At 39.5% G+C, this 72,089-nt stretch overlaps 1 protein-coding gene across 3 annotated transcripts; it reads right to left on the minus strand.

Moving 5' to 3' along the window:
* Positions 1–19,804: 19,804 nt before the first annotated feature.
* On the minus strand, positions 19,805–53,630 carry EMP1 (epithelial membrane protein 1). Of its 3 annotated transcripts, none has more exons than XM_081958762.1 (5): positions 53,382–53,630; positions 32,306–32,425; positions 23,664–23,766; positions 23,413–23,556; positions 19,805–21,742 (listed from the first exon to the last, which is right to left on the minus strand). In XM_081958762.1, the coding sequence occupies exons 2-5, from the start codon at positions 32,381–32,383 to the stop codon at positions 21,588–21,590; spliced, it is 480 nt and encodes a 159-aa protein (XP_081814888.1). In that variant the 5' UTR covers positions 32,384–32,425; positions 53,382–53,630; the 3' UTR covers positions 19,805–21,587. The 3 variants fall into 3 exon arrangements, with proteins under 3 accessions (XP_081814888.1, XP_081814887.1, XP_081814886.1); XM_081958761.1 differs by having other exon boundaries at positions 23,413–23,553; positions 23,661–23,766; positions 32,306–32,454; positions 53,382–53,626; XM_081958760.1 differs by having other exon boundaries at positions 23,413–23,553; positions 23,661–23,766; positions 53,382–53,625.
* Positions 53,631–72,089: the final 18,459 nt, after the last annotated feature.

A 72,089-nucleotide genomic window follows, 5' to 3' on the forward strand; every position in this document is an offset into this window, starting at 1 on the left:
AGAAGGAAGGAAGTGATAAATATTGTTGCAGAATTTGAAATTCATTTAAGAATCCTTTGTCCGGCATATATATTGTTCATTTGTTCACTACAATTTGGAAAAGATATTAAGTGATATCTTAATTATGGATTAAGAGCTATGGTGGTGCAGTGGTTAGAATGCAGTACTGCAGGCGATGTCTGTTGACTGATTGCTGCTGGCAGTTGGCAGTTCAATTCTCACCGGCTCAAGATTGATTCAACCTTCCATCCTTCCAAGTTCGGTAAACTGAGGACCCAGATTGTTGAAGGCAATATGATGACTGTAAACCGCTTAGAGAGGGCTGTAAAGCCCTGTGAAGCGGTATATAAGTGTCTATCAAGTGCTATATGGTACTGGAAAGTCAGGACATCCCTGCTGTAGGCAGCATCCTAGATAAAACTAAATTCAAAAATACTACAAAATTCCTGGAAATTGTCATTCAGACAAATCAGCCATCAGTAGACACATAGAGATAAACCACATTTACACACCATTCAAAAGCGACAATGAAAAGCTAAGAAAGGGGGAGGGGAGCCCAGAACATATCCACTCCAGGAGTTTGCAAAGCAGATAATCAGGGATTAACAACCGAGAAATAATCAAGCAGACAACAATGATCTAATAAATGAACTACCAAGGAGAAAACCACACATACCTATTAACACTGGCAGGGCAAGTTACTGTATATAACTCCACACTCATAATAGCATTGATATTACATAGTCAGGCAATAAAACATCTGCAAGCAAACAACCAAGTTCAGAAGGGAGCAAGAACTCCACAGTTTAACCCTGAACTATATATATTCTCTTTTATTGGATTTGTGAAATGTTTTGTTTTGTTCTTGAGATTCAAAACGGGATCAGATTCAGAAGATTAAGGGGGAAAACATATGTGTCTTGGAGGAGCTCGAACTTTTTTTTGAATCAAGAGCTACACTACTGATAATGTCAAAATGATATTGATATCATGCATGGGTAATTACCTACCAGGATCTCTTTCCTTCCCACTGTGTGCACTGAAGAAGCTTCTTGGATGAGAAGTGAAACATTTTCAAAGGAAAAACTAAGAAAGTCCAGTTTCCTTCTGAGAAAAAGAAAACACATTTGGACAACTATGACCAGAGGTGGTATTCAGCCAGTTCACACTGGTTCACCTTAAACGGTGGCAGAAATTTTGCCCAGTTTGGCAAAATGGTAGCAATGGCCAGCTGTCCATGCCCCCGAACTGATCCCCCTGTCGCCGGTTGCTCACCCCGCCCGTCCAGTCACTGTTGTTTGGACTTGCAAGGCAATGGGATGCGCATACACGAAGAAGATGGTGGCGATGGCAGCCGCTTTTTCGTCAACTGGAGGACTTTTCAGTGACCTGTGGCCAATCGCGGCCTCTTTGAGAGCTGGTATACAAAGAGGCAGCAGCTGGGAGGCTTCTTTGCCTGCCCACCACTTCCCAGCAGTGGCGGCTGGCTGGGGACCACCAAATACTCCAATCAGCTTGCCTTCCAGACAGGACCAGCCGCTGTGCAAAGTAAGCAATCAAAGAGGCGGTGGGGGGGGGAGGAAGCGTGGAAACAAGGGCGACTAGCTCCTATGGGCATGGCTAGGTGGGGGAGCATGTGACTGAGTGAGAGTGGGTGGGAGTGATGTCAAGTTGGCCATGCCCACTCAATCATATGATCCTCCCACCTAGCCACGCCCACCAAACCAGTAGCGAAAATTTTTGAATCCCATCACTGACCATGACCTAGATAATTGTGAATTTCCATAGACATTCCCACTCTCTTCCGCTTCTCCTCTGTCTCTTATTGCATGTATTGCTCCTGGAATTTTAGAAGACCAATTAAATTCCCACTGAAATCACATTTTTCTGAAGATTTGGATCGATCTGCATTATTTATAATAAATAACTTCAGTCACTGGCAGAACTGACATCCTGTCTCATTTATTCACATAAACCTTTTCCCTCACTGAGATACCAACACAGCTAGGACTTAAAGGACTATGGTGCAGTATAGGTAGTCCTCGACTTACAACAGTTCATTTAGTGACCATTCAAAATTATAACAGCACTGAAAATAGTGCTTTGTGACCATTTTCACACTTACGGCCATTGCAGCATCCCCAGGGTCATGTGATTTGCATTCAGATGCTTGACAACTGACTCATATTTATGACAGTTGCAGGATTCAGGATTCATTTTGCGACCTTCTGAGAAGCAAAGTCAATGGAGAACCCAGATTCACTTAACAACCACGTTACTAATTTAACTGTTCACTTAACAAATGTGGCAAGCAAAGTTGCAAACTGGGACAAATTCACTTAACAAATTTTTCACTGAACAACGGGAATTGTGGAATCGATTGGGGTTGTACGTTGAGGACTACCTGTAATGATAGTGGTAAAAGAAGTTTCTTTTTATCAAGAGGTCAGGCTTAAATTTTCCTGTTCCATTTTTTAAGTGATAGGTTAAGCTCAACTCTATTTCATGAAATGGGCAACTTCATTAGCAACTGTTCTCCAGAGATGTTGGAACTAGCAATGAGGACCTAGTACCTCATCGCTAGAAATTTTGAAGCATTTCAGATTAGGAAAAAAAATCTGATCTATCTACAGAAGTCAGAGGAACAAAGGGCATGCAATTTGTAAAATTCAAATTGGCAAAATTAAGTGAAAATATGGGGAGACAAAGAAAACTTTCTTCATAAACCCAGATAGGGTGAGAGGGAAAGACATGTTGTTCCTTTAAGTAACACAGTGCAGTTAGAATTTGAAGGATATTGTGTGTGAGCTCTTGGATGCTGACATCTGCAGAGATGAAAGGCCATTAGCATAAATTAATCATTAGTGAATACATCATGGTGCTATCAAACTAGAGAGAGAAAGCAATCTAGTGCAAAGTTTAGGAGTGGAAAAGTAAGATAACCAGGGAACAGCAAGAATTTTTTATCAGACTCAAGTTTTGAGTGATATGTGGTCAGTCTCATTAGCATATCTTAATTAGGAATTAGTCTATCATTTGTGGAACAGATTATTATTTAAGACAGATGGGGTTAGAAGTAATTAATTTATGCTTTGAAAAGGCAAATTTGGAGGCTGTTTAAATTATCTAGCTTTGTACAATACAAGCTTTCCACTTAACTCTTCGTTTTTGCTTTCCCTTTGTATAAAACAAATAGTTCCTCAGAAAATAGTCTTTTACCTTTGAAATGCTAATGAAATACAATTCCAGTTTCCCACTTACACATGCCCAGGACTGTTCATCAATGAAAAGCAGGAAAATATTATCAGTAAAAATAATGATAATAAAAGAAATATTGCTCATGTATAAATTCATGCAGGCTTCTAAATAGAGCTTATTTCACTAATGTCTCCTAAGCATGCTTACTGCAGTTTGATAGTGTTACCGATCCCAGTCCAAATAATCTGATATCCAGCCAACACATCAGAGATGGGAAACAGTCTTGATTTGGGGTGGGATAAATTCCTGCTGGGAATGTTTCCTTTTAAAAATCTGAACAGGTATGTAGACATTATAATGATGGCCTCAAGAGCTGATAAGTATACTTTCGCAAGAAGTTCTTAAATTCTCACTCTGCGGCTTTCTTTTCAATGCCGGAAATAATAGTCAATAGATGGTAGAGAGAAGGTAAATTGGAATCTATTGCTAATTTATACATTTTATTACATTTACAAGAGTTGTTTTTCCTTCAGTTTGATTCTTGGGATTGAATTACTTGGAAACTGAAGACTGAAACAAGAATTCACCTTCATTTAACCATTTAGCCATGCCAACATCTGGACAATTGATTACCAGATTATGCAACTCCCTGGGACAGTTTCCCCTTGTTGACTGCAGCCTATTTACATGCCCCATTCTCATGTTAAGAGTTTGATTCATTTTCAATGACTGCACATATTTTGCCTAGTGGATGCCTCTAACAGTTATACCACCATATTTTAAGTACTCTAAATCCCACAGACCCTGATATGTTAAATAAATACTTATTCCAAAAGACAGTTTCAAAGATATGATGTTCCTCATTGGTTTTATGACTCTCTACAACTTTAGATACTTCTAGATTAGATGGACTGAACTCCCACATTCCAGTATTCCTAATTCTTGCATAATGGCTGATAGAGATATAAGCTACCACATCAAGGTTTAGAAGTGGCTGATCCCCTTTATTGGAATAAAGTCTTGCAAATCTTTAATCTCTCAGCTTCCATTCTTAATCTGTCACATGATAATAAAGATCTGACAGATCATTTAAACTCCCCAGAGATGATGAATAATCCACTGACATAGAGATGTGAGGATAAATCATATCCATTGAGATAATTTTAGAGGTAGCAAGTAACAGAGCAGAGATTTTAAAGCCAACAACTGCATGGTAGGATATTGAGGTGCTACAGAAGTGAATATGAGAGGAAGTTTATTGATAAGTCTTTTGGAGAGTCTTTTGGATTTTGCTTGTAATGTTAATCCTTACTGCAGTTGACCAGCTTTAAAAGTAAAAAGACAATATGACGTCAAGACTTTTGTGAAAGTGTCTGAAAACTCTATTATACTAGCATGCAACCAGGTCAACAGATCACATGAGCTAGCTCAAGAACCTCTACAGCTCCAGCTGCTTCCACCAAAATGACTACAGATGTGTCATGCCACGGGCTCCGCCCCTTTTAGATATCCATGTGACATCAAAAGTCTCATATAAGTCTCATATAAGGCTGGTACAACAATGCTTTAATTAGATTGACTGCTTTGACCTCGTTGTGGCTACTGCTGAGCTAGCTTCTTTTTCAATAGCCTTGCAATGGGGTAATGCAGATGCATAGGTGGGTTGTGATGGATAATGCTCTGATGATTCTCACAAGGACCTATCTAAGCTCCACTCACAATCTTCCCACCACTGCTGGGCACAATTGCCACTATAATTCTGCCACTAGCATCTGTTCTCCTAAGGAATCCATCTCTATCCAAAAGTTTACTTAAGGAGGAAGAAAGTGATAATCCTCCTTCCATCAGTAGCTTTAATAGAAGGGGAAAACCTTGGGAGAAGGCCCCTAGGAGTAAGAGAATTGGGTGCACAGGCATGAGAGGTCCCTTAACCATTCCAGCTCTCTGAGAGCAGAATTACTTATTGCATCCTTGGACTGCCATCTAGTGGCTCTTTTTTCAAACTAACCTGGATCCTTTTAGAGAAGAACATGCCAGAAGAGCTGATGCCAGGCCTCTCTATGAGATGCTAGTGAGCATTTTTAGATAACATTTACATTCTCTCAAAATTAGAAGGTGGTTGGGTGGAGTCCTGGAGGTAATCTCTTCAAGGTTAACTGGGGAGACTTCTGCCCCACTAGTGAGACATAAGGTTAGATTTGGGCTATTGTGAAGCCTTCATTGCAGGAGGGGGACATTTTATTGACCTTGAAGAACAGCTGGCTTTAGGTCCCAGCTACATTGAACAACTAACACTACCAAGCCAAACTCCCCTTTCTAGGGAAAGTTATTGAGAAGACTGGTGGACCCACAACTCCAAAGGACTCGGGAAAAGCATATTATTTGGATCTTTTAAAATTAGGGTTCAGATGTGGACATGAGGCAGGAATCATGTTGACTTTTCTTATGACCTGGTTTGAGGTAATTTTTAGACAAGGAGAGTATGACTTTGTTGAATTTCTTTGTGACATTCGATACTCTTCATAACTGTATTTTCCCGAATGGCCTGCAAGGGCTGGTAGTAGATGATTCAACATTTTCCTGAATTCATGGTTCCAGTCATATTGGGAATATTCAAATCAATTCTAATCAGTGCTGTTAAATGAGAAGCTGAGGAGAAAAGGACAAATAGAAAATGAAGATTGCTTTCCCTCAGATAAAAGCCCACACGATTAGTTCCTTAATATTTGATTGTCCAAAGTATCTTTACCCACTACTTGGATGCAGTGGTGAAATTCAATTTTTTTTTTTACTACCGGTTCTGCGGGCGTGGCTTGGTGGGCGTGGCATGGGAAGAATACTGCAAAATCCCCATTCCCTTCTCACTCCTGGGGGAAGGATACTGCAAAATCTCCATTCCCACCCCACTCTGGGGCCAGCCAAAGGTGGTATTTGCTGGTTCTCCAAACTACTCAAAATTTCGGCTACCGGTTCTCCAGAACCTGTCAGAACCTGCTGGATTTCACCCCTGCTTGAATGGAAAGATACCCCATTTTTCATATATTCTTTCTGTGTCAAAACCTTTTGGAATAGGATTATTTTCCAATCAGAACAATTCTCAACATTTGTTGGGCTGAACACCACATTATTAACAGAGCAACAGGTCAGACCAAGGCCCACATTCTATATGGGTGAATGGATGAAATTCATGGATGAAATCCTCAAGTAAACAGCAGTAATACCTAGAGGTGTGAAAGATCAATACGCTGCAGAAGAGGGAAGCCTGGAAAGGCAGCAAGAAGATGGTGGGGGGATGGAACATGCAGTAGAAAGTGGAAAGCAAAAGAGCAGTGACTGCACTGAGTCGGTTGGGAGACAAAAAGTACTTTGGTGCTGGGGGACTTTGGCAACATTGATCTGGAAGAACTCAAGTGGAGTTTCTGAACAGCTGCAAGTGACTATGAATTCTGCATTTCAGTTTAGATCCCAATGGAGCAATAAAAAATAATTTTATGTTTAATTTTATTCAGTAGCAAATTGAGCACAAAAAATAATGAACATTTCAAAATGATATCCAAATGTTTGGACATGTCTAGTTTAATGAAAAGAAGGACTAGGGGTGATATGATAGCAATGTGCCAAAATCTAAAGGGCTGCCACAAAGAAGAGGAGGTCAAGCTATTCCCCAAAGCCCCACAAGGCAGTACAAGAAGCAAAGATGGAAACTAATCAAGGAAAGAACCAACCTAGAACTTAGGAGAAATTTCCTAATAGTTATAACAATTAATCACTTGCCTCCAGAGGTTGTGGGTGCTTTAATACTGGAGGTTTTTAAGAAGAGAATGGACAGCCGCTTGTTTGAAATCAGAATAGAGCTGGAAGGTGTCGAGATCTTCGAGTCCAGCCCCCTGCTCAAGCAGGAGACCTTAGACCATATCAGACAAGTGACTGTCCACTTTCTTCTTAAAACCTCCAGTAATGAAGCACCCACAACTTCTGATCGCAAGCTGTTCCTCTGGTTAATTGTTCTCCCTGTCAGAAAGCTTCTCCTTAATTCCAGGTTGCTTCTCTTCTTGATTAGTTTCCATTCATTGTTTCTTCTCCTGCCCTCTGGTGGTTTGGAAACAAACAAAGAAGGAGCAGAGTGACACTTGGGTTCTAGATTCTTTGCCCACTTGCTTTAGCCAGGAATTAGAAAAGAGGCAGGACCAGTGGAAAAGAAAAAAAAATCTACAAAAGAAAGAATGTGTTTGTTTATGCAATGACACCTTTGTATTTAATTGCTTCAAACTTGTTGAATTTGGTACTTGACATATTTTGATGTCCTGGTACTCATTTATTTGGTTTTCAACAGGTTACGATAGGAAAAAGGGGACAACCACAGAGGATGGACAGGAAGTCGGCCATGCTGGGAAGGTCGCTGACATAGGAAAAGGGATAGACAGTAAGTACTTCCCAGCCAAAACATAGGGTTGGATAGAAAGTCATGTGGTTTATTCAACACTCATCATTTTTAGTACTCATAGTGCCTCCCAAAACCAGTTAACCACAGATACTGAGTTACCAGTGTATATTAAATGTACCTTATCTCGAAGAAATTCATAGAAGAAGACACCTTTTTCTCCCCTTTTTTAGCTTTACAATAGTTCTGCAAAATAAGTTGGTTTGATGGTAGGACAAATCACCCATAACATATTTGAGATTTGATGTTCCATGTGTTCGTAGTTTGTTTGTCTTAACTTTTCTTTGGAGTTAACATTTGGCCTTGGATGTTGGATCTGCATGGTCCTGTCTAGCCATTATGACTATGGATAACCATTTAACTAGAAAAGGGTAGCTTAGGGTAGGGTAGGGTAGGGTAGGGTAGGGTAGGGTGGAGTAGAGTAGAGTAGAGTAGAGTAGAATAGAATAGAATAGAATAGAATAGAATAGAATAGAATAGAATAGATGTATTTTCATAGCACAAATACTCCAGTATATAAATTGTGGGAAATTTCTACCAACAAATATATTAGGGGAGTATTGATGTTTTGACCTTGTCTCCTTTTACCTAGCTAAATTTTATTATACTGCCAGTAAAATGAGGCAGATATTTTACTATTTACTGATAAACTCGCCACCAATTGTAATATTTTTCCTTGTTTTGCTTTTACTTTATTTTTATTTTTAATGTGTTTTTTTTGTTTTTTATTTATTTTTAAACAAACAAACACAGACAAACATAAAAACATCTTCCAGTTACATACAGTGTGTCGATTGGTTACAAAACGTTTGTGCTTCCTCACCATAGTCTTCACTTACAATTTATATAGAATCTCATATTATCAATCTGGTATATATGTATACAATTATTATCATTGTTAAACATTTATATGACTATAACTATTATTACTTCCTTTTATGTGAGATATTGTAAATTAGGAATAAATTTATATTATGGCATTTCATTACATCCTCCTAAAACCATCCAGTAGTAGTACATCTTTATATTATATTCTGTATAAAATTGTTTATCTTTGGTTACAAAACATTTGTGCATCCCCTCCATAGTCCTCACTTACAATTTATATAAAATCTCATATTATCAATCTAGTATATATGTATACATTATTATCATTGTTAATCATTTATTTGACTATAACTATTACTTCATTTTATGTGAAATATTCTAAATGTAAATACATTTAAATTAATTTTTATTATAGCATTTCATTACATCATCCTGTAACTATCCAATAGTGGTACAATCTTTTATCTCTTGCCATTTGTAGTATTTGTGTTCTAATTGCTTTCTTGCTAGATCTTATATGGATTTCTCTTGACAACTTGTTTTTCACTGCATATCTTGTAAAGACTCGAAACCCCTCATCTGTTCCTTCCATCATCTTCCCTTTGGTTATCACCAATGCTTCTGTCAGAATTTCTATCATTACTTCTGCCAAATTTTCTCCCTTTTCTTCTTCTATATTCTGGAATCTGAGGTAAAATTCTGATCTGTTGATCTCCCATTCCAATATTCCACTCTTGTCTTTTTCAACCACGCTCAATCTGCTGTCATCTCCAATTTTCTTATCTCTTTGTTCATCTTTTTCTTCATTTTAAAAAAATCTATCCTCATATTTCATCATCGTTTGGTAGATATTCTTAATTTTTTCATCTGTTTTTCCTGTTCTTTGTTCAATATCCTCTGTTCTCTTTTCAGCGTTCTCTGTTCTTACTTGTATTTTTTGAATTTCTTGCATAATCATCTGCAATGTCACTTCCTTTTGTTTTTCCTGCTGCAACATCACCTGTATTGATCTTTTCCTCCAGATAGTAAACATTGCCACTATATAGAATCCAAGGCTTTTTTATTAAGTTCCAAATAAAGTTAACAGTTCTCTCTCCAAGTTCACTGCAATCTTCTTTCTTTCAACTCCAAGCTTTCTTTTCACTCCAGTCCAACTACCGATAGTACCCCAGAGGAGCACTTGTATAAACAATACGTGCTCATCCCGCTATCATTTTCAATAAACAAGCTCAGAGTCCTTGAAATATAACACCAGCTCTTACTTTGCACAAGATTATCAAATGCTCAAAGAAAGAAAAGAAAAATAATGTTTCCAAGCCTCCAAGCCTCTAAGTGGCAGTGTTACTTCTTTTCCTCTACTTTTACTTCCCTCTTTATATTCCAAACTTAAGGGGGGGATATTTTTTTTTAAAAAAAGAAAATGCAATAGAGTGTTGAAAAAAGAAAAAGAAAGTCTTAAACAATAAGTATTAAAAAAAAGAAAATAAAACTGTCCAGTTTAAAAAATATGAAGCGTTTGTAAAAATTCCAGCAATAAAAGGATTAAAGAAAAATAACACACTAAGTTTGACTCAGGCTTAATCTCACCACTTGACCTCTTCTGTCTTCAAGTTTAACTTTACTTTTGATCTTTTAGGGTGTTCTCTCATCTAATAATAAAAATTATCTCACCAATTTGACACACTTTCTCTCCAGCTTTTCTTCCATTCTGGAGCTGTCCCAACTTTCAGCAGCTTTAACGGCTGCTTCTTTGTAGCCGGAAAAAAGGGATTCCCCTCTGGATCTACCAGGGACTTTGCGATGTCCCTGGGATCAGCAGGATGTGCCCTTCTCTATCACCGTCTCTACAGGATGGTTTAGGTCCAAAAGGACTATCCAGTGGCAGAGATATCGACGGCAATCTTGGAGCTTCAAAATCGCATGTTGTACCATCGCGACATCAGCCCCACTTTCCATGTGTTTTTGTTTTAAATTCACTGGTCAGTGAATTAAAAAATATTTATTCATACATGCATACATATCTTTTGGCCTCCTAGATTTATAAAAGGTGTTGTTCTTTGGAAGTATGGGAAAGAGCTATACCTTGCTTAATCCAGCCAAAGTGTATTCTTAATTGAATATCCACCTTTATCATATAGTAGCATCTCATACTACATTGCCTAAAGTACTTGCATTGCAACAGATGGCATGCTGTAGTATGTGTTGTAACAGAATGGAGAATGATCTGAAGATTCCTGATTTGCTTTGTTTATTCTCATAGGAATATGTACGATCATCACAAATTAGTATCATTTCAAGTCTATCAAACCACATAAGTTTGGTACTTCTCAAGATCATTAGCAAAGCGTTTGTCATGCAGGGCAGGGCAGGACAGTTGGGAACACAGCATCCTGGCTTCTACAATTTGTAGTCAATATATAATCCATTGACTTTAACTGGTCAAATTAAGCCCAAACATAACTGATCAGTGGAAATCTGTTGCTAACCTTCACCTGATTTCTGGTAGCATTGCTTAAAATCAACAGAACACACGTCCTAACATATGTTTATGCCCAGAGCATAAAGAAGAAGAAAAAACATTGATATGGAAATAAGACTTCAGAAATTATTAGATCTTTAGAGTGTCCGCTTCAATTTAAAGTTAAAAAAACAAAAATATTTTGCTGCTCTAGGAACCAAAGCTCTGATCTTAAATAGGTGTTCTTGAAATCACGTTCCACTGCAGTATAAGTATACTTAGAACAAGAATGTCTAATCAAGATGGCATATGCTTAACCAGATATTCTCATGCAAAATGTAGGGAGAGACTGGGCAAAAAGTACATTTAATGTAATTAGATTCAGTTAAATGTATTTATTTAGAAAATTTCTATGGCTGCCAAACTCTCTCTCAGTGATTCTGGGTGACCTTCAAGGATAAGACCCCAATACAAAAATCAATAACACCCCCCCAACCCCACTGGTGACAACAATCAGATGAACCTCTTGATGGTTTCCATATCAGTCAAGACCCCAGGCCCATTGGCAGAACCACGTCTTCAGGGCTTTATGAAAGAGTGCAAAAGTAGGGGTTAATCTTATCTCTGCATGATGATATTCCATAGGGAGGAAGTCACTACAGAGAAAGCCCTTCTTCTTGGTCCTATTGGATAGACCTTCTTAGGTGAGAGAACACATAGAATTCCTGGCTCCCACTCTGGTGGGTCAGATAAATAGGACCGAGAAAAGGGGGACCTTCAAATAAACTGGTTCCAAGCTATGAAGGTAACAACCAGCCCTTTTATTGGACCCAGAAACAATTCAGCAGCCAATGCATCTCCTGAAAAACGTTGACATGTGCGCAAATTTAGGCTTGCACAAAACCATGTAGGCCACTGCATTTTGTAGCAATTGAAGCTTCTGGATACTTTTAAAGGGTACCCTCCATAAGTGCAACTTAGTCAATATATCTTCCTTTCTTTCAGCCTATCCTCATTTTGTGGGATGAACATGCTCCATTTTTTAAATGCTATTTTAAAAATGTCTTTATGATGTTACTTTTGTCTTATTCCTTGAAACAACTTAAACACGTTTCATTTTTAAATACTTTTCCCTTTTCTCTTGCAATATTTACCATGGACATTATTTAGGATGCTTCAGTGATGATGTGAATGATGATATGGTCACAAATTGAAATCTGCCCAGTTTGTATTGTTGTTTAGACTGATCTGGCACACCCACTCCTTTTAGCCAATGGATGTTGCCCTCCAATGGAGGCTATTTTGGCCTGGGCTGTGGAAGACCAGACACTGGTTTCTCTAGAGGCATTTTGTGAAGCATTTGCTGGTACCAGACTTCTCCCAAACCAATAGGTCAAATCATCAGAGAGATTCAAAGACAAAGCTCTAGCTATTTTTTAAATTACAGATAAAATGGATAATGTGTAGGTGTTTTCAGTTCTGTTTGTTGCTTTGTTGTTTGCCATGTTTTAAATGAGCTGTTATTTTACATTAGTTTCTTTTTGAACTTTTTGTATACTGCCCACAGTTACATCAATTGGAGTAGCACGGATGGATGGATGGATGGATGGATGGATGGATGGATGAGCAATCCAGTAGGTCAAAGAAAACCAATAAGTGCAGCTGTGGCACTCGAGCCATATGCACAGCTGATCCAGGATTCAAATCTAATTTCTATTTATCCCTGCCATGCGTTCCAACAGGCAGAGAGATATCTGCTTTTGGATAGGAGAAGTAGTCACTATCACCGAAGCACTTCCCTTGTTACTATAATGGAATGGGCTGCTCTCAGGCCCTTTGCATCTGACTTTGCCCAGTTCAGCCTTATTGCCTAGACTTCCACAGGCTCCTTATTTCCATGCATTTAGTTCTCTTTTGAAAAAATACTAAACCTGTCTTGAACACAGAGGTCTAGCAAATAGTACCTCTATATTTAAAATCAGACCTAAAATAAAGTATATTGAATCTACACATATAAGGAATCACTGTAAGACCTTATTAACATTTAGGAAAGGATTGTACAGCAAAGCTCTGTTGCAGAGATAGTTGATTTCAACCAGGAAAAATTTCCAGATTCTCCTAGTTTTGTGTTGCTGGTTCTGTCACTAATGAATCATGTACCTCCTTTTAAAGCAAATTTTAAACATAAACTAAAATTTAGATTTCTCTGTTCCCATTATTCTGGTAGAATGGAGTAGGGCTTTTGTGTCTGCTGTATGGGTGCTATTGACCTGAGTCACCCTATGCTTACCTCTTCTTCAGTCCTGTGATGGTCAACCAGGCTACTTTCAGAAGAATGCTAGATCGGTTTTCAAAAATAGACCACTGTCAGAATAGGTGTGTATTGATGAATTTGCTATGTATTCAGCCATAACAGACTAAAGCATCTGTGACCTCTTAATCAGACAGTTGAAAGATAGCTAGACCTAACAAGGTTCTCTTCACATGATTTTCCTTTGTCTTTTTAATAATTTTCCATTATCATATTCAACCTTATCATCTGTTGGCAAATTTTTGAAGGGTTTCTGGGTCATATTGAAAGGTTAGGAACCAATGTAGTGCCAGGACCTTACATTGTGCACTGGCCCTAACTTAAACGATTCCAGCATAGAGGCATGACAGCACGTTTCAATGCTTCTTCATCTAAAAAAAAGGAAGTACTTACATGATATATAAAAAGGAAGACTGTCAGAGAAAAGGTTAGAGTGTAGACTTCTCCTTGTCATGTATGCTTTGAATGTTCTGGAAATAATTTACTGAAAGGAGCATTTGACTGTTTGTTTCCTCCACATAACAGTTTGAAGCAGTACAATCAGATTGAGTACAATCAGATTCTTATATTCTATGAGGCTGCTAATTATTACGCTTCTTGGTGAGAAAAATGTAGTGTTACTATTTTTTGCTGGCAAGATTTTTAGACTTTTCATCTAGCTTTTTTTCTTCTTTTTGCATTGCATTTTTGTGCATATCTCTCCAGTCCAATTCATTCTCTCAAAGCTGCTCTTGCAACTTAGTCATAAAATGATCACAGAATCCCATTCTCTCTATTAACCAGTCCAATTTCTGTGGGCTGCTCTAATCTCCTTGCTGAGGTAGAAGCAGATTTGCAAATGTCTCTTGCTTCAAAATGAAATAATGGGAGCAATACCAGATGTATGGTCATTGCAGGAGTTTTACAGAGCTCCCTAGCTCAGAATGTGCTACTATTATTTAAACTGCGAGGAAAACAACTATTGTATGTTTTATCACATAGAGCCACAAGGGCACCAAAGATAGGATGCTTGCCCATATCTATTAGGGGCAGGAATGAAGAACCTGGGGGTACAAGTAGCCAGGAAATACCTCTCCTTAATATTACCAATATTAGCTACTGTGATCTCCTAGATTTTAATGGGAAAGGGAGCTCCAATATATGGATTGGATTTGAAAAAAGTAGTATTTTCTCCCAAAGGGCTAGTTCATACCTGGAGTAAAATGCTCTCAATTCTTCTATTTTTTTTCTTTCCGTATGTAAATGTTTACAATGAAGCACTGGAATTTATTATATCATCCTGATTATCTAGCATACTACCTCCCTATTTCCTATTAAAACAACAATGACCTAAATTGGACTAAATTTTAAATGAATGCTTTCCATATCTATCTGTCTTCCAATTCTTAGTACAAAAATTAAATCCAGTTCTATTGGATATTTCACTTAAAAATCACTACTTCAGACTGTTTGTGGAGGCACTGAATAGTCAAATGCTCCTTTCAGTAAATTATTTCCAGAACATTCAAAGCATACATGGCAAGGAGAAGCCTACTCTCTAATCTTTTATCTGACAATCTAACTTTTTATATATCATGCAAATACTTCATTTTTAGGGGAAGAAACACTGAAACATGCTGTCATGCCTCCATGCTGATACTTCCTTTGTGTCTCCAAGATCATTGATAACTTAATTTGTGCACTTCTCATACTCATCAAAAAGCCTCCTGAAGATATGCGATGTTTTACAGATTGAAACATCTGATGGGATTTCCTAGAAGATTGTTTCCTAAAGGATTTTCATAACTACTATGTTAGAAAGGACATTATTTTATAATGCAGGCGGGACACCATAAAATCCACTGTTGTTAAACTGGTTTGTTTGTTTTATTTGCCAGTGCTTCTATCGGTCATAACAGCAGAGCTGCTTCACTGCTCAATCAGTGGTGGGATTCAAAAAAAATTATTACCGGTTCTATGGGCATGGCTTGGTGGGCATGGCAGGGGAAGGATACTGTACATTTCCTCCTCACTCCAGGGAAAGGTTACTGCAAAATCCCCATTCCCTCCCGATCAGCTGGGACTCAGGAGACAGAGAATAGATGGGGGCGGGGCCTGTCAGAGGTGGCATATACTGATTCTACAAACTACTCAAAATTTCCACCTCCAGAACTGATCAGAACCTGCTGAATACCACCTCTGTGCTCAATGCTACCTCCAAAAATACTGTATCATAAATGAATGTTGTGAGAGTTGATTTGTATGCCCTTGGAACAGTGTGATATAGTGGCCAGGAAAGGAAGGAATCATATATCCCTTTTTTAAACAACTGAAATTTTAAACAAGTTTTTTAAAGCAATTTAAATCTGAAGGCAATATTTTTTTTCCTATTACAGCCATCTCACTTAGAGAACTATAGCAAAACCTTTAGTTCTTTGCTTTTTACTTCCAGTCATCTTTAATATTCTATTGACAGATCCCATCCTCTAGAGTTTCTCCTAACATGTTCAGGTATATACACACATATACACACACAAGTTTTTTTCCCTTTCCTTCTGTGATGGATTACCAGGCATTTAGCCAAATGGACCACAGGTTAAAGTAATCATGAAAACTTAATGTTATTGTCAACTATTAGTCACATATAAGCAATTACAATAATTTAAAATTATTTTCATCTAGTAAATCTGCACTAGATACAAGCTGCAGAACCTTTGGCACATTTTAAGTGATACAATAATATAGGTTCTAGTGTGAATTGAGACTTGGCCTGATCCATTAGAATTAATTCCACATCAGCCAGGAATATAGAGTAAGATTTAGAATTTACATGCACTCCCGAACTTCAAAATTTTATGGTACCGTTTGTAATTTTAAAACACACAAACATGCACATATTAGGAGGAGTTACTAAGAAAAGTGTGAAAAATAAAGAAGTAAGTACCAAAAAAATGCATTTTTCTATTATAGGTTGCACATGAAAGGTATGCAGACAACGAAAAACAAAATCCTGCTTTAGAAATGCTTAGGAAAATAGGTTATCAATAATTCTGCAGAGTCTTCCTTCCCCCTTTGAAGTAAGAAAGGTAACAGGAATTACATTTGCAGATCTATTCTTCTTTACATAACACTGAAGAGTCATGCTCTTCCAGAGCAAATCCATTGTGTGGCAGAATAATGAGCCTTAAGTTTCTAACTCACAGGAATTCTATCCAGCCAATGGAAAATAGTTTTACACCTCTCTAAGGTGATTAAATACGTTTATTTACCTTAAATATATCAAATTGATTTCAGCAGATTTGTTTTTCTCTTTTAGTGCTTTTAGCATCTAGCCAGAGTGCATTTCCATTTTGTCCTCATATCCAGGTAACCTAGAAACCTGCAGGTTTCCATATCACACAATACAAATTTGAGGGAATATCTATCATGTACAGAGGGGTTAGTTGCTATGGTTGCAAATTAATATAAATTAAGAGAATGGTATTACTTTATGAAAATGCACAAGAAAATGATTTGATTTAATGAAGATTTGATTGACTTGTCCCACAATTGGACTGACTTCAGTGAAATGAATGAAATCTGATAGCCACAAAGAACTTTTCTCCTGCTTCCAGGTTGTTAGAGAACATTTGCTTTTCAGTTTCCCACTTAGACTTATATACCGCTTCATAGTGCTTTTACAGCCCTTTCTAAGCAGTTTACAGAGTCGGCACATTGCCCCCAACAATCTGGGTCCTCATTTTACCCACCTCGGAAGGCTGAGTCAACCTTGAGGCAGTGAAATTTGAACTGCTGAACTGCAGATAGCAGTCAGCTGAAGTAGCCTGCAGTACTGCACTCTAACGACTGGGCCACCTCAGCTCTTATTTAGATTTCTGGGGAAATGACATGGAGTGAGTGGCACGATGATCTCTCTGTCATTGGCATGATTAAGTAGTTATTGAGCCTTATCATTTCCACAAATTCTGCTTGCTAAAAATGTTTAGGAGAAGAATGTCCCTTTGCTTTCCTCCTCTTTGAGCATAATCCCCATCCCGCCCCACCCCGTCTACCAATGACTTTCTTGCTTTACTGCTCATTCTATTTTCTGAGAAAAAGAGAAGCAAGACCATTCTGTTGCTCTGGCTTCTTGTGATTGGTTCATTTTGTGTGTGTTTCTACCTTTTCATGAAATCCATAAACTATTAAAAGCCTTCGATCTATCCAAGTGTGACCTCAGGGTATGGTCAAAAAAACTAAAAAAAGCAACTGACATAATGTGATCAAAGCTCCATCTACATCTTATGTGAAACACATGTCCAACAGACAAAAGGAACAGGCAAAGCTTTGATTGCACCTGTCATCTAGACTTTCTTTTCCCTCACTCCCTCCAGACATCCTTGTATTTGTGTGATCTACTGTATTTGTGTGATCTTCTCTCTAACTTTATCCTTATACCAAGTAATGCAATCTTACATTCTGTGCTAGCTGTTCCAATTTAACTTGAATTTCCACTCAGCACTCTGAATGCCTTAAATTTTATTGACCTATTGAAATCAAGCTTTATTTTAAACTTCCTTGTGAAAGCAAGCTTTGTTAAAAAGTCCCAAGAAGATGTGTGCTTTGTTAAAAAGTCCCAAGAAGAAAATAATGTCACTGGCCAAACATTTACTGCATTTAAGAATAGGTGATGGCAAGCAGTGGTGGAATTCAACTTTTTTTACTACCAGTTCTGTGGGCGTGGCTTGGTGGCGTAGCTTGGTGGGTGTGGCAGGGGAAGGATACTGTAAAATCCCCATTCCCTCCTGATCAGCTGGGACTCGGGAGGCAGAGAATAGATGGGAGTGGGGCAGGGGTGGGTCCCTGCCAGTTCTAACCCCTTCTATAGAAGAGGTTCCACAAATCTGTAGTGCTGTTTAGAACCAGTTCCAGCTCCCTCCCCCCGCCCGTCTGCACATCATCAAGATGAAGAGCGAGAGGAGGAATTCTGGGAGTTGGAGTCCACAAGAATTAAAGCTGTCAAGTTTGAGCACCCCTGGGGTTTTTGTTCTAAAGGGTTAGGGGTGCAAGGGACTTGTAACTTGACAGCTTTAAGACTTGTGTGCTTCAAATGCCAGAGTTTCTGAGCCAACATTTTGGTTGCTAAGCAAGAGTGTTGTTAAGTGAGTTTCACCACACTTTACAAGTTGGCCACTCCCAATCGGTCACATGGCTGGCAAGCCACTACCACCTGGTCACATTCTAGCAAGCCACTCCCACAAAGCAGGCCACACCTACAGAAGAGGTTCTAAAAATTTTTGAAACCCACCACTGGAGTGGGGCCAGCCAGAGGTGGTATTTGCTGGTTCTCCAAACTACTCAAAATTTCTGCTACCAGTTCTCCAGAACTGGTCAGAACTTGTTGAATACCATCTCTGATGACAAGACTACAAGTGGCTGTCCCCTGCACAAGACCACTTTTTCTATGTCTATCTCTGTGGCATTATACCTGTGTAGCAGCCTGCTTTAGCTGATTCTGCTAAATTGGGCAGAATGTGGTGAGGTCATAATCATTGTTATCTGTCCAGAAGGGCCCAAACTTTTCCAATGATTCCCGGCATCTCAATGAAGTCAGTAATGAAGAAAGTGTCAAGCCTGCAGCCGGTTCCTTTTAGGATCTTTGGCCTGCCACAATCTCTATTATTTTACTGTGCTTTTTCATTAGTGGGGAATTGGGAGGGGGAATAGTAAGATAGAATGTATTTTTGTCAAAATAAAGAAATCCTTCCTAGAAGCCCAAGGTCAGCCTTTGTCTCTACACCTCTGAGCCTGACCGGAACTGGATGGGTAGAACTGCCAGCGTGGCAGTGGAAGATTGGACCATGTGATGGACTTGTGGGTGTGGGGGCAAATCATGAACTTTCAATTGGGTAGGGAAACCCAGGAAGCTTTCAGATTTGGGTTTTCCACAGATGTGCCAACATGTCTCTCTTAATAAATTGGAACTTTAAGGAAAGCTCTGCCTTGAATTCTGATTTAATTTTGGATGATATTTGGAACACTGACAGAAAGTTTGCCAATGAGCTATGTCAACACTCCTAGCTTTCTTGAATGATCCCATTCAAAAAGGCAAATTAGTGGTCACTCTTTACTCTCAATATCAAGCAGCTAACTTTTGACACAGTTTCAAAGATGTTTCTGGTAAGGTATTTCTTGCAGTTGGTTTAGCACAACCTGGACTCTTTGTTGGAGTCATGTTCCATCTATAGGCAATAAAACCTCACCCCACCATGATAGTGGAGGTGGATGACCATGCTATTACCAAAACCTGGGTAGAAGCATGACGGTGTTTCCTGTTCAAGATCTGCTCACCAAAAAAGGATGGAAATGGTCCTTTGTGAGATCTGAACTGGTACAGAGCACCCTGTTCCATAAATAGTTGAATATGAATGCCTCTACATAAAGCTGGGCTCCAGAAATAACCTGTGCATCACCCCTTTAGCTGCATAGCAGCAATTTTGCCTTAGCCTCTGCCAAGTGGTTATCCTGAAAATACTAGATTGTCCTCATTTTTCCTTCAGGGGAAGAAGTGCTATTGATATATGCTGCTGGAAAATCAATAAGACTCACATTGTCTGAGAAACAGAATTTCATTTTATTTTACTTTATTTTATATATCCCTACTTCTTAGGGACACTTGTATCAAAATATTTACAATGGCTGCACATAAAATAAATGTTGAGAAATGGCAAGTATGACAGAACATAACCTAGCAAATACATGTAAAAACAGTATAATGAAGAAAGCAAGAAAGAGAATACTCTTTATACTAAACTTGCAACCCTGAAGCCCTCCTTACTTTTCATATCACTCAAGTACAATAAAGCAGAGACAGTATTAGCAACTTCCTAAGCATGGTTTCCATTATTTTGAACTGATCTATGTGGTGGGAAGGCAAATGGTAACTCTGATGTAATAAGAAGTCCCTCCACTTTAATATAGCAATTTTCTGCTTGGCCCTCTATTTGCAAAATTTAATTAGCCGGTCTTCTTATATCTTGGGAGATGAACTATATGCAATAAAAACAAGGGGAATGTTTAAGATGAGCACATACACACACACAAAACAGAAGCATTGTTTCTATTATCACAGAATTCTGACTCAGGAACCTGTTTTATAGTACAAATAATTTCTTTCTTGACCATTGCAATATTAAGGTCTGCCTCCAACATACATTATATATTATTGTTTAAATGCAAGTTCCAATATTGAAAGCCCCACTTTAACCATGTTCCACCCCCATCCCCCATTATATTCAATGAAATGAGAATTTTTTTTAATCTAATTTGATGCTGGGAGATGAGATCACGTGAGCCAGAGTTGAATGCCTCAAGGATTGACAGCTTGAAGAACACAAACTTTATGGACCCAACAGTTCTATCTTCATAGTGTAGCCTTGTAAAATGGATGTATCAAGTTTTGCTGGAAAGTTGCATATCTTAATGACATGCTTTATAATTAGGAATATTGTTTGCCTTTCTCCACCTTCTCCCATCTTCCTTTACCATTCACCTCTTTTTCATTCCCCAAAGGCTACTGCCTTCTATCTTCTTCAACAACAGCAGCTCCATTTCTTTACATGAGTGGAAATTAAATATTTTAAAACATTAAATTTAAAGGGTACAATTTAGATAATATTCAAACAGGTTTATTTTTCACATTTCATATCTTTTAATTCCAATGAATTTTTGTAGGGGGGGAAATGAGATTTTACAACAAAGTAACATCTCTCCCATCCCAAATTTGGAAAATAGACACAGTGATAAATGGAACTGGTTATGGAACAGTTAGATGACTTAGGAGATGCTGGTTAGTTTGCGAAGTAACTACAGTTCTGTCACCCAGTACTTCATTGCTATCCTTTAGCATCAGATGACTGAGGCAAGGACCTCATTTTACTTTATAATGTGGCCAGCTCTAACACTGCTTAATTTGGAAGGGAGGTTGATACTTCTAGTGTCTCACTTCTTGATACCTTCTTGGATTATTAGAAATGGGTGGGTAGTGTTCATGGGTGATATGTCATGCTGCTGAAGGATCAAGAAGGAAATTGAACAACTTATTTATTTCTGATTTTTCAGCTGTCAGTGAAGGAGAAGACTGAGGCCTTTGAATGGAGTCTGAGAAATAGCACCTCTCTAAGCTGAAGATTCCTCAACCATCTTCGTGGTCTTAAATTCATAACAGGAGAGTCTATAGCAATTCTCTCTTGTGGAGTTTTCAGTGTTTCGGCATATTGGGTGAGTAGTGTATTCATTATTTTTGGCAAACTTCTCATAGCAAAGTGAGTTCACAACCCTCCCACAAGTCCCCTAATTTGTAATCTTCCCTCTCTATTTCACCCTGACAACTCTCATTTTTTCCTGAGTACAAGATACAGGATCCCAATAATGAAGCTAAAGCAAAAGCAGATCCAAGCAAGTATAAAGGAATATCCGTGGTGACCGTCATTATAATACTGAGTAAATCGGGCAGTATAGATCGAGGCAGCAATCAAAATAAACAGCCCTGTGAAAACAAAAGCAAGCAAACAAATAAATAATAAAATAAAGTAACAATTGGGAAGAGCCTTTAAATCTTTAGTTTATCCAAACAATTGTAGATTTCACAGTGAAAAGAACTGGAAAGAAAAGGATTAACTTCCTTTAAGTGAATATTGAAAAAAATCCAACTGCTTTGTTATTATAAAATAAATATATATTTTGTTTTGAGGCACATGGTTTATGATTACCTTATCAGATGGATTTTCTTTTAATCAAATTCAGAACCTAACATTCAGTTGATAGGACTCAGTTGCAGGTCTGCAGCCATTCCATATAGAGCAGTGGTTCTCAACCTTCCCAATGCCGCGACCCTTTAATACAGTTTCTCATGTTTTGGTGACCCCCAACGATAAAATTGGTATCTCGGTTCCTAAGACCATCGAAAATATATGGTTTCCGGTGGTCTTAGGCGACCCCTGTGAAAGGGTCATTCGACCCCCAAAAGGGTCCCGACCCACAGGTTGAGAACCACTGATATAGAGCCATAGCTGATATCCTGAACGCTGAACACATTATTTTCCCTTACCCATTTTTCTGTCTTTTTTCCCTTCCTTATCAACATGCCCGATAAAAAAGTTCTTGAAAACTCCAATGCCTGCATGCTACTTTGTAATCTTGAGTTGGTCTAAAAAAGATCATCTCAGACACGATATAGAATATTTATATAGTCTCTTATGGAGAGACGTGGTGGCTCAGTGGCTAAGAGGTTGAGCTTGTCGATCAGAAGGACTGCAGTTCAGTGGTTCAAATTCCTAGCGCCGCATAACGGAGTGAGCTCCCATTACTTGTCTCAGCTTCTGCCAACCTAGCAGTTCGAAAGCACATAAAAAATGCAAATAAAAAAATAGGGACTGCTTTGGTGGGAAGGTAACAGCGCTCCATGCATCTTTGGTGTTTACTCATGCCAGCCACATGACCATGGAGACGTCTTCAGACAGTGCTGGCTCTTCGGCTTTGAAATGAAGATGAGCACATTTCTAGAGCAGAAACGACTGGCACAGATGTGCAGGGGAAACTTTACCTTTACGTATAGTCTCTTATGTATAGATAAAGTCTACCTGAATGCCTTGGAATTATTATATTTTCTTCTCTATAGTAGGCCCCTGATACCTGTAGTAATGTAACTGTTTCTGTAGCCTGTCAATGAAGATACTATCTATTTCCACATATAGTGAATGTTTTTTTTAAAAAAAATTTAACATTGGAGCACCTTGTCAAAGTTCCGCAAGTGAAAAAAAAGAATAGAAGGTAACCATGATGAAAGACTCTTTTCATCAGTAGCCTTCACAATTATAAAATACCCTCCATGTGGAATTTTTCCTGGTCCCTTAACAGCTATCAAAGAAAGAAGACTTTATGTTTAATCTTTGGTTTTCTATTTTCTTATTTTACTGTTTAAGCAATGAACTATGTGCCTCTTGGATCCAATAAAACTATATGAAGTACTAGATAATAGTACTTCACATAGTATTAAATAGAGTTTCCTACTTGAACAGGGGGTTGGACTAAAAGACCTCCAAGGTCTCTTCCAACTCTGTTATTTTGTTATGTTTACATATCATAACTATGTACCACCCTTCTCCAGTATTTTGGACTGATTTCCAGTCTGCTACTATAGACAATGGTTTTCCTTACAGCAAATCAGCATAATGGCTCCAGTGATGTAGAAGCGTTTCCCCTTCTCCATGGTGAAGAGCTGTACCACAAACATGACCAGAGAGATGAAGGAAAAGATGATGGCCAGGATCATGAAGGCTTGCACAGCCTTGAGGGCAGCTAAAGACACAAGGCAAGAAAGAGAGTAAGAAAGGAATGCAGGAGTTGAATGTATAGCAATATACCATTAAAGCAATATCCATAGATAAAAATAAACAGTATATTACCCCAGTCATCATTGTTAACAATAATGTCCTTGCAATTGCTTTCTGTACACTCCTTCCACAGCCCTGAGGAGTTTGTTTTCTGAGAAATGGTGGTTACCATCCAGACCTAAAATAAAGCAGAAGAAGCTTTCATATTTGGATTTCTTCCCTTCAGGAACTGACATCAAGCTAAAACTGGAAGCCAGTTTAGCTGAACTTTTGCAAAACTGTCATCAATAATTACTAGGTTTTCCACAAAGGGTGATGTTTTTGTACCAAAAGACATTTTGGATTATGCTGCGATGTAACAGATATTAGAGTGTTTTTTTCAACAATGCACATACAATAATATGTGATTATTAGAATAAACATACTTGCAAAATTTGATACATTTAAGATAATATAAACTTAGAAAAAAGAGTTTGCCAAAATGGAAGGCAATTACTGATGTGAAATTTAACATTAATTTTGTAGGGATGTATAGATAGTAGAATGATTTATCTGAACAGAAAAATAAGATTTATGAAAATAGTTGTTGTTGCAGGATCCAATCTGGGTTGGTCACTGGAACCAGAGGATTAGTCTTCCAGGTTTTAATGCTGGAGCCCATCCTCAGAGAACTTCTCTCTACTATAATGTGTGCCTTGGGCTATTCTATGGGTCATATTTATGTGGTGCCTTCCTATTGGTTGATTGGTGTGTTGATGGCTCGCTATTGGCTGTTGTTTCCTTGCGTTGCCAAGTCCTTGGCTCCTAGGTACTGATAAGGTGGTGGTAAATCAGTAGTCCTATTGACTGACAAGGAGCCCGTTTCCCAGGTTTCAATCATTTCCCTGGCTATCTTTGTACCTGCATGGCCAACAATCTTAGTCACTGCGAAATTGAATGTATGTCCTTGTTCATTACAATGTATTTGCCTTCATTCAATAGTTATTGTTGCTCAGAAAATACTGTAATTAGCAAGTCCCAATTGGAAGCTCATCTAGAAAGTCCATTTTGAGTTTCTTTTATTCTTGGGGAAGGAGAGAAGATTGGTTTCCAACAAGTGAAATGGCTATTGATAAAATATTTATTTTTAAAAAATCTTGTTATATTCAAACTACTTGCAAAGTGGTATATTATATTCAATCTACTTGTGTCAAATTTGGAAATGTTTGAAACCAATCTTGATCTAAGCTACAGAAACTGGGGGAAAGAAACTCAGTGGGTATAAAATGAGAACATTGGAACCTAAGAACTGCCAGCTGGATTAAACCAAAGGGTTATTTACTCCAGCACTGTATCTCACAGTGTCATGTCTGTTTCATCTGAGAAATTTATGAGACAGCTCTTTTCATTGTTGTTTCCCAGAGGCTAGTGTCTAAAGTACAGTATGCTGCATTTATTCTGGAGACAGTTTACAGCCACTCAGGCTACTAGTCACCAATAGCTATGCCTTCCTGAAATATCTACATCTCTCTTGAAGCATTTAAAGTGTTAGCTATTATCATATTTATCTCTCTTGAGATTTGGGCTTCTCGGCTTGTGATAGGAAGACATATTTACTGCTTTGTCCCAGGTAATGCAAATGAATTAACTTTGACTTTCAGCACCTTAATACAATCATATACCATATATATTCCTTTGAAGACTGTATGGTTTGTGATGGTTGCTCCAACTGATAGTGTTTGCCCTTGTACACTAGGTATGAAGAACTGTCTTGTACTAGTTGACCTATTTCAGTATTTTCTGTTCTGACAATAAGTCTCAATGGCTTAAAGCAGAAGCCTCTTACATCATCTTGTACCTGATCATTTTCAATTAGAAAAGGGTCTAATTGGGACCCAAATAGATGACCATGATTAGGTCATCTATAACTGTTTCTATAACTACTACTGTTCCACTAGGTATGATCCCTTCCTAGATATTATTTCACAAGAGCTAACTTATCTGTTCACATGCTCCTCGGCCTTCTGTTCACAAGGTTTGGATCTATTTCCTCAGCAAGTCAGAAACATAGGATTCACTTTTTTCAAAAAAGAAAACAGAGATTCTCAAGTTTTGGTTTTACCGAATGTTGTGCTTATTGGAGAACTGCAATCTAATAACTAAGATTATCAGTTCAGTGGAATTTAGAACAGCAAATTCAGGAAGCCATGAAGTGAATGACATAAAAGCCTACTTTAATTACTGACACTGAATTAAATAAAAAAGTTTGCCTCATCATCTCTTGCAGTAATATATGTTAATGCTTGCTGCATTTATTCTGTTTGTAACACAATGTATTTATAAATCATAAAGAAGGCTGAAACCCTCCCATTCATGGGCATAGACAGGAGAGGGGGTCAAACCACAAAAAATGTAGTGCAAATCACATGAAACTTTGCCCCTCCCTTGCTTGTTTTGACTTCCCTCCCTCCACCACAGAAGAACTGTTCCCTTTGCTGTTGTCTTAATGCCAGAAGCCAAACTGGCTGCTCCATGAACGGTCTTTGAGAGTTCTCAATTACAATACAGCCACATTCCCAGATTTTAAAGAGTGCAAATAATTTATTAACAAGTATCCTTTAGGAAGCATTATGTGCTAGATGCCCAGAGAATGTGGTGGAAAAGGTCATACTTCTGATGTCATGAATATTGTAGTCCTTCAACTGGATTTTCTCTGTGAGTTATTTGCTTTTTGGTGCATTTGTATCTTTAAAATGTTTTTAATGTAATCTGATACGTTAGCTACCATTTCATTTATATATTGACCCCTTAGGATAGAACTATATTTTCTATGTTTCTAGGTTATAGTGAGCAGAATAGAGATCCATTTAGAGCAGATTTATTTAGAGGAGAGCCGTTGAAACAATTGAAAATACAGTTGTCTGTTTCTTTATATAATTTCCTTTATGATTTTGGAGGCTGCCCAATTCTTAGGTTTGCAGACATTATATACTGGATATAATGTCTGCAAACATTACAATATTAACCTAATATAGGTTAATGAGATATATGGGCATCAATTTTTCAGAGCCTAGTCTAAGATATAGATTTCAGTATTACTTTAAGAAAGAGTATAGGGCAGCAGTGAAATCTTATAACTTGCAACATGAAAATGGTTCCTTGGTTTTTATTCCTTGTAAAACTTGTCCAGATAAATGTAGCTGAGTGTTCCCAAGCTTTAAAAAAAATCTATACATTATTTACACAAAAAAGTAATTAGGCTGAGTATTTCAATGATACCTAAACAGTTGATAGGGGCCCATTTGGTCTAAGAAAATCTGAGGGAGAAAACATGGAGAAACACAGTAAAGGACAGAGCAGTTTTGTTCTGGCCTCTTACTTCATAAAATATTTTAGAGGAGATCCTTGGGGAGAAATCTAACTGCACATTTGCTATCTTCCATATTCAAATGAGAGTCATGAGAATCTGGAATTCATACAACAAAGATATCCCTACATTTCTCTCTCTCTCTATTCTATTCTCATGGATTTCTGATGAGGGAGGGAGAGGGGGGGATAAATGCCAAATACTGGAACAACAGAGTGCTGAGAAAACAAAGAACCTATTATGGTTTCCTGAGTTTTTTGGCTTCTGAATATCTTTCCTGTTTTTGTTCAATAGTATGTTGGCTTGTGTGCCATGGGTGTGTATGAGTGTGTATAAAATAAGTAGGCTGCTTCAGATAGAAGTATCCAGCAGATGTCATCATAAACTAAAGCAAAGGAGCCAGTTGATATGTAAATATAAGTGTGGCCAAAGCAACAATGAGTAACACATTCCACTGTCTTCCTGCTTAGTTCACTTCTACTGTTCATCAGCTAGCAGTCCAGAGTCAATGCTGTGAAATCCAATGAGGCTTCTTTTCTAATAAGTATACCTATTCATGCAACATTGGGTGGGGGTCATCGAAAATCAGTCCACAGCTGATTTTTTTTAGTACACTGTTTTCTTTTCCAAAGGAAGTGGTGGAAAAAGAATCTTGAATTTTGAATCTTTTACCATAAGTTTTTTTAAAGCCACAAGTACTTCCCCATTACCCCCAGAATTGCTCAACCATGCTATTGAACCATTATAAAATAAATATTTTGGGGGGAGACTGTTCCCTCTTATTTGCTTATCTCCTGAGGGTTATCCTTATTGTGAGCTTATTGAGAATAGTCTAATTGAGAGAACATAACGGAAATTATGTAGTTTACAGCTAATGTCTCCAACAACATCAAATCAACCGTACATTAACTTTACTGAAAAATTCTATAAAAGGAATAACAATAATTGTGGAATACTTTTGTAAAGGAAAAATAATTTGATTGCTGGTTATTTTATTGAGATTAACAAAACTAAAACCATCTTAAATTTATCTTCCCAACCTGATCCTCACTGGACTTCAAGCCACATTACCAGCTATGTAGACTTTGGATTGTGGAAATTTTAGCACATCAGCAGGGAACCAAATAAGACCAGGTTGCTTCACTTTTAACCCTGGTTCTTTTGAAGTATCGATCAACTTAAACATGAAAGGTTTTTAATATTACAGAGAGGGAGAGAGGTGGGAGGGAGGGAGAGAGAACGAGAGTCCACAAGGCAATTCCTACTCAATTAGAAAAATACATTGGCCCTCAAAACCTATTCATACAGTCACCAAGGGCATCATAAATATCAATAAAGCCTCTAGCCTGTGCTGAGTTAGTTTTTTTATATATCTGTTGTAAGAGAAGGACCATGCTAGTCTATGGTAGACAAAAATCAGGACAACTCTGGGATCACTTTCCAGACTAACACATTTTATTAAAAGACATAAGACTTCACAAGCCTCAGTATCAAATACTGAGCCGTAGTTTCCAAAGGTATATGCCTTGTAAATAAAATATGCTAATTTGAAAAGTGTTAATAGACTCTTCCTGATTTCTGTATCTGTGCCTGCCCATGTATGTGTGTATATATGCGTGTCCATGTGAACTTTGTTTTTAGTGAACTGTATCTAATACTAAACTAAGTAGTTTTAATTCTTCAAGTGTTAAAAAAAGGCTACTTTGTGCTCAAATCACATGCTAACATTTATTAACACAGATATTATTGCATATCCGTGACATTTTACATTTGTAGATTTCTTGGTGTGCCCTGAAGTTGTGTGTGTGTTTGGTTTTGGGTTTTTTTGCAGAAGTTTCATTAGCCAACTAGGTAAAATTCTCAGAGCATGAAGGGAGTGGAGTTTGCTCTCTGTTTATATGCAGTGGCTCATCCTGTTACTGATGACATTTCTTGATATTTCTTTGGCCCTCTTATCTTTTGTCAATCATAATAACAAATTAAACAAAACTTAAAATGCATGCAAATTTTGTTCAGAGGAAATTCTACAATGTGGCCCGAAATGCCAAGTACTACAGAATTTAATAGGTGCAATTATCTCAAGCCTACTTTTGAGAAATTCTTTGCTTCCTGACCAAGAGTGTGCACAGAATGAAAAAAATCCTTTTGGAATTTACAGGGTGGGGAGGCATTTATCTATCTTTTTTTTACATTAAAAATGCCTTATCTGTGCCATTTCCTGGAATGATGTATTTAATTTTTGAAAGAAATACTGATCAGAAGAAAGCTGTGTATGATGATCCAGTCCTGTCATCTAGACTTCCTTCTCTTCTGATTCTTGGTTGATTTATTTGATGCTCTAGGAACAAGGCTTTCATGCTCAACATTTTGGAAGAGTGGAAGGGACAAATTTAGAAGAAGATTGCTCTATGAGGGGTCTTGCAAAGAGGTTAGATCAATTTTTCTCAACCATGGCAACTTTAAGATATGTGGACTTTAATTTCCAGAATTCCCAGCCAACATTCCAGAACTTTGAATCCTGCTCAGTTACAGGTAATTCCCAGTCATAGAATCACAAAATTACAGAGCTAGAAAGCACCTCAGAGGTCATTTAGTTTAACCTCTTGCTCAGTGCAAATAGCAGCAAAACAGATTCCGTGAAGTGCTAATCTAGCCAGCAAGTGCAAACTTAATTCTATTGGTTTTTAATTATCACGGCAAGTAAAATTGATACATGACACAGTCAAAAGAAAAATAGTTATACAGATTCATTATACGGTATAGTATTAATAGTGTATGTGAATGCAAGCAGACCTAATCAGTCATAAACTGAAGATTTTAAAAGAGTTCAGTTAATCAAAATGAGTTAATTTACCATATCGTTGCTTTTGTTACTGATTTTTTTAATGCAGAAAAGACATTTCTGTAATAATATTGGAAATGAATAGTGCTACTCTACTTGTCACAGTTTGATAGGAGATGGTGAAATAAAAGTTAAGGCTTTGAGAAGAAGAATTAAATCTTTTTTTACTTATTATTTGGATTATCCACGTAGTACAGGGCTGGGATTCAAAAAATTTCGCTACCAGTTCGGTGGGCATGGCTAGGTGGGGGACATGTGACTGAGTGGGCTTGACCAACGTGACATCACTCATGCCCACAAGTGGCCCTCAGTCACATTCTCCCCCACCTAGCCACGCCCACAGTAAAAGATAGGAAAATTTTAAGGATTTTTCCCTATCTACCCCTACCCTCCCTTTGTTAGTCGCCCCTGTTTCCTCGTTTCCTCCCCAACCACCACCTCTTTGGTTGCTTACCTTCCGCGGCAGCTGGTCCAGTCCGGAAGTCCCATTGCCTTGCGAACTTGCAAGACAATGGGATGCGCATGCGCGAAGAAGATGACGATGACAGCAGCTGCTTTTTCGCCAACAGGAGGACTTTTCAGCGGCCTGCAGCCAGCTGCCAGCCTCTTTGAAAGCCAGTATGCAAAGAGGCAGCACAGGCAAGCGGCAACCAAATGGGCGAGGTGAGTAATCGGTGACAGGGGGACTGGTTCAGGGGTGTGGCCAGCCGGCCATTGCTACCAGTTTTTTGAACTGGGCAAAATTTCTGCCACCGGTTTGGGCGAACTGTTGCGAACTGGCTGAATACCACCTCTGGTTTTCAGGGGTGTCAAACTGGTGACCCACGTGACAGATGCATCACACACAGGCCACGCCTATCCCAGCTCCGCAAATAGGGAAAATGTCATGAAACATCACGGCAATGTGACACAGCGAGTTTGACACCTGTGAGTTGGTTCTATGTTTTTGAATAGAGGAAGAGTCATAGAACCTATTTTAACGATTTTAATGCTCAACACATCTGGAAAACATCAGAGTGTAGATGATTGATGAAATATATAGCTAGCTATTTAAAATAACAACATCAATACTGGTTTATATTTTTCTTTTTCATTAATTCAACCACATTTATTAGTTTAGTTTTAGAAATGACAACACAGAAATGTGTAAAATACGTCCTTTGTTACTAGGTGTTATTGTGCTTTTGCCTTTGCTGCTCTGTATTTGTCAAGTTCCAGAAATCTGTAATCTTGAAAGTGGGAGAGGACACAGTGTTTCGGCATGGACAGGAAGGAACCACGCTAGATTTGTCATACAAACCAAGAATACTGCCAAATGATATGTCCCTCTCTTCCCCATTGAGTTTGGCTTTGCCAAAGAGTTCATGAGAATGTTTTATGATTCCAAAACAGACAAGCCAGGAAAGACCTTGTAATTATACAACAGACTGTCTGGCAGGTGGGAGAGCAAATCATCTTATAACTAGTATGTCCTAACTCACTCAACTTGTTTCGGAGTGGGCTGGGCCCAGGTGTTTTCAGGATCAGGATAAGGGAATGGAATGATCTCTATTTCACGCCTTCAGGCTGTTTTGAATTGCTGCTTTGTTTCAGTTAATAAATGGGGAATACGCCAAGCCTTAGGGCATTGCTTCTTTTGTAATTTTGAACAACCAGATTTAGAAATCTTCTCCCACAGAAATAAACCAGAGGAGTTGTCTGTTGTCTTTTTCTGGAGGTAATTTGTTTTTGGAAAGTAGTTCAGCATAAATATATGGTTGATGAACTGGCTTTTAAGGATGTGTAAATCAAGAAGAGGTGACCTGTCTCCCCCATGTCTGTCACTTTCCAAATACAGTCAATTCTATTTGGTCCACACAACACCCAAAACTGTAATGTGATTTATTTGGTTTTGTCTTAACATGCCTTGTGTGATCACAGGCCATTGTAGTTTGCATACTACAGTTAAAGGCTCAGGTTAGTGCAAACTAGCCATGTTTATTTAATGTAGTTAAAAGATCCATAGTTTAGTGTGATGTCTGAAATCGTTGTAAGTCCTAGATTCTTAAGACAGGAAGAAAGGAGAAGTGGAAGTCCAACACTATTGGATGATCCTGCATTTAGGAAAATATACTGAACTCAGTCTGGAAATGAAGGGACTGGCAGCTTAGAGCGCATGGCTCAACAAGATCTCTAGCTCTAGTCTAGAGTGACAGGATTTTTACTGTTTTATAGCCAGGTAATCAGTAAACTGTACGTGAAAAACTACCAGTAAGATTCACACATTTGCCTTTTTTCAAAACTGTTGTGCTCCTTATCTCACTCTTGCCCCATAGAAATAGAAGCAGGATTGAAAATTCTTGATCGCTCACCCTTATACTTTCATCCTGTCACAACCATGGTGCCCACAACTATCAGATGCCCCTAAACACAGAAAAGCCTCTGATTGCAAAAGCACTGCTTGCCATGGATCTGAACCAAGTTGAGGAGATCCAACAGCTTATGGCGGCTACTGCAGAACAGAAACACCGAGAAGATTTTGCTACTTACGTTAGCGATAGTGGAGACAAAGAGCATGATGACAGTGGCAATATGAACCACGAATATTCCAGCCAGTAGTACCAACATCTTGGCTCTTCACTTCAGGAACAATCTCAGATGCAGAGAAGTCTTTGGGAGAGAACCAGATCTAGGTTAATCTAGAAAGCAAGCACTGAATGTAAGAGCATGGTTCAATATTAGTTCTATGCAGGCAACAAAGGACATATTTTTTTAAAAATATCTGATCAGTGAAAAAAATGCAGTAAGTTGGATCTGCAAACACAGCTCGACTTACAACCACTGTCAACTTATGACCATGATTGAACCCAAAATTTCTGTTGTTAAATGAGACATTTGTTAAGTGAGTTTTACCCTATTTTACAACCTTTCTTGCCACCGTTGTTAAGTGAATCTCTGCAGCTGATAAGTGAATAACCCAGTTGTTAAGTGAGTCTGGCTTCCCTATTGACTTTTCTTTTCAGAAGGTCGCAAAACCTTCATGACCTTGGACCCAGCAAGGGTCATAAATAGGAGTCAGTTGCCAAGCATCTGAATTTTGATCACATGATCATGGGGAAGCTGCAAAGGTTGTAACTGTGAAAATGATCGTGTTACATTTTTCAATACCATTGTAACTTTGAACGGTCACTAAATGAACTATTGTAAGTCAAGGACTACATGTACTAAGAAAATCTTCCATTTAATTATTTTGAGATCTTAGTGAAACACTGAGTAAAAGTCATACATATTTGAAAAAGGAACCTAAATAAATAAATAAATCTATGAAAATGTATAGGGGTGTAAACCTTTATTATATTCATTTTACTTTAAATCCTGTTTCTTTACTGTTTACTACATTTTATCCCACTCTTCATTTAAAGCAGAGATGGAAAACATGTATTCCCATGAGACTTTGTTCTAATTTCAGATCTCACCTGGTTTTCAAACTTTGCTCTGTCTCATTGGCTTTCCATTTGCCAACTTTTGCTCTGCCTTGCTCCCTCTAAATCAGGGGTGTCCAAACTTGGGAACTTTAAGACTTGTGGACTTCAACTGGGGAATTCTGGGAGTTGAAGTCCACAAGTCTTAAAGTTCCCAAGTTTGGACACCCCTGCTCTAAATTGACCTTGGCAACATTAGGACTTCATCTCCCAGAATTCCCCAGCCAGCTTGCTGGCATCCTGGCAACCAAGGTAACACAGGTATGAACAAGGAAAAGTACCGCAAGCAGTACTCTTACCTTGAGGCAACCTATAAAGTTTATAAATAAAGAAACAAACAAACAAACTTGGGAGAATCCTGGAAGGGGCTTATCAACCTGCTTTTATTTTCATTACTATAGAGCAAACTCAACAAAGGATTTTCTCTCCTCTTTATGGCTGGGGTTTTTCTCCTGGTCTAGTTCTTTATTCTAAGCACATGCTATACTTCCAGGGTCTTTGGAGTGAGCAATAAGTTATTGCTTACTCAGTTTAAAAGCTCTGATCCTCACTATAGAGACAATGACCTGTCAATCCAGATATGCAGGTTCAGTAGTCTATGATACACCAGCACACCAAATAATAGTTTGCAAGCAAAAAATATTGGTTTATGCATGATATAAAGTCTATCAATATTAGATGTCTAACATTAAGCAGAGTTTGCATGAAGGCCAAGTCACAGGTGTCTTTTGAATGTCTTGAGAATAGTACCTAAGGACTTTAAAAGTTTTTGCAAATTGCAACTGTTAAAATGATAAAAGGGAAATATTTGCTATATGACTAGTAAGTTCTGCATTAAAAATTATCATATCATTGCTTAAGAGTTGCTTAAGATAGGCAGCCATGTAAATAAAAAGAAATAAATTAAATTATATATTAACTGTACTTAATTTTAATTAAATATGCTTTGCCCTGATTTCAACTACATTTTTTTGCAATGCAGTTCCAAGCACACTGTTCAAAGACCCAGGGCAGCCTTGCCAGAAAAAAGGTTGCACATCTCTGATGTGATTTGAATTCTGTTTATCCCGTCTGAATACTTCATTTTCTATCTAAGTTCATATAATACTTTTGTATCTCTGTACATAAAGTAGGAATAAGAAAAGATCTATGGTTTTGCTCTGAGCAAAACAATGCTCATCAGACAGATACCATATTTCATTTCAGTAATGACCCGATCTTCCCAAAAACCCAGCCATGGGTAAGCTTAATGAGAATTAATGTCAACCATGGAGTGGGTTGTTGGCATTTGTTGATGGATTTTTCTGAAAGTATATTCATCTCATTATGAAACTCTCAAAATTACAGTTAGCAAAGTATTGTGCTTGTAATTGCATCCCGCAGAATTGTGAAGTCAAGGCAAACTTAAAGGAAGATAGGGAAATGATATTGCAAGATTAGAATAAGTGGGATTCCCATGACTCCTTGTCAACACAACTAAATGAGATATGGAGTTTTTAGGACTACTGGACATGTCCATCTTAACATGTATCGTAACATTAGAGTAAGTGGGAATAAGTGTGACATGATATTGCAACAGTAGAATAAGTGGGAGTCCCATGACTCCTTGTCAACACAACTAAATGAGATATGGAGTTTTTAGGACTACTGGACATGTCCATCTTAACATGTATTGCAACATTAGAATAAGTGGGAATAAGTGTGACATGATATTGCAACAGTAGAATAAGTGAGAGTCTTGTATTGTAAGTTTTTGTTTGAATTTCCCACAGCTAGGATAAACTGTTCTTCCTGATTTTACTTGAGTGATAGAAATATACCCTGTCCTGTTTTTTTTTTACCAGTTCAGAGAGATAAAAACCTGCCAGAATATCTTACAAATGGGAAATACCTAAAGAAAAAAATCATTTGGACGACAAAAGGCAAAGCATTCCACATAACCTATGGTCAGTTCCATGAAGGTTTGTTCACTCTTGTCTCAGACTCATCCTTCTCCATGTGTTCCTCAGAAAGACTCAATAGGTAAAATAGAAATTGGTTTCATGTATCAGAACAACCTGAGGGCTTTCAAGGCAACAAACTGGGAACCAATGCATTGTAGTTGCAATATGATCCTGGGTTGTTTTTTTAAAGGTGTCTATTACCACCCTTGCTACTCCATTAGCAGATGCTACTTATCTGTGAGTATGTGACCACTCTAGCAAGCAGCCTCCCCACGTACAGCCTGCATTGGTTATATTTCCAGATGGCAAGCTTATTGTACAAGGGTATGGCTGGCATCTACATGAGAACATGCTAGGCTACTATCAGACTGGATGCAGTGACATTTAGGAAGACCTGTTGTTGGAGAAGAGGGATCAATGATGTTATTGTGGAGTTTTCTGCAGGAGAACAATCCAGGCTTTATAATGTGGGACCCACCCAATTCTTTTTAATACAATAAGACTGTCTCAGTGCATTTCTGAAGAAAGCTGTCATTTATTTGTAATTAAGTTGATTCATGTTCCCATTCTTTCCTGACTGAACAACTAGTGATTATCTGTGGGATTTCTTAATGGTTGCTGCAGTGTGTTTTTGTTAGGAAGTGGAAAAAGCTCAACATCTTAATCATCTGTGATTCTGCAGCAATATAGAAGCAAATGTTAAATCCTGCATGACAGTGTTGGAATCTCTGGTCTCATGGCCTTTTTTAAAAAAAATAAGAGGATGGATGTACATATGCTTCCTCTTTCCTTAGATACTACATTAGCATTTTTCACCTCTGACAATGCTTTTGGTCTACCTGATATGTCGGCCCTACCAACAAATAAGAGACTCACCAGATAAATTATCACAGTGATGGCTAATCTTTTTGTCGTCAGGTGCCAAAAGCATGCACGGCCGCACCCATAATGCAATGTGTTCATGACCCTCCATGCTCACGTGCCCCCTGCCTCCCCCCACAATCCATTTTGGGCTTCCAGATTGGTGCAAGAGGCTTTCCAGGCTCAAAATGGGGCGTGGGGGACCACGCAAGGTCTCAAAATACAATATGAGTGCCCCTCATGCATGCACCCTGCCTCCCCTGCACATGTGTGCATGCACCCCCACATGTGCCCTGCCCCCCGCGCATGCACGGCAGAGACCCAAAGACCAGCTGGCCAGCAGGAGGCGTGCACACAGATGGGGTAGACCTGGGCTGAGGCAACGGCTGGCTTGCCTGTAGAGAGGGCTCTGCGTGCCACCTGTGACACGCCATCCCAGTATTGTCATATGAAACCTAGAATGAAATAAACTCCATGCTATTTTATAGGATTGCAATTAATAAGGAGCACTTAGAAGAATTTCTGCCTTAAGAAACAACTGGGAGTGGCATGACAGATTAGCAGTTTAGGCTGTTATGCAGCATTGCCCTCAGACTAAAAACAGCTGCAAATAAGAGGCTGGGATTGGGGAGACACTTGCAAAATAATCGCTTTAGGGGTGGAGCAAATTTGCAACTGGATCTCATGAGCTGCACACTGTGAGAAAAATGAACAGGAGAGTACAAATATCCACCTTGATTATTCTTGATAAGTAACATGAACACAAAACAAGCAAGTGGAACTACACACTCATGGAAATGCATTAATGCTAAAACTTTATAGGCGAGTATCCTTGTGGCAAAGTGATAAACAATAACCATGGCATAACTCAAGACAGAGATTTAAAAGAAATGTGCAATTTTAGGGAACAGCCATTAGCTGCTCTTACCTCCTTTGTAACTCAACAAAGACCAGTTGTTGCTTCTATTTCTCTAAAAGCTGACGGTCAGAAATCCCTGTTGATCTATTCAGAGGTAGACAACTTGTTTTGCTTGCCAAGGTTGCAAATACAATTTCTGCTATCTCCTAGCAGGGCTGGGAAAAATTATTTTATGGAATCATGGAGAGTTACCATCGGTGATGGTAGAGAATGTTAGACTAGATGAACCAAACTTGTTTCTGGATATTAGGTTCCTGCTTCAAATCAGAGTGACAAATAAATGCTGATATCCATTCCGATTTGTTAGCTATGCAGCTCTATGCATTATTCAGAAATAAGTTCTGTTATTTCCAGTAGGGTTTATTCCTAAATACAGATGGTTAAGAAAGCAACTTCAATCAGTGGAGAAGAAAGCTGTATTAGTGCCATTTTTGTTGCCAGCAGGCATTGCGCCTGTAATCGGAAAGTTAAAAACAGAATAGCTGTGATGATAAAATATATAATAATGCAGATTTCCTTTAATAATGGAAACCTTAATCATAGAAATTTATAGAATCACATGTGTTACTCATTTATTCTACCATACCCATTTGCTTTTCTTCATTTAATTGCAGGCCTGCATGCATGAGAGAACAGTTTTTAAAATTTATTTGTCCTGCTTTGGAACAAGATATTATTTTTACTAAGTCTATCCAATTTTATCATTTCTTCTCTAGCTGCCCTTCACCAAAATTAGTAACCAAACAGAACACTCAAGATTATAGAAACAAGAGACAGAAATGACATATTTTGTGACCTCATCCAGGTATTTTCTTCTGTGAATATATTCTCAAAGCCTTTTTTCTCCCTAAATCCCTTTCTGCTGAAATCTACTGGTCTTGCATGTTGAACACTAGCTGTACTTCCAACCTGTATTTTCCTGTTATTGCTTGGGCCTTACAGCTCCATTACCTTCCCCCCCTCCTTCAGTACAGTGTAATAAATGGGAGGCTTACAGTGATGGCAGGAGATGACATCATAAACATGCATTTTGATTTAATAACTACAGGTAAAGCTATTCCTTTAATAAATGCCCAGAAGCCAAAGCCATCCAATCAAGAGGCACATATCCCAAAATAGTGATTCTTCAGGGTAAGGAAGTTGTTGATTTACTTAATTGGTAGTTCTATTCCTCAGTAATTGTGGCTTAAATCCACTCCTATTCTGTGAATTCCAACTATGATATTAGTAGTGGAAGAGCTATATTTAATTATGGAATGACAAATTTAAAGTAGGTTATTTTCTACAGAACATTATATTCAGTATCACAAACCACGATGATTGATTCTGTGAAAACAAAATCATGAGCCTGTTGGCATTTTTCTTTTCTAAGAAACATTGCTAACAATTCCTACATGTATTCATAGAGAAGAACTCTTGAAAAGACCCTACCCCCCCCCCCCAAGAAAAGGGAATATATGATGAGAAACACCTTTGCATTTTGTCTGCTATTTGTCCCTGTGATGCAAAACTTTCCTGTAACTGTCTAGTTTGTCTTTATTTATTGGAAAACATTTCTACCCTACTACTTCTGTTATATCTGACACAGAAGAGGGAATCAAGATGGCAATAGGCATACCTCATTGGAAAGATTATTCCAAAGGCAGTTGGCTACCACGAAGGTCAGTTCTGGGTAGCCACTTGCTCAACTTCATCAAAAAAGGATAACAGGAATATGAGGCTAATGCTATGCCCTAGTCATCTGTTGTTGTTTTTAAACTTCAGGAATCACCAACTTAAACTTTCATATTTCAAAGAGAAACTATAGATTTATCTATACACAATATTTATTTACATTTGTCTATTTCCCATAAAGAGGGCTTGATAACATGCTTCAGGGAAACCTTGGAACAGTGACGTGCGGTGAGGTTTACAGCTTGTGAGGCAGCAATTTTTTTAGACTTGTGGACTTCAACTCCCAGAATTCCACAGTCAGGCATGCTCAGTTGAGACCTGCCGCCCTCCGCCCTGGGATTCAGCCACGCCAGAGCTGCGCGGAATCCGGGGGGCGCTTGTCGGGCGAGGGCAGCGCAGATGGGGAGCGGATGGAGTGGAGGAAGCCTCTCCCCCCCCCATTTCCCGCACCCGAAAGAACAAAGGGAACCTCTGCCGCCGCCCGGGCAACCTGGCCGGCCTCTCTCGCGGCAGCTCTCTGGTGCCGAGCTTGGGAGTCCTGCAAGCACCGCAGGCTGGACTGGAGCCTCGAGTCTAGGGCAGCGAGTCATTCGATAGGAAACTTGCCTCTTGGAAGGAATGACTCGGCTTGGCTCCTGCTTTGCCTCTCCTGCCTCTTCGCTTCTCCGTTCGGTCGTTGGGCGGCAGATCGAAAGCGGGAGCCAAGCTGGGTCATTCCTCCCAAAAGGCAAGTTTCCCATCGAATGACTCGCTGCCCTGATAATGAGAGGTTAGGCTGTGCCTCACTTGCCTCACCTGACTGCACGTCACTGCCTTGGAAATGCAAGGTTTCTGAAATCCTAGCAAGTTTTGCATTTTCCATACAAATAGAAAGGGTAGACTGAAGAAAAAGGAATAAATTATATTCTCTAGTACAGAAAAGAGTTGTGTAGTCATTCTTTAATTTGCACAGCTACTGTGCAGAATTTAGATCAGAATTTATCAATAGATGTGATTTGCAATAGCTCTATAAGGATACATGCTCCCAGCTGCTTAACAATAGCAGAAACCAACCAATCTGCTTCATGCCTTAAATTTTACTGCTGACATGAATAAAGCTTGGGATAATAAGCACTGGAATTTGCTGCAAGCTCCAGTAAATTCTGCTATTCAAAACAGTTTTTTGGATTCAGAATTCTTTTAATGTTAAACATATGTTGTTTGTACCAGGCTATGATTTGATAGATTTTGGTGTTCCAGTACAAAGCAGATTCCATAATTTTGAAGTGTTTCCATCTCTGCCTTTAACTATATTTCTCTAGTGTAAGTTTCTTCAGTATAAGTTTGTGATGGAAAGTTTTGCTATACTACTGAGTTCACCCTTTGATGGTCAATTTGGAATTCCTCCACTAAGATCATATACCTTTGCTGATTACACACCTACTATTGCTATTAAAATGGTGTTTTTAAACTTGGCAACTTTAAGATGTGTGGACTTCAACTGCCAGTTTACAGGATTCTGGGATTTGAAGTCCACACCATATAAAGTTGCCAAGTTTGAAAAACACTGTATTAAAGTAATGAAAAGAGGCAGCAGTTCTTCACATATTTATGTGAGTGTTCTCCATTCCACTATTCCTTCCTCTCTGTGAACTGTGTGACAGTTTTAGTTTTATAGAAACAGATTTTTTTTCTAAACATGTTTTCAAAATCTCCTTACTCAAAAGAAAGACAATTTATTGCATGATATATATAATTCATATTTTGATGACATATATGGAAAGACAAGGATGACATTTAATCCAATGAAAGTGTGATGATGTTTAACGCCACCTGAGGCAGGATTTTTTTTAATGCCCACAATACTACAATAACTTCTCTAGAACTTGTCTAGAACTTCTTTTTGGCCAGGTTTTCTGTGCCTCTCAAGAGACAAAATAATAATAGAGGAAAACTTTGTCTCCCACTTATACTATCAAGCGAGCAGATGTTGCCCTGCCACAGTAGTATTTCATGGTATGCAAGATGTCAGGCCTGAGTATTGCCCTAGACCAGGAGTCCACGAACTTGGCAACTTTAAGATTTGTGGACATCCACAAGTCTTAAAGTTGCCAAGTTTGAAGACCTCTGCCCTAGACCATGGGATAGAGAAAATAGTTGCAAGGCAAAAAGTCATTTCCACAATGACGAAACTCATCCATGCCTTTCTGGTAGCAAGGAAAAGTTTCAAGGTAGCTGAGGTATTCATAAAACCTGAGAAGATGCACAGATGCAGAAGGCATAGGAGTGTTTGCAAAGTTCAAAACAGCCATCATTTTAGCAGTTGCTCATAGGCAGGGATTCCTCTTAGAGGCATAATTATATGTGCCTCTCATTTCAGTGGGAGGAAGCGGGTGGGTGAAATCAGCTTACCTGGGAACAAAATGCTTTTCACCATTCAGACAGAAGTGCCCTCACTAGTCTACAGCACTTCTGATCAAAGGAAACCATGTACTAAGGCGAAGTTTCTAGGGAATCTCCCCTTCCCCCCCTTGAAAATATCTGACATACGTATACATATATTTTCTTTGAGCTTCAAAACTAAACTGGAGTCTACAAAGCAATGTTCCATTTTCTGGTATCATACTTATTTTCAACAATACCTCTAAGGTTATTGTAAGCCACCCAGTATCACTCAGGACAGTGAGACAGGTAGCTTATAAATGTAATAAATTATAAATTATAAGCTTTCAGGGGGCATAGGAGAGGGCTGTAATCAAGTGCTTTATTTTAAAGTATTCTTTAAATCTCCCTTCCCACTAACCCCACCCACCCACCCACAAACACATACAAAGTGAAATATAAATAGGGGCTGGCAGGGAACACCCTCATTGATTCGCCTTACAATAAATGACTTATTTCTAACTAGCCAGTTATTCATTTTCTGATGGGTAAGACATCCAAGGACATGCTCTCAAAATTCCAAAAGTTCTCCTTTCTGATTCTACTGCATTGTGAAAAGAAGCAAACGCTAACCCTAACCCTAACCATCAATTCTATTCCCACTCCTGCAATTTGCTAAATTGTGGGATTGTGTTAATCCAAAAGGAGAAGGCAGTGAAGTCAAATCATAATTCCAACACGCTCTCAATATTTTAAAAAGAAAGTGGATATCCACATTGTGCATACAACATTTAGGACATTTTAATTATGATTAGTAAATAAAAACAGTTCAATATATACTCATTGTTTATATATAATAGTCTGAGGATAGACTAACTGCTCAGGAGTACACAAACATGTGCATGATGAATAATATGGTAATAGGATATGCCAGTAAGGCAACTGAGCATGTGTTGGCTAGTTTTTTTAGGAGAGTGTTTTGGTGAAGGAAAGCCCATGAACCACCTGAGCAGTGGAATCCCTCAGTGAGCAAGTCTGGGCAGCAGTAATCAATACTCAGAAAAGCATACTGGCAAGAACTCTGCTTTTACTTGTGTAGTTAGATGGATGGAAAACATGAGCAACATCTTGCTTTCCTGGTGACTGTGATTCATTTGGAGAATGGATGACTCTTCTGAAGAGTAATAAATACAGCTGATATTTGCTCAGAAAGTGACAACCGTCGAGCATTAAGTCATGCAAGAATCTCTAGAAGGAAGGGGTGCAAACGACTGCCTGAGGCTGGAAGGTAGCCAAGAGCAACCAGGGAGGAAAATACTGTATCTCTTTGGTCCCACCCACTTTTACTCCAGGCTTGCAGGAATGAAGGAACAAGAAGGAAGAAGCAGGGAACAAGAAAGGGTGTGGGAGAAAGAGAGTGGGTATCATGGATGAAAGCCTCACAGGGATCTTCCCTTCCCACTTTCAAAGCATAAAATGAGTCATTGTGTTGAGATGGATAGTAATAAACAAACAAACAAACAAACAAATATCCTTCTCCAGTTTTATAGAGTAGGAAATAATTAAGTTGGTGTATCATTCACATTCAGTGCTTTTGCAAAAGCTGCTGTTGAATTCTGATTTTCTCCTGGTTTACATATAGCCAAAGGCTTTAGAGCTCTTGACACTTTCTGGGAGGGACAGAGGGAGGGAGGGAGGGAGGGAGGGAGGGAGGGAGGAAGGCAGGAAGGAAGGAAGGAAGGAAGGAAGGAAGGAAGGAAGGAAGGAAGGAAGGAAGGAAAATAAATCAGAGCAGAAAAAGAGGATGAAACATTAAGACAGATTATAGGGATGGATTTAATGTACTAATATGGAACAGGATTGATATTTAGAACGGTGTTACCCTTTATTGTGAGAGGCGTAACTTTTTATCGCAAGGGTGTGCAAACTTTTGGTGATCAAGTCACATTTAATATGGGAAAGAGCCACTTAGAACCACAAAGTGACTAAATAGCATTACACATGAAGGTGGATTTAATTTAGGGGAGTTTGAAGGGTTTTCTTATGATATGTCTATTTTAGAGTTGTACTACAGTTTTCTTGCAATTTCAGTAAAAACAAATAAGAAACTATGGTGTCAACTTTTAGGATTAGCAATTATATAGAGGCCCCTCAGAATTGCAAAAATGAACTTGGGAACACACTTGGCACTACTAATTAAGTATTCCTTTGAAAAGGACAGGTGAGCTTCTCTCTAAGAAATAGCACTGTATTCCTAACAATTCCTCATGAATATGACTTTGCATTTGTGTCCCATTATGATTTGTGTGCACCACTGAAAATCCAGGCTATGAACTAATATGATATAATATTACTTTTGTAGTATGGGGAAACTTATGGCAACTCTGATAACAAATATGCTGCCTTACACGCTACATAAGGAATTGGGAAAATGTGGTCCTTGTATAAATTCTAATTTTCTCATGTTTGCTACAGCTTTTGTAGTTGGAGTTCAACTACATCTATAGGACCTTGCTTCTCATTCTTGCTCCAGACCAGAACAAACCTTACTCCCAATTGCTCATTGGCTAAGATCTGGAAGACATGGTGCCTTCTAGGGAATGCCATTTGATGGGAGCATGAGATCAGGCTTTGTCAGGGGCTACATGGGGTCAGGACATATCAAGGGCTGCCCTCCTTTTCTGGAGCAGCATTCCCCTGAAGTCAAATTATCCCAACTTTTAGGGCTTTCAAAAGCAATCAAGATCTGGCTTTTTTAGTGGATCTTCTGGATCTGGTGTTACAGTTGTCCTCTCCTGTGTGGGAGTAATTGGAAAAGGGTTGATGCCTGAGAGCATGCAGTATTTCTTATAGAGATTATTATTATCTCTTTTATTCATTAAACGTAAAAATCGGTTAACTGAACATTTAAAAATGTATCACAAATATCATTGACTGGCGCTGATGGTTGATACGGGTTGCTGCCAGCATCCTAGGTATCAACCAAGTACCTTCTTAAAATGTACGATTATTATTATTATTGTTGTTATCCAACCACAGCATATATAAATAAAGAAACTAGGAAGTGGATACTGGTTGTACTAATGCAATAAATGTTCTTATATGAGGGGGGTCTTTCAAACATTACCCCAAAAATTAGGAAATAAAACACAAGTGGAATTATTATACAGTTTATCTTAAAAAGGCATTAGGTCAATGCTTCTGTCTCACTGCATGTTTTTAAGCAGCTTAGGATATTAATGACGAAGGAGCTTAGAAAAATATTGACAGTGGTCAGGCTGTCTAAAATTCATCCCTGAACTCTGTAGGTTTTTGTTTGAACAAAATAAACAGGGATTGCACTTTTTCTAGCCCTTCTTTCAACGACATTAACATATATTTTCCTAAACTGGAAATATTAAATGTGGGACCTGAATGAAAGACATCTATATGCATTTGTTGCACATTGAAAAATGAACAACATAGGACAACTACCTATGGAAAGTAGCTTTTTTTTTCATTTTATATAGTGTATTTCTATTCAGAGGCCACTCAAGGTATCTCTTCCACAATTTAATAAAAAATTATCAAAAGATATTTTTGTTGAGGAAATGGGAAAGAAAGTAAGGATGAAATTGCTTCAATGGAGGAGAGAACATTTATTTGATCCAGCAGCCTTGTTTTCACAATTGACTGTAACCATAAATTCACCTGGGTAGCCCTAGGCAAGCTCCAGCTCTTTCTCAGCTCCAGTCCCAACACGTGTAATACAACAATTATATTAACTAGCATGGCTGTTGCAATGAGTGCTGAATAATGTGAATAAAGCAAAGTAATTTACCACTGGGTAGATCCAGAGCTTCTCAGAGGGAATGGTTTTGTCCTGCTTCAAATTCTTCTTATGATTTTCTTCAGGATGTTAGGATAATAAGGTTGGTTCCACTTAGAACTCTAAAGTGTGTAATCTCTTAGAGCTATAATAAAGTTCATGCTGGAACAGGCAATGTGATTCTTGGCTTTAATCCTCATACAAGAATCTACATGTACAGTACTCATTCTACCTCTGGAAGTGGAATAAAGCATGCATATTTTGTCATCTGAAAACTTTGTTTCTCATGCATACCAATGTGTTAAAAACACATAAAAATAGAAGTAATTTTCAAAGGTTGCAAGGAATTACCTGGTGGTTTATTAGAAATGCCACATACAACCAGCCGCTGAGATCTACCAACTTTTTAGTAGCTTGAATGATCCAATACAATTAGATGAGCTCTGCAGACTATATTTATTGAATTATTGATTGCATTTATGTCATTGCCCATCTCACTAGCAGATGACTCTGAATGGCATATATACAATCAAAATCCAAACTAACGATTACAAAATTGAGGATCTTCGGAAAGCCAGCAGGGTTGGGCCAATCTCACCTTTATTAGTCATACACGGATAATTAATACACTCTTATACATTACATACAGTCAAGAATTTGGCGTAGGCATTGTATATGTACATATATAGCATGAGGGGAAAAAAGCAGAGGAATTATTTGCCAATTAGCCCACCACCTCTTCCCCCTTCTCAATACACACTCCTGCTTAGTTTCCTTGAAGTCTTCGCTGCCTGCAGTTATGCTTGATTTAATGAGTTGCTCTGCAATAAATAGCAAGTGGCAATATTTCTAGTCATGTCAGGAAAACTACTGCTAATTGCTGAATATCAAGCAGTTTTAAAGGCATAGTCAAAAGGCTGAAAGCCCTTCAAGTGCTTTTTGCAAGAACAAACATGGCATTAAAATGCTTAAAACAGGGTTGCCAAATGCTGCTTTTCCCCATCTAATCAGCATCTCCTGCAGAAAGGCACCCACAGTATATTTTTCAGGTGTACATTTTGTAACTTTGTTAGAAAGAGGTGGGTAGTAGAGGTCGATGTAAAAAGAGTAAAAACGGCAGTTCAGAAAACTGGAAAGACCTTGCTAGACCCTGGCCTAAAATAATAAAACAGTGTCCTAATTTATCTAGAAAAATCATACCACCCGCAACCATTTTCAACACAAACTTAAAATCTTTATTTTACCCTAAATATATACTGAAAAGAGGGAAGTGAATGTAAGTTGAAGAGGCTGATTTGGAGGTATAAAGAAGTGTTGAAGAGTTCAAAATTAGCTTATGTAAATACTATGAGTGTCAATATGTATCAACTTTTATTACAAAAGATAACATTTTGCTCCTTGTGTAAACAATTATTTTTCTTGTCTTGATTTTGCTTCTACTCTTACTGTAACTCCACCTCCCTTCTAGTTGGATTTCACACCTCAAAATGGACCTGTCACACATGTGAATATGGAACTCCAACATTTCCTTTGCAACTCTTCTCAGACAGACTGCTCCTGTGTTTCTAAGATGGAGAAAAATGTTTTTTCTTTCCATTCTCTTTTATCAAAAGGTGTGTCTACCTATAATTCATGTAAATACACTGGAGAATTCCTAAGTATATTACAATAAGGATGTGGAATGGAAGAGAACAAGGAGTGGTCATCTGAGAATGCAAGAGCCAAAGCATCCACAAACGTAGCCATGAACTAGGACACCACATGGCCACATCATGCGGTTTTCTACTTCACATTGAACAATGTAAGTCTTAGGGATGTGAATTACCTTGGTTTTAGGTCCGTCCGTCCCCCCCCCCCCCGCAAATATCAGCTATGAGATTATTCTTCTTTCTCATCCCAAACTGTAGGACCACAGTTGGGGTTAACCCCACTTAAATGTTTCATTTTTCCCCTCTAGTACAAGAATATTGAAAGCAAAACAGAACTGGAGTGATGTTCTGATAGATTTTCTTCCTGAGCTATAAGTGACAGCAGATTTTAAAAAGTATAGCTGTAGTGTAGTGGTTTTCAAAATGGTAGAATGCTGAACTACATGGCTACCATATTTGAGCTGCATGAATCCATCAAGACAATAACTAAATTGAAGAAAAAGTATTGGCATTTTCCTCATCTCTTTGCAGCCTTCTACTTTATCTAGTTCTGGTTATCTAGTTATGGTGGCCTAATCTGTAAAGCTACATTGTTTATTTTAAAATTCTTTTTTACCCAAATCTCTTCCTGAAAATTCAGTTCTGCCTTCTTTGTGTTTTAAAAACCTCTCCAGAATCCAGAGGCATTATGGGAAGAGTTCTCACTGCCTAACACTTAAAATAAGGACTATTTATCCCATTTGAGATTGAAGAAAAGCTTTCTGTTATATTAGATGGAAAGTTTCAGAATACTTATGGGGAATACTTATGGGGTCTTCAGACATTGTATATGATGCAGCTTCGTCTCAACCTAGGGCCCTGTTTAGGAGGAGACACTACATCAAACATCTCTGTTCTTCCTGCTTTTGCTTTAGGCTTTGAACAATCTACTAAAAACAAAGCAAAACATGCCAATATAAAATGCTCTTCAACTAACAGGGATTTTTCTATATTATGCAAATACAGGACCTGAGGGAGCAGCCCTCCAGAGTCCCTTCTTCTCTGCAAGTAGAACTGTTAGAGGTGGACTTCAAAATTTTTAGCAAGCAGTTCTCTTCCCAGTTGCTGGGTGCGTGTGGTCATGGTTGGCGTGGCCCAGTCGGCCTCCTGCGCCATGGTAGATGGGAGTGTTTTTGCCCTCCCCGGGCTGCAGAGGCTTTTTTTTGTTTTGAGCCTCCGGGAGGGCAAAAACGGCCTCCCCGGGCTGCAGAGGCCCTCTGGAGGCCAGAAACTTCCCAAACTTCCGGTAGGCCCATTTTTCGCCCTCCCTGAGCCTCTGTGTATGCCGGAACTTACCTGCATCCAAAACGGACCATGTGGGGACTCCTGGGGCCAGCCAGGAGTGGGATTTGGGGGTTCTCCAAACTGCACAAAATCTTAGCTAGAGGTTCTCCCAAACCCCTGCAAAACCCAGCAGCCCACCCTTGAAAACTGCACATTTGTAGGAAAGCTCCTTCCTTAAAGATAGTTTTGAGAACGTGCATGTGCCTTTTTGCTTTGTTACTAATGACAGAAGAGGATTTCTGCTCTGTCTCTTTGAATCCTGGCTAGAAAGCAAAGAAATAATCTCAAACATTCGAATCTAATTCTTTGACTCAGCATTGTGCTATATTTTGAAAAGGAACGGTCTTAAAAAGGTATGGTGAAGACCAGACACAAAAAAACAGTGTGGCACAACCAATGCAAGTTTGATATTTGATTTCATTCAATTGAAATCAATCAACATTAAATTAATTGAATGCAGAGATCATGATTGCTTATTGTGCAAGTGATCATTTTCTACTTCAGTCACCTAAAGAATTGCAATTTGATAGTGAGTTTTAGAGGGACTCTGAAGTCGCACTGAGGTTGCCTTTGGGTTCCACAGGGACCCCTTGGCTTTAAGAAGGGCAGGAGTGGCCATTGGGCTTTCAGATAGGCTGGACCAAACTAAAGTTCTTTTTCTAACAGTCTTTCTATTCAATAAAGACATAGCTGGTTCTTGAAGAAAGGAACCCAAATAGCTGCCAATGCTCCAGAGGCTGAAGATATAAAGTCTGGCACCATTATGGTTCCTGTGTACAGATCAATACAGAACAATATAACTCCTCAAAGTTATAAAGTGCTTTAACTAAGCTTTGTAACATAACATTCTCTCTTACTAGAGGCGTGATTCTCTAATCTGAAAAGAATTAGGGTATCTATCCTGCCAAAGACTTCAGCTGATTGGTTTACTAGTCATATTAATCAAAGCATAAGTCCTTCCCATATGCACGTAACCTTTTTGAACAGCATTTAATTTCCTACTCAGGCTGCTGTCCACTTAATCACCTTTTGAATTTATGGTATATCTTCCTGGAGCCCTCAAGGTGAGCTAAGAATTTTTTTCCCATTTGTTTCAAATATTTTGATATTTATCATTATATTAATATAAATATATTAATAGGTTTCAGATGGTAGTCTGTTCAAATGGTAGTTATTCTCCAGTTCATACTCATCTCCCTTTCATGGGGTCAACCAAAGACAGATAAATCAATCCAATGCAGAACGAAGGCATTTTCATTGAAAGTTATGGAACATAACCATACCCAAGGAGAGGGGAGAACAGGCTCTAGTCTTCCTTCAGGCACAGAAGGTAGGTGGATAACGTCAAGGCAGTCACTTTCACTCAGCCCTAGCCTGGGAAATGGAAGAATATCTATCTACCAATCTACACTGAGAATCTTTCCCTCCCCCCCACCCTCTGTGTGTGAATATATTATGTCCCAGTTTACAGAGGATCTTTTGAACCTGCTTTTTAAAAAAACCATTTAAAATAACAGTAAAGGCATTCTAACATTAACAATCACATAGGACCACATGCCCTAACCATAAATATTGGTGGTCATTATTATTATTTATTCATTAGCCATGGAAAAGCTTAAAGGGTAGCAGGAAAACTAAAGTTTGGGAATCACATCTGAGCAGCTACAGGAACTAGCAACCTTCCCTGGATTTTTTTCCTTCAAAATTGAAACTTTGGGGGGCCCCTTATAAGATTGCACAATGATATCAGGTCACCCTTACCTAAGATGGTTCATTCAGATCAGTAGCCATTTGCTATGATAGTTAAACTGATCCTGTGTTCTTCTACTTCTGTACACCACACATTGAAAATCAAAGCTGATAGTCTATGCCAGGGGTGTCCAAACTTGGGAACTTTAAGACTTGTGGACTTCAACTCCCAGAATTCCCCAGCCAGCTGGCTGGGGAATTCTGGGAGTTGAAGTCCACAAGTCTTAAAGTTCCCAAGTTTGGACACCCCTGGTCTATGCCATGGCCTGGCTTGTACCCATCCCATTCATGCCACTATTGGAAATGGAATACTGGATAAGCTGAATACGTGGCCTGATCCAGCAGTGCTGCATCTAATTAGTAGCATTCTAGGACATGCGTGTGTCCCACTCCCTGCCATATGATTCTCCTTGAGTAAGAATATAATTCTCTTCACACAGATACATAAATTGAGTCATCTGAAACTTTTTGGCATGGCTGTTATTTCAATCTCATGCTTTCTATTAATGTGAAGTACTGGCCATCATGTTTTTCATGAATAGCACACAAACTAGTGGTCTTGGGCACTGTAACATAAGGTACTTAACTCATGACCCAACTTTATTTTTTTAAAAAAAAAAAAAAAACCTCACTGTTGAGAATTTCTTTAGCCAATAAGTCCATCTGGTATTCCTGTTTAATATAGGCAGCAAAATGGAAAGGAACAGGAAATTAAGTGGGAGGACAAAAAGTACAGCCATTTGCCTGCCAATAACAGCCCCATTTTTAATAAATAAGGTATTTTCACATGATAGCCCATTAATATAGACAACCTAAATTTGGACATATTCACTTGAAAAGCAGACCGTTATGGTCCAGATAGCCTATTAGTGCATATTCATATATGTATACGAGGACCAGGTCTGAAAAGTCTCTCGGTTTGCAGAATGAACCATTGAAAAAAATTGAAGATATGCGTATCAATTTCATAAATTGAATATCAATACAGTTGCCACTTTTCAATAAACAGCTGCTGCTAATGCTGTGAAATGGTAGGAGATGCTAGATCAGTAATGGTGAACCCATGGCACGCGTGCCACAGGTGGCACGCGGAGCCATTTGTCAGGGCACGCAAGGCGCTGCCCTGTCAGCTGGCCAGTGCGCATGTGCGCGCTGGCCAGCTGAGTTCACCATTTTTAAAAGCCATTTTTCACCCTTCCTAGGCTCCAGAGGCTTTATAGGAGCCTGGGGAGGGTGAAAAGAGCCTTCCCCCCCCACCCCCGGAGGCCCTCCGGAGGCTTCAGGGACCATCCGGAGGCTTCCCTGAAGCCTTCGGAACACTTAAAACGACCCTCCAAGCAAACTGGAAATGACTTCTGGTTTGCTCGGAGGGTCGTTTTAAGCATTCCGAAGGCTTCAGGGAAGCCTCCGGATGATCCCTGAAGCCTCTGGAGGGCCTCCGGGGGGTGGGAGAGGCTCTTTTCATCCTCCCCAGGCTCCTATAAAGCCTCTGGAGCCTGGGGAGGGCAAAAAAAGCATGTAAAAATGGGGGAGCACCTGTTGCGCGTGCATGCGCACTGGGGAGGTCATGCATTGCATTATGGGTGTGGCACGCCCACACATGACCCCCTGTGCTCCCCCCACTTGTGGCACGCGAGCCAAAAAAGGTTTGCCATCGCTGTGCTAGATCATTACTGCAGAAGTTTCATAAGAAGATTCTGCACTACTATCTTATCTGGAAGCAAACCACATTTCAGTGTGCGCTCCATAATCTTGGAATTCTTCCATTTCAACTTCTCCCATGCATCCTTTTTAACATGAGTGGACTCCAGAAGCACAACACAGAATAGGGCTGATATCATTGCCATAAGAGAAGATGAACAAGTTCTTCATCCAAATCAGGTGTCATGTTTTTATCCACTTTATTACATATTCACAACAACAAAAATCACCTCAATGGAAACATGCTGAAACAGGCCACACCTAGGGGAAACTGTTTTCCACCAAACATAGTATCTAAGCTTCTTTAAGCCACATGTTCATATACACCCACACATATATTATTATTAAGAGGACCTTTGTGCCTCTTAACTTAGGAAAAACATCTTTTCAACAAAATGCAAGGCAGCCTTAGAAATGCCTTTTTCTTCAATCCCTCCTTGGAATGTGGCTGTCTTCAGGGCAAAAAAGCAAAGCAGTATCTATTGAGGCATCTCTGCAAAGTAACATCTAATCTTCATCAGAGATTATTGATCTATGGCTATTATTGAATGATTAGAAGTTTCATATTGCTTAACTGCCTACATGTTGATCAGTGAATAGCATTAATTAGACACTGTTCTTTAAAGCTGACATTAGGCAAGGAAAGCATCGGGCTGAGTTGCAAGCAAATTGCTTACAGCCATAATAGCATCAGCATTATGAAACATCATATATACATGGCACAATCCACATTCAAATAATGCATCTGTAATGCCCGTTAATTAAACTTAAACCACATATATGAAACCATATATATCTGATAATATTTATAACTCGCTTCTCTGCCCAATGTACAGCTAAGGGTATGACATATATGGAAAACTAAATAAAACAAATAACACATAATAATGAAGTAACAGTAGCCATGAACATTAATAAAATGTAATAGGTCATTGCATGATTACTAATGCATTGCAACCTATGTAAAGCTATATAAAGTATAATGAAGAAGAGCCAAGTTGCTCTAGAGTGTTACTACATGTGTATTATTCTAAGGGAGCCCCAGTCTCAACTGCCTACAAATGTAATCCACTGGTGGGATTTCTGATGATGAGTGCCAATTAGGAGAAAGTTTCAACTGGGAGAAAATCCAGATATTCTACTTCTCGGTCATATTTTATGTCTTTATAGATTAGATCCAGCACTTCCTTAATTTAAGACTGGAAACAAACTGGAAGCCAGTGCAGTTGATCTGAGACTATTTGTAACATGATTTGGAAAGTGCACAGACAGCAGTGTTTCTAACTTGCTGAAGTTAACAAACATTTTCCAAAGCATCCTGCATAGAACATTAGGTTTATAATCTAAAACTGAAGCAATTAGGGTCATTCCTAGAGAAAGCAATTAAGAGAAATCACTGGCAGTTAAAGATTATATCAGTCTATAGGTTCACCTCTCCAAAACTTTTGTAATCAATGAAGCCACTCAAATCTAGGTGCATCTCTTCATCCCATTTCCATTTTGACCTTCTCTAATTTCTTAAATTACGAACAGTCATCTTTACATTGTCCTTACACTGGGAGAGTAATTACTTTGCTCTAGGTTTTGGGGGTGGGGGTGAAATCCAATGCCAAAGCAGACCTATTCATAAAATCAAGTTAACTAATCACAGTAATGATGGAAAACATGTTACAGTCCACAACCCCTTTCTTCTTTAGTCCTGTATTAAGGAAAAGGGATCTTTCCCAGAAGAAATTAATTGGACTCTTCACTGTAGCTGTTTCTGCTTCCTCCAGATCAGATTCATTACACGTTGCGTTTTCTTCACAAGAGAAATTTGCAAATTGAAAAGTTTCATAATAAAGGAACGTGGCAATTCCTGAACTCTCTGCCACACTTGCACCTTAGACTCTCTCTTCTCCACATGCAGGCTTTAATTTTGGCAAGGAACAGCAGCCTCTGCAACAGCCTTTTCTTTTATCTGGGATGCCTGTTGTTGGAGGAGTGGAGCTGCTAAAGTACATGCATCAACAATCAAAACTTTAAAATCCCCCTGGAAACCCTAAGCATGCCTGTGGATGAGAGGAAAGTCAATCTGCTCCTAGCTCAATGTGAGAACGGGATCTCGCAAAGACAGGGAGGAATCGGCAGTCAGAGTTGTGGAAAAGCAGACTTACCTTGGTGAAAGGACTTCTGTGATGAGAGCGTCTCCTGCTTGTCCTCCTCCTGCCTTGAAAACCAGAGATGCACTGTAGGGAGTGCCCTAGCTGGTGGGGTTATAAGTTTTCCCAGCTGTTGTATTGGGATATTCAGTTGGGTGGTGTCCTTTGACTGTGTTTGAGAAGTTTCAATGAATCAGACTCTCTTTACAGACAGAATGAAAAAAAAATAATCCACTCCACCCTGTTTTCTTGGATCCGAGCCAGAAGCTGTTGGGCGGGAACCGGCAATTGCAAAGTCTCTTTCTTCATGACTCAGTGCAGGAAAAGCAGCAGTGAGAGAAGACTGTATAAAAACGGGAGACTTCCAGCCCGATGAGTAATAAAAGAGGGAACAAAGATTCAAGCTCTGTCTGCTTAAGAATAAAAAGAATGCTTGTTGCCAATGATAATAGATAAACAAACACTAACAGCTATACATGTTGTAAAAATGCCAACAAGATCCAGTACACAACTGCTGGGTACAGAGGGTGGTGATAGCCTCATGAGTCATGCTCCAACACCGCACTCCTTGGCCACAGTGTGGAGAATGTTGACCATTCATAAAAACAACAGCACTGGGGAGGGGTGTGTGGAGGGGGAATGGAATGTGGTGAACTTTGGCTTATTGGAATGTCAAGCTGTCCAATTTCAGGGTGTGTCCATCATGGAGTTCTGTGAGAATACTGTGACGCAAGCTCTTATCTTCAATGTCAAAAGGCATTTGCTCATACAAAGCGTGAATTTGATGGACTTGATGTCTGGCCATGGGCAAACCACGGGCATAATCATTCCTTAGTGGCTCCAGATTTGGAACCTTAGGCAAGATTTTTTAAGAATCGATTTCCAGGAGCAAGCTCGTTTCTTTGTTTCTACTATCACTGCTACATCTTCATTTTCTATTTACAGCCAGTCATAAAACTTGCCCAGAGGGAGAACACATACAAATGACAGATGATCTCCTTAGAGAAATCCCAGAGGATCAAGCTATACCACTTACCAAAAAAACTGAGTACCAGGGTATAAACAATATTGGCATGACCCTGTTGTTATGCCAATACCTACCAATACCAGGCAATGATTAAGGTGCTGAATTATGAAAAAGGAAGCCTAAATTTAAGTCCACCTGCAGCCATAAAAACTCACTGGGTAACTTTGAACCTCTTAATCCGATCTACTCCGCCAGGTTGTTATTTGTGGGGGGGAATGGAGGAGGGATACTACCTATGTTTCCTAGAGCTTCTAGAGTAGGGCTTTCAAACTCGCCACCCGCAGGCTGAATGCATCACATGCTGGCCACGCCCACACCTGGTTTAGCGAAGGGGGGAAGTCACATTATGTCACATGACAATGTCATGATGATGCAACTTTGACACCCCTGTTCTAGAAGGAAGGTAGAATGTAAATAAGGTACTACTGTATTGACACACAATGCAATCATATATGCCAATATCCACACTTTCCAAAGGCTATGATTTAGAATTCTCAGAGATTGTTTATGTTTAATTTATATTTGGTTTTTTAATTGTTTTTCTTCTTAAGAGTCCCATAGCAGAAAGTCACAAAAAGTATCATATAAACATCAAACAGATAGAATTCTACATCCTCAAAACAACCAAGCTGCCTTGGATTGATTTACCTTTGTTTTTACAAAATCGAGTGAAACAAAATTATAATACATGAGTAGCAAACAGTGCTTGTAAATGACTCAAAGTGAGGTTTTTCTGTGTTGTTGCACGGGGATTAACCAAGGACATTTTAAAGTTTAGGACAATAAGCAGTAGGGTTCCCAAAACAGCTATGTCCCTATCCAACTCAACCACATAAAGCCACAATTGTTAAAACATGAAGGGTTCTTTAAACATTACAATTATTTTAGATGTCATACCTCATTAATGCTGGCGACTATATTAAGCATTGTTCCTAGACCCTTAAGTGTCCATCCTAAAATTTTAGACTAGGATGTGCATTTCAAGGTCCAGTATTAACTCTTATCATGGTCATTCCCAATTATTCAGCTCAGTTTGCACAATTTTCCAATAATAATAATATGTTCCAATTATGATGTCTAACTAGCTCTGGTCCCTTGCATCCTTGAAGTAGTATTAAGATTTGAACTGGAAAGTGAGGAATCAGCAAAGAGGAGTCAATGTTCACTACTGAATTTTACTTTTCCATCAGATGGTGGTTACAATACAGTCTATAACCAATCATTTATGGATTTGATGGTAAGACACAGCAGATTATGAAACGCAGGTAATTATGATATAACCTTAGAAAGAGAGCGTAAAATACAAGTGCTGTTAAGAAGATTGGAAGCCACTTCCTTATGGTATTACTTTTTTCTTTTTGTTCCTTTTCTATTTCTTTTACTTTGTTTCTTTTCACTTTCTTATTACTTTCCCCTATTTTCTTCTCAGTTCAAAATTTGTATTGTGTTTATTGCTGTTGAAAATTTCTACAACAATAATTATTTTAAAAAAGAAAGAAAAGGAGTTAAGCCATGAAGCCTTTTCTATCTTTTTCTGAATATCTGATTCAACACTAGGTCATAACACTAGAAATTCCTCTACACAGCTGTCAGTTGTTTTTACTCATTTATTTATTTATTTATTTTTGTTGTTAGTTGCGAAGTCATGTCCAACCCATCGTGACTCCATGGACAACATTCCTACAGGCCTTCCTGTCCTCTACCATCCTCTGGAGTCCATTTAAGCTCACACCTACTGTGATTCTATCCAGCTACCTCATTCTCTGTCGTCCCCTTCTTCTTTTGCCCTCAATCTTTTCCAGCATTAGGCTCTTCTCCAGTAAGTCCTTCCTTCTCATTAGGTGGCATAATATTTGAGTTTCATCTTCAGGATCTGGCCTTCTAGAGCAGTGAGGGTTGATCTCCTCTAAGACTGATCAATTTGATCACCTTGCAGTCCAAGGGATTCACAGGAGTCTCCTCCAGCACCATAGTTCAAAGGCCTCAATTCTTTGGCACTCAGCCTTTCTTATGGTCTAACTTTCACAGCCATACATTGCAACTGGAAAAACCATAGCCTTGATTATGCGCACTTTTGTTGGCAGGGTGATGTCTCTGCTTTTTAGTATACTGTCTAGATTTGCCATAGCTTTCCTCCCCAGGAGCAAGCTTCTTTTAATTTCTTGGCTGTTATTTTTTTTATCTCACTTTTATTACTTATATAAATAATTCAAAGTGGAGAACATACCTAATACACCTTCCTTCTCCTATTTTCCCTATAACAACAACCACTCTTAAACCATTCACTAAGGCTGCTTTACTATTACTATTAGTCTTCTCATCGTTCCTATCACCCATTTCCTCCCACTTACAACTGTAGGACTGTAACTTTGTTGCTTGTATCCCTACGATTTATATTGATATTGATTGTTTCCTAATTGCTTATTTGTACCCTATGACTATCATTAAGTGTTGTACCTTATGATTCTTGACAAATGTATCTTGTCTTTCTATGTACACCAGTGGTGGGTTCCGGATGGTATGGCCTAGTACGGGCATACCGATGGTGGAGCTGGGATCAGCATACTGGAATGGTGGCTCATTTGGCCTACCTGCTCACCCACGTTCCTTACCACTTTTTGATGCAAACGGGCCAATTGCGCACACGTGCACAGCATGCGGTAGCTGCGCAACCTCCACTGAGCAGCTGAGTATTGCTGGGTGGTGGTGTTCCGCATGCACATGCAGTGCGCATGCCCGATGAGGATGCCCGGCCCCGACACAGCGTATCGGGTGCGACAGGATCCAGAACCCACCACTGTTGTACACAGAGAGCATATGCACCAAAGACAAATTTCTTGTGTGTCCAATCACACTTTACCAATAAAGAATTCTATTCTATTCTGTGAGGTGAGTTTGGTTGTGAGAAAATGACTGGCCCAAAGTCACCCAGTCAGTTTTCACGCCTAAGGCAGGACCAAAACACACAGACTCCTGATTTCTAGCCTAGTATCTTAACCACTAAACCAAACAGTCTCTTAGTTCCTAATTGTTCCTAGAATTAGTTTAAACCTTGGGCAGATAAATGTATGCAAACCTTTCATTAACTTCATTTAATTTGATTAGCTTCTCCCAGACACCCACTGAAGGAGCTCAACTTTTCAACTCTCTTCCCCAAGTTACCAAGTAGGTGTGCTTCCACTATATGAAACCTGCCCTCATTATTTAACTCTAAAAGGCAATAAGCGGCAGCATGGTTACATGAATACAAGCTATTTGACAGGAAAATCAATATAGTTGCAGAAAATACAAGCTGTGCCCTTCACATCCAGGGTAACAGGCCACTCGACTTACAGCTTGCCATACACTAATATATATTTGTCTGAATGCTGTACGACTGGTTATATCTTCATTTCATCACAGTTACATAAATTAAGGGGAGAGCTGAGTACATATGCATGGTAAAATGATATGTTCTACCTTGTTTTCATCACATATCATCAGATCCTTCTTTTTTTTCTTTTTCTGTGCAGGGTCTGGAAATTATAATTATAATTTCCAGAGAACAGCCGAGAGGAAAAGGACTATTTATTGTTTGCTTACACATCCTTCAGCTTCCCCCAGCAACTGTTCTGAAGTAAATGTGGGTCTGGAAAAGGATGGAAATGGGATGGGAAAATAAGGGTCTTGAAGAAAGACCAAAACTCTGCTTCCTTCTGCTCTCTATACTTTGCATGAAAATTGTGTCCTCCTGGCTGTGCTTTGAAAACTGGGGAAATGGCAGCTAAACAGAGAAGATGTTCAACAACTATCTGGTGAGGCTTTGGAACTGTTGCAAACAGTCAACTTGTTTACAGCAGTTCAGAAAAACTGAAACACAAAAGCTTTTAGGAAAGGATAACTGGAAGTTGAATTACTATTTTATTATTGTATATAAAGCATGCACAAGATCTGAAGACATCCATGTGATATCTATGGCATTCTACAGAAACATGTGATGTCCTTCAGAACATTGTGATGAATTGAATTTGTCATGCACAAACCAGCAGGGCTACATATAAGAGGCTTCATTGATACTCTAGGGGGATGGAGACAGAGTGTTTTGTAGTGTGGGATGTGTTACAACCCCCCCCCCCCCATGACTCGTTCTTTCCAAGCTAAAAGTAGGTTTACCATCATATCTATATCATTTTTATGTACTGTATACTGTGAAGAATTTCAGATTTGAAAGCAAAGAAGTATTTTGTAATATGCAAAAGTATGAACATAACAATTCTTTTAAAGCCCTTATATTATTTCCCAGGTTAATAAAACTGTTCTCTACAGCCGCCCTAAGTCTTGGGAAAAGATGCATTTGCTTTAAGGAGTTGCAAAAATGCTATACAGTAAGTTTGCATCTGTACTCACTTCTTTGTCTTCAAAAATAAAACATTGCCACACCCTACCATGTTTCCAGAATATAAGTCCTAGCCTGCTTTTTAACTGTGTGCCTAATATAAGGCCTACCCCCCCAAAAAATAAGCCCTAGTGAAGGGGTGGGCATGGACAGCACAGTGGACAGTGAGCATGCAACAGGCCGCTGGTATCCGGCATGAGCCGCAGTCCGTGCAGCGCAGGTGAGTTGATTACTTTCCAAGCAGAAGGCAGAGGCATAGATGGGGGGGGGGGAGACAAGTGATCCTGATGCACCACGTAGGCTGTGGGGAAATTGAGAGTCAACGGGCTTCAGTGGGCAGCCAACCATGGGAGGCTGGTCTTCATATCTTTCAGCTTGCCTGTGGCCCATGCACTGTGTCAGCATCACCTGCCTTCTTCCACACGCCTTAGTTGCCGCCGGATGCCATCAGTCTCTGTGTGCTTGCCACCTCTTGTATGTAGGCGGGGGGGGGGGCTGATCATACTGAAATTGTGTTTCCCCAAAAGTAAGCCGTAGGTCTTATTTTTGGGAAAACACAGTAGTAACTGATTTCTGTCTGAGGACTACCATGAGGGAATCACTAGTCAGCCTGTACAGAGATATTTGGCAAACGGTCCACATTTTATAGGATTTTGAGAGGTTTCTTTTCTCAAAACTTGTTCCTCTCCCAAGTCTACAACTAGCTCTTAAGCAGCTTCTGCAACTTCATATGGATCAACCCCTCGAACCGTCAAGCAATATTTCTTAGACATGGATGGAAAAAGCGTGACCTAGAGAATCTCCCTGCTATATCTTGTGACATGATCACATTATGCCATTCCGATCCTTAGATTTGGAAATTTACCCTTGATCACATAGCAATTTCTAGCTTAATTCAATCCGCCTGTGTGACCAATCGGGATTTTGAACATAGTTACACAAACATTTCAAAAATTTAATTTAATTTAATTCGTATGGGCACCCACTCCAGAAGACTCTGGGCAGCTTACAAAATTAAAAAATAACAGCAAAACAATCAAAATAGTTAAAACGCACATAACAAGCTGCCTGGTCTAAGACAAATAGAACAACAAACTGGACAGGATCCTACCAATATAAAACAACCACATGCCTTCTCTATTATAACCCCTTGTTAACTCAGGGCCTGGACAGAATCAAAGTCTTAAGAACCTTCCACAGCTCCAGAAGAGTGGACACCAACCATGCTATTCGAAAGGGCAGGGATCGCAATAGCGAAGGCATGCTTTTTCAGTCCCACATTAGGTAAAGGTAAAGGTTCCCCTTGCACATATTTCCTAGTCATTCCCGACTCTAGGGGCAGTGCTCATCTCCATTTCAAAGCCAAAGCGACAGCGCTGTCCGAAGATGTCTCTGTGGCCATGCGGCAGGCATGACTAAACGCTGAAGGCACACGGAACGCTGTTACCTTCCCACCAAAGGTGGTTCCTGTTTTTCTACTTGCATTTTACATGCTTTCAAACTGCTAGGTTGGCATAAGCTGGGACAAGGAACGGGAGCTCACTCTGTTACATGGCGCTAGGAATTTGAACTGCCGAACTGCCGATCGACAAGCTCAGCGTCTCAGTCACTGAGCCACCACATCCCTTCAGTTCCACATTAGGGCAACATTTAATTGAATGGATCTGGTGTGCACTCACTCTGCCTGGGTGAGGGAAATAATTGAACATGGGTGTCCAATTGGACATAGGACCCAGGCTCTATGCCATGAAGGACTTTGAACAGGCAGCCGTACCTTGAATTGCCAATTAAAATATGAATTGTTTTACATTTGAAATGCCCCAGTTTGAGTGTGAAATAGTTGATTTACACTCAGGATAGGGCATTTCAAATGAAAAACCCTTGTTTCATGCTCAAAATGAGATGTTTCAATTTCATGCTCAAAACATTTTCAAAGTATTAAAACAACCTGTTTTTTATGCAAAATAACTGATTAACAAAACAGAACAGAAAAGCAGAGTGGGAAGGGACATTGGAAATCTTCTAGTCAACCCCCTGCTCAGGCAGGAAGCCCTATAACATATCAGACAAATGGTTGTCCTCTTCTTAAAGACTTCCAGTGTTGGAGCATTCACAACTTCTGGAGGCAAGTTGTTCCACTGATTAATTGTTCTGCCGGGGAATTTCGCCTTAGTTCTAGTTGCTCTTCTCCTTGACCAGTTTCCATCCATTGCTTCTTGTCCTGCCTTCAGGTGCTTTGAAGAATAGCTTGACTCCCTCTTCTTTGTGGCAACCCCTGAGATATTGGAATGCTGCTATCATGTCTCCCCTAGTCCTTCTTTGAATTAAACTAGACATACCCAGTTCCTGCAATCGTTCTTCATATGTTTAAGCCAGTGACGTGCAGTGAGGTTTAAGGCTGGTGAGGCTGGTGATGTCATCAGCGTGAGCCGCGGTCCCCTTCATGTTGACTCAGGAAGGAGGGGAATGGGACCACATCAGCCTCCCTCCTGCGCACGTCCCATTCCCCGCCTTCCTAAGTCAACATGAAGGGGATCGCGGAGCGCGCTCCGCGGGACCGCAACTCATGTTCTGCGATCCCCTTCATGTTGACTCAGGAGTCAGGAAGGAGGGGAATTCCCCTCCTTCCTGACTCCTGAGTCAACATGAAGGGGACCGCGGAGCGCGCTCCGTGGGACCGTGGCTCACGCTCCACGATCCCTCCTCCGCGATGCCTCCAGCCTCCCTCCTGCGCACGTCCCATTCCCCGCCTTCCTAAGTCAACATGAAGGGGACCACGGAGCGCGCTCCATGGGACCGCGGGTCACGCTCCGCGATCCCCTTCATTTTGACTTAGGAAGGCGGGGAATGTGACGTGCGCAGGAGGGAGGCTGAGGCTAGAGGAGCCTCCTGCACACGTGGTCCCATTCTCCTCCTTCCTGACTCCTGAGTCAACATGAAGGGGACCACGGAGCGCTCCCATTCCCGACCACGTGTGCAGAAGGCTCCTCAGCGCCTTTTCCCTTTCCCCTTTCCCCTTTTTTTTTAATTTTCATGATGAGAGCGGTGAGGCTCTGCCTCCCCTGCCTCTCCTGACCGCACGTCCCTGGTTTAAGCCTCCAGTCCCCTAATCATCTTTATTGCTCTTCTCTGCACTCTTTCTAGAGTCTCCAGATCTTTTTTACATCGTGGCGACCAAAACTGGATGCAGTATTCCAAGTGTGGTTTTACCAAGTCAATATAAAGTGCTATTAACACTCCATGTTATCTTAATTCTATCCCTCTGTTAATGCAACATAAATTTAAATACTCAAAAAGGGCAGGTATTGCTATTTGTGGTCCTTGGAAACAGGTAAAAGAAATTGGAATCAGTAAAGCATACTGTACACAAATAGCAAAAGAAGTAACTAAGGCAGCTTTAAGCATGCAAAAAAAAAAAAATAGAAACATGCTTGGGAGCCAGGATTGTTAGTTACATACATATGTATAATATTCAATGTAAATTTAATTTAATAGTTGTTACATTAATAAATTAAATTAAATGTTAAATTTAATTAAATTGCAAATTAAATTACTTGTCAGATTTCTAGGTCACCCAACCATCAGATTACTCTGGCTGATCAAACTTATAGTTAGTCATATATGTAGATCATTTGAAATTAGTGGGTATCAGACATCTCCATCTACTCTATGACAAATTTGATTCAATTCAGAGGTAAGGCCCCTGGGTTTTCTATGCACCTATGCAATACCTAGTTACAGGTTGCCCTCAATTTACAATACAATTGAGCCCAAAATTTCCATTGCTAAGCAGGATAGTGTGTAAGTGGGTTTTGCCCCATTTTATAACCTTTCTTGCCACAATTATTAAGTGAATCGTGCAGTTGTTAAATTAGTAACACAGTTGTCAATTGAATTTGACTTCCCCATTGACTTTGCTTGTTAGAAGTTCACAAAAGGTGAACATGACCCCGGGACACTGCAACTATTTTGGGGGGGGGGGTTTAAAACATTTATAAGGAAAAGGGTAAGTGGAATGGTTACAAATTTTGGCAGTTGCAAGTGTGGCAGACGCCCCCTCCCTCCAAACTCATAGGATACATCTAAATATAAAACATTAATACATAATCATAAAAAATCAGCATATTAATTCTAGAAAAAATAGTTTTCAATCAGTTTATATAGTTATGATATATAGTCTAGATATAATTTCATTATTACTTGCGGTCTGTTTATAACATTGTGGTTTTCTTATTCATTTTTGTGATCTGAGCTTTCTTGGTGTTGCCCCTTCACCCCCCGTGTCCTGTGTGACCATTGTGGTGTCTTCTGTTTTTTCTAGGTTCGCTTTGTTTTTTTCCATAAAGGCCTGTGCCTCTATGGGTGTATTGATTCTGATTCTTGTCTCCTCCCAGAATATCAGCATACCTTCAGGCATCAACCATCTAAACCACACCCCCTTCTGGTATAGTTTATTCGCCAATTGCGAATAGTTTTTCCTTTTCTCCCTAATTTTTTGGGGGATCTGCTTCAGGATGGTTATCTCCCTGTCATGATATGTCAATGTTTGCCCCCTTTGTACACCCAGAATTTCATCTCTTGTGCTTTTCCTAAGGAATTTAATATGAACCTCCCTGGGTACATGACACTGCAACTATTATAAACATGAGTCTGTTGCCAAGTGTCTGAATTTTGATCACATGATCATGCTGCAATGGTCATAAGTGTGAAAAATGGTCATAAGTAATTTTTTTCAGTGCTGTTGTAACTTCTATAACAGTCAATAAAAGAACTGTTGTAAGCCAAGGACCAGAGGTGGGTTTCTGCCGGTTTAGCCCAGATTGGCCGAAGCAATAGTAGTGGCAGTGGGAGGCTCCGCTCGCCCACCTGGACACTTCTGCACATGCGCAGAAGCATCATGCGCAAGCACGCCCGAACCGGTAGTAAAGACATTGGCAACCCTGTCAAGGATTACCTGCATACTTCAGGAATACTCCCAATGTGGATCTCTACACATTCCTTCTGCTTCAATATAACCTGTTAGGCTTAGCACCTGGTCTACTCTACACAGTTCTGCTCTTGTTGGAAGGCAGCTCGTTCCACAGGTAGACGTTCCTCTATTATGGAATCTATCCTTTTTATAATTAATATTTTTGTTGCAGAGATTATTGCTTTAATGAATCTATGATAGTGCTGAATATTTGATGGAATCCACTGTATAGTTTTATCAAGATTTTCGGCAAATTTGGGGCCACCTGGCTTTTTTGAAAGTTTCTGAAAGCTGTCCCAACTTATTCAGTTAGAAAAGAAAGACTTCAGGTCCATGATTAGCCAAAGGTATACTTTACTGAAGCCAAGTGGTTACAGAAGAAGTGAAGCTGGATCTGAGTTTTTCACACCCAAAGCATACGTATATGGTTAACTTTTCCTTGCTACCTTCCACCTCCCTGGTTATCAAAAAGTGTCCAATTAAGGACTAACAAATTGTTTGGGTAACAGTCCTTGTCTTTGGATTGGATTGGATTGGATTGGATTGGTCTTTGCAATTGGCAGAATTCCTTTGCTTGATCTTGGAATGGCTGGCAATTCTCACAAAACGGTGCAATGCTTGGTTTCGATTCCTCACGGTAACCCTCCCTCTTATCTTACCCCACAGCTGTCAGCAGCAGGCAATGCACAATGCATAACATAGCTGAATGGCAGCCCTGACAGTTCCATCTGGGTCTAGGGGTAGAATGAATTAGGGGAATTTGGATTCCAACTTCTAGCAAGATAGGAGTGTGTTGGCTGTGCAGGAATATATCCATTATTTCCCCTTATGGGGTCAGGCTGCAAATTTGGGCCTTCTATGACAACGCACAAATCTGGATTGGTTTTGCAGTTCCATGCCACCGATCTAAATGTGCCCTTATTTTTAGCTTCTTCAGTTGGACTTCTTTGCTGAGGCCCAGTTAGACAATAGTTCGCTGTTGTTATCAGTGGAACAGTATTTCCAGTTAAGATTATGGCCATTGAAATCACCCACATAGATTGTTGGGTACAGCTTGATGTTCAGGCCATGCTGTGCCCAGACTGTCAGAGGTGGTTTATAGATGTTCACTATTGTTAGATCACCTTGTCTGGATACCATTAAAACATTAAAACCAAATGCTTACTTAAAGAACTCATGCACATCAAGTCCATGCCAAAGTTGGAGCTAGCTCCCTTCCCTTTATCTGTAAGGAACTCAGGAAAGGATGGAATTGAACTTTCCTTTCAGCCAAATACTCTGTAAGGAATTTTCTCTTCTTTATAGACAATTCTAATGCATACATAAAGTCTCCCTCCCATTGTTGACAATGAAAGACTTTGATCTATATATCTAAAGGAACCAAGCCCCCTCACATGGATCTTAGCCCTAATGCTATGGACCAGAGGTGTCAAACTCAATGCCTGGGGGCTGGATCTAGCCAGCAGGGTGCTTAGATCTGGAAACAGGGTCTAACACTAACCCTGGAAACAGTGAAGGGCCAGTGGCCCTCCTGAGCTCCATTTTCACTGGCAGAGGGTTGCAGGAGACCATCACAGCCGAAAATGGAGCTTGGGAGCCTGTTTTTGCTGGCAGAGCACTCGGGCTTCCACAGGCACCCCCAACACAAGTGACGTTGAGCTGGCCACGCCCACCCCGGCCACACACACACACACACACACACACCTTGGTCAAAAACAACCCTAATGCAGCCCTCAATGAAATCAAGTTTGACACCCCTGCTATAGACAATGTTAAGGCCCAACTGAATATTTATCATTTTAAAGAGATGCCACCTGAGTACACAAAACAGCCTACATTATTCTGTTTTATAGAATGTTGTTGTTAATATTCCACATAAAGACCTTTAGAAAATATAAGCCGTGCTTTTCTGCAGATCCATAGCTGAATGCCACCCATTCTCATCTATGGGAGAATGGAAGTTGTGTGTTTTTTTAATGTTTCCCATGTAAGAAAAAGAGATTCAGGGACAACATATAATATTTTGTGAAAAGAGTAAGAGCAACATATAATATTAGTGAAAAGAGTAAGGTTCTACATTTAGGCAACAAAAACGGAATGCACAGGTACAGTATAGGTGGTACCGTGCTCAATAGTAGTAACTGTGAGAGGGATCTTGGAGTTCTAGTGGACAATCATTTAAATATGAGCCAGCAGTGTGCAGCAGCTGCCAAAAAAGCCAACACAGTTCTAGGCTGCATCAACAGAGGGATAGAATCAAGATCACGTGAAGTGTTAATACCACTTTATAATGCCTTGGTAAGACCACACTTGGAATACTGCATTCAGTTCTGGTCGCCACGATGTAAAAAAGATGTGGAGACTCTAGAAAGAGTGCAGAGAAGAGCAACAAAGATGATTAGGGGACTGGAGACTAAAACATATGAAGAACGGTTGCAGGAACTAGGTATGTCTAGCTTAAGAGAAAGAAGGACTAGGGGAGACATGATAGCAGTGTTCCAATATCTCAGGGGTTGCCACAAAGAAGAGGGAGTCAAGCTATTCTCCAAGGCACCTGAGGACAGAACAAGAAGCAATGGGTGGAAACTAATCAAGGGGGGAAGCAACTTAGAACTGAGGAGAAACTTCCTGACAGTTGGAACAATTAATCAGTGGAACAGCTTGCCTCCAGAAGTTGTGAATGCCCCAACACTGGAAGTCTTTAAGAAGATGTTGGATAGCCATTTGTCTGGAACGGTATAGGGTTTCCTGCCTAGGCAGGGGGTTGGACTAGAAGACCTCCAAGGTCCCTTCCAACTCTACTATTGTATTGTATTGTATTGTATTATTGTATATTTTCCTGTTGTTAATAACAATATCATTCCAATCCCTTTCCCAGATACTTCTAAAACATTAATTAAAAGCAACTGATACACAATTCTAACTCATTATTTACTTACCTATTATACTAACTTGAACACCGAGCCCATAATTATTGGGCTTTCTATGGTTAGAAAAATGGAGTATTTCATTTGCAGCTTCAGGAGGAACTCATTCAAAACTCACAATGTTTTACTTTTAGAAGAGGCACTTTTAATGTTTGATCTTCTAAATGTTCACCCTTCACTATTGGTCATCCCAACTCTTATTTTAATACCTAATCACCTTCTTCATAATTAAAAAGAATCTTCAAGGGTATCCTTTTATCTCATAATTTAGAAATTTAATCTCTACATTCTAAAAATATGGGGTTAACATTTTATCAACCATTACACTCGCAGCAAATAAAATTTCTTTTGAAAATTTAAAAAGACATGCATTTAGAATGATGCTGATTCTACCACTCTTTCTTCAGTCATTGAAAATAGACATGACAAGTAGACCACTATCATTGATATCATTCATTGCTGGGTAAGAGGAGAGAAGACTGTATTTCTTTATTTTTTCCCCACAAGCAAATTCAAGAAAATTGTTTTTATTTTGGTGTGCTGCTCAAATAAAGGATGGTGGCCCTATATCACACTTTGCAAGCCAAGAAGATCCTAGGTATTATCTTGGCAATGCCTGGCAAAATTCCCTGTCTAAAGCCCTGCATGTTGCTAATCAATGTAGATCACGGGTATCAAACTCAATCGTGGTGCAATGTTTTTTGCCTTTGCAGAGCCAGAGCCAGAGTGGGCATGGCCTGCAGGTGATACCCTTAATGAAGATTATTCAAGCAGACTTTGAACACATAAAATGTTCTCTGTTTTTACCTAAAACCCTGAGTTTTATCAACTGGAATTGGTGAAAAAGATATGAACTTAGAATTTAAAAAAGACTGTGTCCAGGAATTGATTCTGAGCATTGGAATAAACTTCCCCACACAGAAAGTCCACTCTACAATGTACATATTAGCCCATTGACTTACGCTGGATATTTACTGGCAAACTTCAAAGGAACATCCAAATAGAGTTGCTTGAATAGTGAGGTGGGCAGCAAATAAATTTAATTAATAAATAAACATGACAGCAAAATGTCCTCATTCTTATACTTATTTTTATAAACGTATGCACGTGGATACATATATGTGTGTAATGTGCTTATAATAAATCATCTACAAACATTCACAACGCCGACAGCAATCCACCCCGTTCCACCAATTCCAGGTCACATAGGCACTGTTCCGACAAGAAAATCAAATCAGGTTGCTGACCACTATTCCTGGTTGGGTCCTGGATAACTTGAACAGGCCCATGAAAATCGTGGTTTCCATGAAATCCCGAGCTACCTCCTAACCCACCGCAGGGATGATAGATTGAAGTCCCCCAGAACTATAAGCTTGGGGAACTCCACTGCCAACCCTCAGTGAGGTCCAGGAGGGCAGGTAGGGAAGCTGTCATGCAACGGGGAAGTTGGTACAACAATTCCATTTGATCCCTTGAACCCAATCTAAGAAAAAGGATCTCATAGCCAGGCACTTGTGGAGCCATGCTCCTGAGACTTCTAGAGAGTGTCTAATGACAACAGTCACACAGGGGTGGGATGCTGGGGGTTTGCAGGGGTACAGGAGAACCTCTAGCTAAGATTCTGTGCAGTTTGGAGAACCCACAAATACCACTCCTGGCTGGCCCTGCCCACCCCAGCCCGCCCCTCCCAGGAGTCCCCACGCAGTCGGTTTTGGATGCAGGTAGGTAAGTGCAGGACATGTGCTGTGGCTTGGGGAGGGTGAAAAATGGGCCTACCAGAAGTTCAGTAGGGCCTCCGGAGCATGGGGAAGCCGTTTTCACCCTCCTGTGCTTGAGGAAAGCCTCTGAATCCCAAGGAGGGCAAAAACACACACCTCTGCCACTGTGGTGCAGGAGGCCAACTAGGCCAAACCCACCATGGCTATGCCCACCCAGCAACCAGCAGAGAACCCCTTGCTAAAAAAATTAAGCCCATCCCTGCACACACCCCTCCCCAGCCCTATAGTCTAAGAAGTGTCGTATTCAATAACCTGCTAAGTACGTTTCCGAGGGAAAAACACCTCCCTCTGAGCCTAGCCAGGTCTCTATGATACAAGCTAGTTCATCTTTCTCTGCAAGAATCAAGTGAGAAATAAGATAACCTTTATTACAGGCTGGACTGACATTTAAAAGCATCAGCCTAAAACTGGGGGCCCCACAGATTTGCTGACCAGGTAAATGAGGTGACTGCAAGGGGGCAGAATGAGAAACTGGTGCTAAATACCAAAAGCACATTCCAGGTGATTGGCTTCCCCCTTGCATCCCGTATCTCCAGTTAGCCGACTCCACTGAAATACACTGCCCTACCTTGAGTTCCCTGCCAGCCATTCCATCTTCAACATTCTTTTATTGATCTAAAAGGGGAATCTCGTCCAACTGGAAAACAGTCAGGAGTAAGGTGAACCCAACAGGCATTATTGCATTTATTCTCAGTGTCCTCAAGCCCGCACCACCCCCTTCCTCAATGCAGCAATTGGGGTCACATCCAGCACCCCCCTATTCCCCCAAACACTCACTATACATCCACTCAGTTCATAACAGCCCCTGCCCGGTCGTTCTCACCCACCATGCAGGGAGCCATTCTCCTCTTCTCCAGCTCTCAACCAGAGGGGAGGAAGCAACACACTCGTTTGATTCTCACACAACCCTCAATTCCAACAATAGATTGAGAATTAATACACTTTTTCCTCATCTTCATTTATAGTCTGTTTTCTTTTCTTGCTTTTTTGCACTGTATTGTCATTCTATTTTATGACCATATGGGCAGGAAATGGTTTTCTGAGATTCAGCATAGAAATATGCAAGCATTTTTAACAGGGGAAAATGTGAAACAGATATTTTAGTGGAGGGAAATTTGGAACTTGGAAAAGGAAAGGCCTATTATAAAAGCAGATGCTTGCCTAATAAGCTATGGTTACTTTCTACAGTATGATTACTGTAGTATTATGACTTTGCAAGCTTGTTCACATTTAAAGCTAGCTTTCCTCAGTCCTCCCATCATTGTTAATTCATACCAAGCACACCGCAATATTGTATGTGCTTCATTTTCCAGATGTAGTCAAATCTCAGGATTACAGGATTGAGTGCAACATTTTTCACCTTTAGCATATTTAGAGTGTGTGGCAGAAGTGGAGCAGGCAATATGGTTTTTAAAAAGGGAGGAAAACTTCAATTATAAAACTGATTCCACTTACTTTCTCATGGCTGCCTATATTTAGGCTAGGTCTTCTATATTTTCTTAACTTTTAAATTGTACACACCATAGAAGTAGCATAAGATAAAGATATCAGGCATTATAGAAATAGGGTAGCAATTCCAGCTGGAGGCTTTACTGTCTCAGTTGGTGTAGCTAATCAACTAAAGTTTCTTTCATGAATTAAAATGTGTTCCCCCATTAATGTATAAATATGACTCCAGGGTAGCTTTTTGAAGGATGCATGTCTCTCACTAGTCTTTGAAGGCTCTTTGGCTCCTCTCACCTGTACTAACAGAAAGCTGAAGCTAGAAAATTACTTTTTCAAACCAAAGGCAGAATTTCTCACGGCTTGTTTTTTTTTTATATGAAACAACTATGTCAAACATCCTACTCATATGGCAGTGTTGAAAGCAATAAACAGAGATATTCCCACGGGCTCCAAATTTAACAGAAATTACTTTGAATGTTTTAAAATGGAGTTAGAAACACATAACAAGGAGGGAAATAGCAACATGGCTCAGAGAAAATACTGTTCGGACAACTTACTAACCCAGTTTGCTTTATTACAATTAACAGCTATTAGATAAATTAACCCAATATGGTACTCTTGTATTTTTATCCCTTGGACTATGCTTGGTGTGTCAATGGCTTGGATGCCATTATTACATAACTATTCCAGCAGTTTGGAAACATTGGCTATATCCTGCAGACAATGAACAGATTCAAGCCCTTCCAACAAATCATGTCCACTCTAGGCTGGAATGCCCCAGGTAAAGTAGATTATGGAGCCAGCAATTGTGTTTGGGAGATAACAATTTCCATTATTGACAGGATAGCAGTGGTATAAAGATATTGCAAACTGTCAAAATATAGGCTTTTGGAATCTCTGCAAAGGATACATAGAATTTGGGCAAAAGTTTCTAGATGAGTGAAAAGGAGCTTCCAGTTCTAAAGGAAAGAAAGTTAGTCAAGAAAATGGGATAGAGGGAGGCAAGTTATCTATTGTGTAGAAGAGGAGAAGAAAGGGAGAGTAGCAGAAGGAGCAATTGATGGAAAGAGCTTGAAAAGAAGGAGAACGTAGGATTGGGGCAGATTTTATCGGGACCTAACCATGAAGGAACAGTATCAGCAGAAAACAGATGGATAAGCAAGAGAACAAGACTAAAGGCCAGCTTACTGCAATAAAATTGCTGAGAGAGCTACTGTGCCCTAAAGAAGTATGCAAAATGGAAGCTTTGCCACTGCTGTTTCTATATTGTGCTCTCATGTTTTTCAGGAGTAAAAGAAGGCTGAGAAATGAGAGGGTGAAGGCATATTGGCCATTTAATCATGCCGAGTGAATTAATCTGCCAATTTATTACTTTGGTTAATGTGGTTGCATTACTTGTGGTTTCCATTTGTAAGTGTGACAGCTATTTCACCATTGAGATTCCTTTTTTGTTGACAGAGGCATGTGCACACAGAGAGGAGGAATGGGCTGGAAAGAAGAGCTGGGTGTGAGAGAAATGCATAGATCAGGAACACCTAAAGTAACTGCATACCTGAGATGCTTTCACATTTGTTTCTGGGCCAAAGAGGAGGAGTTCCTACTTACATTTCAAGTAATACAGCTCTTTCTCTATTTGTCATTCATAACTTCTCTAAAAAGAAAAGAAAATTTTGTAACTATGTTTCACAAACAGGTTATTAAATCTTCCCACCCCACCTCACCTCACCCCAAATTAAATAAATAATGTACATTTGTGTAGTATCTTCTATACCTAATGTCTCAAACCGATTTCAACCCAAATTCAATTCATACCACCGCCTGGAATAAACTTTTACCTCAACACTAGTATATTCTATTCTAATGATGACCATAGTACACTCAAAACAGGGGAGTATCACTCATTCATTCAATGGTAGAAAATACAAAACTGCATGAGAAAGTCCTATGCTTAATCACAGCATTAAAGACAGGCAGATATGCACAGGTAAAGGATAGGTAGTTCCTGGTTCAACACTACTGTCCATGAGAAGAATATAGATGTCCTGGTGGGCCACCACTTAAGTATGATCCATAGGGTGCAGCAGCTGCCAAAAAACCCCAAGTAATTCTGAGCTATATCAACAGAAGGATAGTATAAAGATCGAGGGATGTGACAGTCTATACTGCATTAGTAAAGCCACATTTGGAATACTGCATACAAT

This window comes from Natrix helvetica (assembly GCF_964273705.1).
Source record: "Natrix helvetica genome assembly, chromosome: 6".
Classification (NCBI taxonomy): domain Eukaryota; kingdom Metazoa; phylum Chordata; class Lepidosauria; order Squamata; family Natricidae; genus Natrix; species Natrix helvetica.

Bases quoted from the DNA above. Each gene is read 5' to 3' on its own strand.
- EMP1 (XM_081958762.1), bottom strand. From the start codon at position 32,383: ATGTTGGTACTACTGGCTGGAATATTCGTGGTTCATATTGCCACTGTC. The intron at 23,767-32,305 runs GTAAGTAGCAAA...GCTTTATTTTAG, and splicing joins TTGTCTCCACTATCGCTAAC to GTCTGGATGGTAACCACCAT. The intron at 23,557-23,663 runs GGGGTAATATAC...GCCTTGTGTCTT, and splicing joins TATTGTTAACAATGATGACT to TAGCTGCCCTCAAGGCTGTG.